The sequence below is a fragment of the Psammomys obesus genome, unplaced genomic scaffold, assembly GCF_907164565.1.
Source record: "Psammomys obesus unplaced genomic scaffold, mPsaObe1.curated_primary_1811, whole genome shotgun sequence".
NCBI lineage: Eukaryota > Metazoa > Chordata > Mammalia > Rodentia > Muridae > Psammomys > Psammomys obesus.
The window spans coordinates 10,222,424-10,292,073 of NW_026590859.1; the positions used below are offsets into that span (position 1 = coordinate 10,222,424).

General features: G+C 43.2%; 1 pseudogene; it reads right to left on the reverse strand.

The window, feature by feature from the left end:
• Nucleotides 1-37,769: 37,769 nt before the first annotated feature.
• Nucleotides 37,770-39,517, reverse strand: LOC129678461 (echinoderm microtubule-associated protein-like 2; annotated as a pseudogene).
• Between the last annotated feature and the right edge of the window lie 30,133 nt (nt 39,518-69,650).

Here is a 69,650-nt window from a genome sequence, read left to right on the forward strand (position 1 = left end):
AAGTGTGAAACACACAGCACATAGTACCAACAACAAAGCTCAGCAGGTTGCTGAGCAAACCTTGCTTGCAGTGATTGACTAGAGATGGCACCCACCCGAGTACCTATTTCTGTAAGACATGGGGGCTCAACAAGACAAAAAGGCACAACTTTGGCAATGCCTCGTGACTACTTTGTTGGGGGTTGGTCTGGTGGGCCATGTATCAGATGCTGATTTCTATGCCCCAGGTCTGCTACAGTCATGAACATGGGCATTGTCATTTCTATGAAGAATTTCCTTTATCACTATTGTATAAACATTGCTTCCCAATTATCTCTGATTGGTTAATAAAGAAACTGAGCAGCCTATGAATGGGCGGAGGAGACAGGAAGATGGGACTTCTGTTCCCAGTCTAGGGGTCTCAGATAAGGACCACATTGTAGGGGAGAAGAAGGAAGTGAGGAGAAAGAAAGAAGAAGATGGAGAGAAAGGACATGGCCATGATGACTGACCTGATGGGACGGGAGCAGGCCAGGAGGGAACAGTATGTCAAATAATTCAGGGTGTGTGATTGGAAAGTAGCCAGACTATCATAGAGGGTTAGAATAGATGAATATCTGCCCAGCTCTAGTGCTTTAAAGATTGTTGAATAAATCTAACAAGTCTCCATCTCATTATTTGGGAGCTAGATCAGGTGACTAGGAAAATGCCCCCCAAATTATGCCATGTTTTTACACTACTAGTCTGATATTCTTCAAGAAGCCACAAGGAAGAGATTTAAAGAGTTGAAAACAGAGAAGGAACACACCCCAGGAACTGAGGGTTGTACAGTCAAATCCCATACTTCTACTTTCATTGTCATGCTTAAATGTGAAACATCTTCCACAGTTCAAGGATTTGAATGCTTGGTCTCCAGATGTTTAGGGTGATTTAGAAACTTTGCCTATGAAATGATGGACCAGGATAGACCTTTCTTCCTTCTGAGCTTATCTTCTCACACTGATGGACAGCCAAGAGTTGTTTGTTTGTTCAGTTTGGTAAGCATGGGTGGGCCTTTTTGGTATAGAAAGAAGTTCATGATCACATACTTAAAAATATTACACTCTGATGAATTATCCCAGTCCATAAAAAAACTTTTTAACTGGTTTTTAACAATAAAAATGACATTTTTTTTTTAGTACTTATTTATTTGTCTTTGGGGTAGAGTCTCATTATACAGCCTGGGCTAATATAGAATTTGCTACGTAGACCAGGCTAGCCTTTGACTCATAGCGACCTGTCTGCTTCTGCCTCACATGTGTCGGAATTAAAGAAACATGGCATGGCATCCAGCTATTTTGTTTTTGGATAACTAGTAATTTTTTATTTAATAATTCACTTTTATTACACAAATAAAAATCACTTATGCATGCTGCATATGACTCAAACAAAGCAGAAATATTAACAGGCCATGAAAATGCTTCATCCTTCTCCCAGTTACCTCCCCTTCCTTCAGGTAACTATAGCCAACTATGTTATTCGTCTTTCCAATTATCTTTTTTATCTGTCTGTCTATCATCTATCACATATATTATTTTTAATTATTCAACCTTGGATCTATTAAGATATTTTAGTTCTTTCTAATGATATTCAACAGTGATTTATATATTAAAAATATAAACATTCAAAAATTCTTTATAAGGCATAGAGCTCTACAGCTGAAGACTCTGGACTATGACTCAAAGTCATGATGACTTTTTATAGCTGAGAGACCAAAGGAGGAAGGTAATCAAGATTTGAGAAGCAGAAGAAAGATATATTTTGTGGTTTATACAAAGATCAGTGTTACCATCAAGAAACTGTATCGCGTGCTGGGGTGAATCTCACTGCTTGGTTGTGAAGAGCACTCACCACAACCTAAGCCACGCTTCACTAAGGCCTGGGTGATTCTATTTATGTGCTCTGCATGTGTGCAGCTCCACCCCAGCAAAGACGTAACAGATATAACCACGACAACAGCAAGAACAACTGTACAGTACCTCACAGTCATGTGGCCTTCCTGGTGCATCAGCCCATTTTCTGTGTGTGATGCCTGGGAAGACCCATTAAGTTTGTCTTGATGACTCCTATAAGCCATGTTCTTTATGACTCTCAGAGTTTGGTGTTGTATGTGCCAACTTGCCAGTGAGGCATACTCAGATTAATAAATTTATTCTTAGTCACTGCATTACTCAGCTTCCCTTAGTATAATAAATACCTGAGAGATAACATATATTGGCTTATAGAGAAAGAGACCAGGGTTGCGTTATCCCCTTCGAAGGCACTCTGATGAGTAGGCCTTCTCATGGGCCCACCTTTTCAAGTTTTCATCACCTTCAGGTAGTTCATCTGGGACAAATCATTTAATACATGAGCCTGCCGGAAGGCATTTCAGATCTAAACTGTGACATCTTTGTGACTCCGTAGTCTCCCTTCCCCTTGTTCCCAATCATTCTGTGTGGTGTTGCTGCTTTGTTTCAATACGCTATAAAAGCAGTGAACCTAGCACAAGAACCGAATATTTTAACATTTGAAGCAACTAAAATTTCTCTTTTTTCTCGATCCAAATACCTGAAGAAAACAGGCATTCTCCTTCTTTCCTAGTTGGTTCAAGGACTCGCCTTTGTCAAGGAATCCTCACGAGGCCCAGAGACCTGTGATTCTTTCCTCAGCTCCCATAGAGGGCAGGAGCTGAGGACAGAGGTCAGCAGAGGTGATGGAAGGGAAACTGTTGACATGTGGAAAGCAAATGGTGCCCATTTCCATTCATAATCTAGTGTTCTTGAGTGGTAAGACGGCTCTGTGTCAACTAGATGAAGGAGTCAATGAACTCCTCCTGATCTCTCCAGATGGCTGTGCTTCAATTTTTAATCACCTGCAATTAGGGTTTAGGGTGACAGGTTCCAACACAGCCTCATTTTGTAGCTGTTTGGCTACAAAATCATCCTCAGGCTGTGAGGCCAGGTACTGGCAGACCTCTTCCTAGGAGGCGAAGGAGATTCAGGAGCCATCACTCATTAGGGTAATTTTTATCAGTGGCCACAAGATGCATAGATATTTTCCCCCACTCCCTTTTGATGGACACTTTTCTGTGCTCTCCACTTATCTTTCAAATGTTATAGAGCCCGGCTTCCTGAGAGAGGAGAAAGCAGAATAGATCTACCATCTAAGTGATATCCAGCACTCAATGCAGTGAGTAGGGTAGCAATTGCCAGGGTCTGCTCATCTTGGGGACCTCTTATGTTGAGGTGAGGTATTTTATAACAGGTTTAAAAAAAAGCCCAATTATGGTTTGGATGAAAGTGAAAAGGAGAGGAAAAAACCATTTGGAATAGGTTTCTTGATCTCCAGCTATAAAGAACAATTGCGCACCCAGTAAGTTTTAATGGTCTATCTAACAGGGTATTCAAAAGACATGACAATGATTCCATTGAGCACTTTAGACCCAAGGAAACAGGTCTGTAATATTGGCTGTTTTATTGTTTGTTAGGCATGTAAGATGTCATTAAGTGATTGATTTTCTACTTCTTGCTCTAGAAAAATTGCCATAATTGAATCGACTTTCTTTCAAATCAGAGTTTGTCTATCATTAGGCAATGTACAGAGATGGCATGGGTTAATAAGCCTAAGTCTTATGGGTGTTTGCAAAGGAAGTGGCACAGATGATAAGACCTCTCTGATAAACCCATTGGCAACCTGCCCATTTGCAGACTTAAAACAAAATTTACAGCAAAATTCAAAGCATTATTGTCAGTGGACTATAATGTTTACTGTAGTCCTCATTGCTCTTTGTAATTTTTGTGTTAAACTGTTTGCTTTATATTATGTTACAGAGATACAGTTTGAAGTAGTTTGGGATACTGCTTAGCTGAGGGGCATTTCATTTAGCCTAAGAGACTGACTTCTTGTGGCTAAGTCACTTCCTTTTATACTTTTCTACGTAATGAGGGTAAAAACGACATGAACATGTTTTTGTCTGGAAGGTTAAAATATAGCCATTTTCTACATTACTGGAGACTGATGAAACCACCAAAAAGAAGGAAAGGGGAAAACCAATGATGTTCCCTGTCTATTTGAATTGTCCTTACTTTGGAGAAGTGGGACATGGCTTTGTATTAACTGTTAAGAACAAGGCTCATCAGTGGTGATTGGATACAACAGAGTGAGAGAATGCACCCAAATGTTAGAAGGAGAGAGAGGGGGAGTAGGCAAGGTATGATGCAGACTAAGTCACTGAATAAAGAACAATGCCCTCTCAACCCTGAGATGTGGAGTTCCCAGTCAGAGAGTTTTACAGTGTAGCTGTAGAAAAATGAATGACTTTTGTCTACTGCAAGTTAACCATTAATGCTAACTGGAGGCACACCAAAAAGTATGTGTGCTTTTGTCTGAGTTCTTGGCAAGACCTCTCAACCTCACATAATGTGGGTTTTTTTTTCCTTTAATAATTTACTTCTATCATTTTCTCTGGCCTCTTTCTGGCACTCCCACTTCTCAGATTATCTGCTTTTTCTCTCTCTTATTTTCTTCTTCTTCTATGCTTTCTAATATGCTCTTATTAGCCAGCATGAGCTTTTGAAACCTTAATCCCCTTTCCCCACTCCCCAGTATCACATTTGCTCCAACAAGGCCACACCTACTAATCCTTCTCAAATAGTTCCATTCCCTGGTGACTAAGTATTCAAATATATGAACCTATGGGGGCCATTCTTATTCAAACCACCACAGGACAATCACTCATCAATCACTTTTTTGTATTACTTTTTTAATATAATTTTTTATTTATTAAAATTTATTTACTTTGTATCCCAGCTGTAGCTCCACCCTAGTCCCTCCCAATCCCATCCTCCCTTCCTCCTCATCTCCTTCCATGCTTCTTCCACAGTCCACTGAGAGTGGAGGACCTCCTCCCCTTCTATCCCTTCCTAGCCTATCAGGTCTCATCAGAACTGTCTTTTATAGACTTCCTCTGTGGCCTGATAAGGCTGCCCCCCCTCAGGGGGAGGTGATCAAAGAGCCATCCACTGAGTTTATGTCAGAGACAGCCCCTCTTCCCCTTACTAGGGAGCCCATTTGGAGCCCCTTACCTCTGTACAGGGGTTCTAGGTTATCTCCATGAATGGTCCTTGGCTGGAGTATCAGTCTCAGAAAAGACCCCTAGACCCAGATTTTTGGTTCTGTTGCTCTCCTTGTGGAGCTCCAGACCCTTCCAGGTCTTTCTATCTTCCCTTTCTTGCATAAGATTCCCTGTACTCTGCCCAAAGTTTGGCTATGAGTCTTAGCATCTGCTTTAATACCCTGCTGGGTAGAGTTTTTCAGATGCCCTCTGTGGTAGGCTCCTATCTTGTTCCTTATTTTCATCTTCTTCCGATGTCTATCCTGTTTGCCTTGCTGAATAAAGACTGAGCATCTTACCCAGGGTCCTCCTTCTTGCTTACTAAAATCTGTACACCTAAAGAAGCTGAGCAAGAAGGAAGAGTCTGGATAATATGTTCAGTCTGTATTATTTTTGAGATAAGGTCTCTTAATGTACCTAGAGTAAACCAGCTGGGTAGACTAGTTGGCCACTGATCCCTGGCAACCCTTTTGTACTCACCTCCTTGGCATTTGGATTTCAGGCACACACCACTGTGCCTGGATTCTTACATGGGTGCTGGGAATCCAACTTGAGGTCTTCATACTTTTAAAGTAAGTACTTTACCAATTGAGCCATCTTTCTAACCTCCCTGTATTTTTTTATAGTGTCTGTTTTCCATAAATATACTACCTTATCTGAGACTCATAATTTGTTACCAAAATATTTTTCTCCCTTATTATCTTACTTTTCCCTTAGTTCAGGATGCTACTATATCATTCCATAGACTAGGTGGCTTATAGACAATTGAAGTTTATTTTTTACTGTTATGGAGGCTAGAAGTCTAAGTCAACTGCCATCATGGCCACTGTCTGGTAGTGATGCTCTTTGGAGCTTTAAATCCCCCAAATTACTATGTCCCTACCTGGAAGATAGAAGTCCAGAGGGTTCTCTGGAGTTTCTTTTCTAAGAGTGCTCCTCTTACTCAGGAGGCCCCTGCACCTTGCTAATGATCTAAACACCCCAAGCGTCCCCACCTCCTAAAACCATCACCCTGTTGGGCTGGGATTTCATTAAATGAATATTAGGTAGACACATAAAATTTCACCTCACTCAGCTTCTACTTTCTTCCTTCTTTCTCTGTTGGTTTATTTTATTTTGCTATCCCTTCAAAATGGAATCATTGTTTATTGTGTCTGATGACTCCTTCTCTCCATAGTTAAAAATAGAATCCTAAAACTCAAATTAGAAATAGAAACAAGTTAATGGGAAAATTCTAAAGCAGAGGAAATATTTGCTACATGTAAGAGGATAAGGGCCAATGTTTATACATCTAAAAGACACAAATTGGTCAAGAAAATAAATATTATAATAAAGATAGATGTCAGACAACCAATTTACAAAATATAAGCATCTAAAAATATTCCAGATGCTGAACTTGTAACCAAATATAATTGCAAACAACATTAGCATATTGTATCTAATATCAAGTCTGATATTAAATATCTGCTGCTGATATTGTTACCTTTAGTAATAATTCTAAGTGTTGGCTAGGACAGAGAAAGGCTGCTCTCAGAGGTTTCTGGTAGGACTATAAATTGGCATTTATGTTCCAAAGAATAAATCATCCACAGACATTAATATTTTGAAAAAGAATGTCTACTTTGAGTCAGCAATTTTAAGGAAATAGTCGATTTTTCTAAGATCTGTCTTCATTCTGGAGTTGTTTATTTTCAGACAAATTGGATGCAATATAAGTGCCCAACACTAAGTGCTGACAGGAAATTGTGGCCTCACCCACTTGGAGAGTACTATCAACTCTAAGAAATGAGGCCACTGCATTTAAATCCTGGCGGGAAAGGCCCCACTGTTAAGTCAAAACAGTAAAATAGAAGGATGTATTTAAAACAGACATCCATAGAGAATAACATTTGTGATACATAGGAAAGAAGGGTGAGCCCACATGATGAAGATAACCCAAGATTACTTAGAGAAGATAGAAACATGGTGACTTAGTTTTTTTATCTTTCACGTATTTTATAGTACTGGGAATCATTTTAAGAATATCACAAAAGGGGAGTCTGTGGAAATGATTTAGGACTTGGGACATGAGCTTGGAGTGGTTGTATTGCTTGTCCCCTGGTCAGTTTTCCTAGAGTCTGGTCAGATGAGGACCTGTCATTCCACAGGTACCCACAGGTCAGTGTTTATCAGATTCTCTGTCTGAATGGCTCTCAAATTGAACACTAGAGGAATTTTAATTTAGAACATTGCTGTTCTGGCAAGAGATCACATCCAAAGACCTTCTAGGGCTGTATGATCTGGCTGGAATAAAAACATGCCTTTAATCCAGGAGACAGAGGAAAGCAGATCTGAGTTCAAGGCCAGCCTGGTTAGAGTAGCTTTCAGGAAATAAAAGCTTAAGGTCATGCCTTTAATCCCAAACAATGAAGGTAAAGTTAGTTTGTAGGAGGAAGCACTCATTTTGAAAGTGATGTTTTATTGGCAGAAAAAACAATGAATCAGAAAACGATTTGACAGAATAGGATATGACCAACTCTCACAAGAAGAGAGAGAAAAGGGAAGCTACTTAATGGGCAATGCAGAGAGAGAGGAGGAAGATTTTACTGGAACAGTAATAAAGAGACAGGTTTCGAAGAGACATAACTCAGGTGAAGACCAAATGAGCCAGATGATTAGAAAAGATTACTAGAGTTAGTTTGAGGCCAAGGAGAGCACAGATGCCAAGAGAGAAGCCAGATTGATTAAGTCAGCTGGAAGAGGAGTTTGAGCCAGAACAGGTGAGTTGAACCAGCCAGCCATGAGCTCAGAAAGAACAAGAAAGGGTAAGCTTATTCAGAAGTCTCAGAGGCTGAAAACATTCTAGGCCTAGGTTAGATTGTATGGAGGCTAGAAGCTTCCAGAACTAGGCCTGGTTAGCAGATGAAGGCAGTAAACCTCCCAGACAACAGAAACAGGCAAATAAAAGTTCATTTTATAGAACACGTACTTGTTGGTCCTGTGTCAAGCCTGACATTGTCTCCTCACCCTCTGCTGTGCCTAGGTAGTCACAGGGGTGGAATCTCCTTGCAGTCTTTTTAACAAAAGGCAGCACTCAGGGAAGCAGAGGTAGGTGGATCTCTGTGAGTTCAAGGCCAGCCTGGTCTACAAAACAAGTCCAGGGCAGCCAAGGTTACATAAATCAATCCTGTCTCAAACAAACAAACAAACTAACAAACAAACAAACACAATTCCTTACAGAAAAGAATCCAGTCCCCTGACCAGGTAGAGAAGAGTTTGTGGGCTGGTAAAGAAGGGGTAAATTAGAATTATTACTGCTGCTCACACAGATGTTTTTGGAGGGTGAGAGCCTGTGTATGTGCCTTCATGTGTGCATGTGTCTGTGTGCTTCCGTGTGTATATGTTCCTTTCTGTGTATTCATGTGTGTATGTATACATGACCCCAAAGGTAGAGGCTGAATGCATTCCTTAGTCACTTTCCCCTTTGCTTTCTTATACAGGGTTTCTCCTTGAACCCAGGTGCCTACAACTGTGAAGCCAGACTGAGCAGATTTTTAGCTAACGCTTCCTTCTTCTCAATCCCTGAATCATTCCAGAGTTCTGCAGTCATAATTGACTTATTGCTTGTAGCTGTCGCCCCAGCATCCTCTCTGGGCTCTGATGAATTAATTCCCCCTCATCCTTCCATTTCAAGATCCCGACTTTGTCAACATTTCTGGTTAGTGAAGTCATCATTCCCGTTCTCAGCTTCTTACTGATTTACATCTCCCTTCTACCCTCATTTTCAGAAAATTTCAGAAGGAAGGGACATAAATATTTACATTGAATGCAATACATTTAACAGGAAGTCCTGCAGCTATTTATACATCTTTTTCTATTCATCAGCATCATTGGGCACAGATGTCTCATCGAAGGGCTTTGAGAATCTGGAGAAGTGAACTTGGTGAAGAAGATGAGCATGATGTCGCTCATGTTTACCTGACCTCGCCAGGAGCTGGGACACGAGGCTGCTCCCTCTCCCCTGATTGGCCTCACTGTGCAGGAAGATGTGGAGAGAGCAAGCAGCGAGCACAATATGCCAATTTCTTGATAATAGAATGTTCTGCTTGCATAGGAAGGAAACTGCAGCTGTTCGGCACAGATGGCAAATAGCTGACTGCATCCAGCAGGCTTCAATGAACTATCTCAAGTGACAAGGCACACGGACCGAGGAGATGTGTAAACTAGTTCCTGCTTCCACGCAGGAAGAAAAAAATTCCCCGGATAATTAACATTTATTTAGATGGTTTTTCAAAATTAAAGTGCCTCCCAAGCCACTCCCCAAAAGTCAATTCCATAAATACTGTGTCCCCAAATGCTCTTAGATTTGCCTTAGATGAATTAGGTTTTTCAGGCTCGATTTGGTACCACCTGTTCCAAAGTTTTTCTCACCACAGAGGCAACAAGGTCAGAGGTCTTCTTGTGTTTAAGTGTCTGTGTGTGTGTACATGTGTGAGCATGCTATTTACTATTTTGGACATGTTCATTTTGCCTCCAGATCTTCAAAATTAGAACTTTAACAGTGGGGACAATGATGTTCCTTTACAATTTTTCTTCTTTCTTTGAAGTACTTATGTATCCCCCTTCTAAATGCGCAGTGGAGAGTTCATAAATACTGGCTTACTGGTGAACTATCAAAAAGGAATGTTTAACCCCGAGAACACCAACAACACCTCTGGACCTATGTGACAAAAACTAAAGAAACTTGGCTGAGAACTCCCAGTCTCGAGAAGAATAGAGCATGATTCCCCTTATCCGAGGAACCCGGTGGCGTCCAGAGCTGGGGAGGAGGGGAAGGGAACATGGAGCTTGTACTTAAGAGATTCTCGGTTTCATTTTGGGAAGACAGAAAGCTCTGGAAACAGACTGTGCTAACTGCTTAAGGCTCCAGAGCTGGTCACTTGAAGACAAACCATGGGGCAGAGGTGTGACTATAGAAGGAACTTTACTGAGGGGAAGCATGGTTCTTCTGGGTAAGCTGACACTATATTCACCCAGCCCCATACCAACACCCAGAGAAGATGATGAAGTCACTAACTAAGCTCTCATTCTTCCTCCTGCTGTCCAGTGATGCAGAGAAACAGCCTGAGAGAGAGCACATGACAGGAAAGAAAGTACGAGAACTTCTCATTTTCAGGAAGATTTGAGGCTGCCGTTCTCTCCCGGCATCTCCTTTCTGGCCACTCCTCTTCAAGATTTAGTGAACTGAAAGTTTCACATTGTCAAACCTCCAACTGAACTTTCTTCAGGAGTCCCTGCTCCTGACTTAGCTGAACATCCCACATCACTAGTTCCCTATGCCGTGTTACTGTTCTGTTTTGTCTGCCCTCAGGACAGCTCAGAGCTTTTAACTTTATCTGATCCCAGGCCTAGGCTTACCTTTCCCTGGAGGGGAGAAGGTACAAAGCAGGGTAAATGTGGGGAGACTAGAGAGGAGCTGGAAGTCAGCTCCATAACGTTTGCTTGGGGACCAAGAATTAGCTAATTTGTAACTAAAGCTGAGAGGACTCAGAGATCCCCTCCTTTCTAATCTCTTGTCTGAAGTCATTTTTTGGAGATAGAGAAAGGGCAAAAATAGGGAGAATATCTAATTTTGTGAATCTCATTTTCAAATTCAAATCTCCAATGTTCCCTGAGGCAGTGGATTTCACAGACAACCCAGCAATGAAAATAATAAAAGGCCCAGAAAGATCATAGATCATACAGGCCCATCAGCTGTCACAGGTAAGGGGACAATAATGACATTATTCTAATATTTGGGACATTTCGGGCTGTGTTTCATTCTCGGCAGTGACAGCTCCCTCAGCTTCAGGCTTTCTCCTTGTCTCTCCAGAGCTCATCTCTAGTCTCATGACATTTCTATCCCAGCCATTCTTTCTTCTGACTCTGCTTAAGAGAATCTCTAACCTCAGTGTCTAAGTGCAGTGGTGTCTTCATGGCATGGCTTTAGTCGCTTCCTCTTTCAGGCTTTCCCCTTTTCATTGTTCTGCTACCACTCACCTTTTCATAACACAAGTCAGACCACATGCATGCCACCCCTTAAGATAGCCTCTGGCTTCCTCCTGTTAAAGCCTTTCAAATAGAAAACCAAGACTTTAAAGTATAAATTTGAATTCACTTCACAGCCTTTCTTAGTTAGGGTTTCTATTGCTGCAGTAAAACACCCTGACAAGAAAAGAAAGTTGGTGTGTGGTGGGGGGGGGAAGATTATTTGGCTTGCACTTCCATATTGCTCTTCATCACCGAAGGAAGTCAGGACAGAAACTCAGACATGGAAGGAACCAGGAGGCAGGAGCTGATGCAAAGGACATGGAGGGGGCCATGATGGCTGGTACACAGCCTCACTTCCCAGCATTGTGGTCCTACCCTAATCAGTGACACAGTCCCTACCCCTGCAGAGTCTCTATGGCTTCAGTTCCCGGCCTCAGACACTCATTACCTACACGTGCTTTCTTGGAATACTTTCTATGTTTCTGCTTGGACAAGGATTCTGCACAACTTTCTTTGGGGAGCCCTTCCTAAGCTCCTGCTGGAAGAATCTGTACTCACTGGTGATGCAGTCTAATGTTAGAACCTTCCACACATCCAGAATCTACTCCTGTCCTCTTGATATACTTGAGGCATCGATGGGTTTTTTTTTTTTTTTAATGAAAATGGCTCATAGGTAATGACAACTATTACGAGGTGTGGTATTGTTGTAGTAGGTGCGGCCTTGTCTGAGGAAGTGTGTAGCTGGGGGTGGGCTTTGAGGTCTCAAGTGCTCCACCCCAGTGCCTCACCCTTCCTGCTGCCTGCTGATCCAGGTGTACAACGCTTAGCTCCTCCTCCAGCACCATGTTTGCCTGTGTGTCACCATGCTTCCCAACATGATAATAATGGACTAAGCCTCTGAACTCTAAGCAAGCCCAAATTAAATGCTTTCCTTTATAAGTGCTGCTGTGGTCATGACAGCCCTTCACAGCAATAGAACATTGACTAAGACAGTGTTCCACACTGGGAACCTTTGATTAGACATGTCCTTTCCCTTACCAGTGCCTGATATCATATGCTCATGCTAATTGGAGGAGAAAGACTAAAAAGCAATACCTCAAGAATTGTGGATTTAAAAAAAAGAAAGAGAGAAAAAGAGTTGTGGATTTGCTGGCCACCACATTCCCTGGCAAAGGTTTCCTTGAGCTTATTACTCTACTCAGATGTAGGGTGCATGAACTCTGGCCTTCCTGCTCCCAGCACATACCACTTTGGAGAGATTGGTCTGTGGCTTTTGTCCTGGTTAATTCCTTACTTGAAGGTCAATTCCTCATTGGCCCAGAGAAGAAAAGTTGACTCACAAATGTAAGGCAGCACTGTCAACTGTAAATCTTTCTTTCCTCCAGTTGGGTGCAGTGATCTCCCTAAAGAGGCTGGACACCCCTTCGCCTTGTTGCACATGTTCTCAACTCAGAGATGTTGGGACCAGCAAGTGTACCCCAGCCTCAACACCACATCCTGTGACAGATAACAGAGGCTCAGCCTTCTGCTCTGCTGGAAGCAAAGATCAGTACAATTCTCTGGAAAGCAATTTAGGAAAATGTGTCTAAATTCTCCATACCATTTCCTCCTTTGATCCAGCATCTTATTTCTGTGATGAAGAGGAAAACACATTGTATGTATATGTATGCTATGTATATATGTATGTTATATGCATATATGTGTTTACTCACACACAAAATGTCTCAGCATTGGTTATAGTACAAAAACATTGATTTGGTTCTATTATGAAATACACTATCATTAAAAGTTAAGTCTTAATAAAACATTTGATGGCATTTCTAAAATGGTCACATTAACTTTTTGATTAAAACCAAACAATGTCACCTTACAGGTTTTTCAATCTTACCAAAACATCTGGAGACTTTTCCTTCTTGACGGCAGCCATAGTTTTAGTGTGAAGCGGGCAGAGGAGCCCCAGTCCTGCTTGGAGCTTCCAGCTCACAGTTCCTCTCAGCTACCCCACCCTCTTTTTACTTTTCTGTCTCTACATGGGATCCTGCGATTCTATAGCAGTGTTTGCTGGAGGTTCACCCTTCTGCTGGTTCTGCATAGCTGGCTATCATCTACCACTGCCACTCTGAGGCTCCTAAGAGATGAAATCCTGGACCTCCTCCGATCCTGACTCATGTCTGCCTCTCTGCTCTCAGACACTACTGGCCTATTGGCTCTCCAGACCAGGCTTTATTGTGAGAGTCTGAGACAAAACAAAAACAGGTGTTTAGCTTGGAATTCTCAAGTGAATGCCACACAACAAACTCTAGCCTCTTTACTTTGTATTTTTCAAAGCAGACAGTTTGTAAATTGTACAGCTTTATGACCCAGGGCTAGGAAGTGGCACCTCTGTTTTGCCACTGGTCCAGCATTAGGAAGTTATTTTGACCCTTGTGTATCACATACTGTAACAGTGTGATTTCTACCATGGCCATATTAAGGACCTCCTCCGGTGGAAAAGCCTGCTTAAAGTGCACTTCTCAGCACGCTCTTTATCTGACTTGGCTGTCATTCTGCACCCACTTCCTTCAATATGTCAGACACGTTGCTGGTCATTTTCTTTATTGGTAACAAACTATCTACCATTCCAATGACCTATACAGCAACACATTTGTGTCTTAAGACAAAGTCAAAGACTGCTTACACAGCAGTGAACTCTTGTGATCCCTGTGTACCTTCCTACCCACAGTGACCTACAAGTGAGTAATAGTTGTGACAATATCAGGATACATCACACTCTCCCATCATGGATGGCTTCAGGGATCAGTTGGACCTGTCCATTCAGGTATATCCTAAAAAGGCCCTCACTATCACCAGCTTCAGGACAGAGGCAGAGGCAGAGGCAGAGGCAAAAGATCAAAAAAGGTTTGCACAGAACATCCTGGACATTTAGAAGGGGAAAAAATGTTCAGAGAAAAAGATCCTGGGTGGTCAGATCCTGATGCTAAATATATACTGAGAAACATGCTTGTGAGATGAGGCATCCAAGGGGGATGGCAGGGAGAGCGTCATTAATGTAGTTGTCATTCTACAAGTGATCCCTAACATCTGTGGCCTAAGGTTATCACAGTAGAGCAACACCCGCAGGCCATGGGTGTTCTCCAAGCAGAGCTCTGATGATTCATTCTTGGGAATCAGTTCTTATTCAATAGGAATTAATCAGAGAGCTGAGGACGCAGCTCTGGTGGAAGTTCTTGTCTAGCATGCAGGAAACTGTTAGTTTGTTCTCTATCATTGCAAGGTGTGGCAGTGCATAGCTGTAATTGTAGCGCCTGGGGCATGGAGGCAGGAGGACTAGAAATTCTAGGTCATCCTTGGCTGCATTCTAAGTTCAAGACAAGCCTGGGCTACATGAACATTAATCTGGCAGCCTACCATGAAGACAAGTTTCAAAATTTAAGACAACCCTTTCCTATCAAGAAAAGAAGTGCAATTGTGCCTTTGCTTGTAATCCCACCTGTGAGATGGAAACATTTTTTAACATTGTTCCTTCCCCCCACCCACCCTTTCCAATTCCTGATGTCAAATTCTGGAAACCCAAGCTTGTCTATCTCACTCCTGCTGGCAGAACTCTGTGTTAGAGGACGTAACAGGGTTCCTTTTGAATCTTCTGGTCTAAACGAATCACCTACAAGCCACGGCTTCTTCAAACTTCAGTTATTTCCATTTATGAACACTTAGTAAGTCCTCATTGTAGGGTAAATTGTTCACTAAGCAATTGTCTTAGACAAACATAAAAATGAATTACAAGCTTCTCAGACTCAAGGAGCTTTGTGAAACTTGTTAAAAATAATAAGCAGCTTGATCCAAAGTTATCTTTAAGTTCTATTCACAGAAACATTGAAGAGGACTTTAAAAATACCTCACAGAGTTTCCCTTGGAGAAACTACCATAGTAGAATTTGACATCAGGAATTGAAAAGGAGGAAAACATTGTTAAAACCCATGGGTTGGTGGTACTACAGTGTGGTTGGTCTTTGTTTGCTTTTTCTTATGACTGTTACATAAAACCTGACAGAAGCAACTTAAGAAAGTAAAGATTTTGTTTGGCTTGGTGTTTCATGGCAAGGAAGTCACGAAGATGTTCATCACCCCATCTATGGGGTCAGGAGTGAGAACTAGCTTGTTCCATCTTGACAGATCAGGAAGCAGATAGAACTATTCGAATTAGTATTATTTGTAACCTGTAAGACCATTCCTTATTATTCTATATCTACAAAACAGGTTCTATGCCCCCAAAGGTTTCCACTGTCATTTCTGTTCTTCAGAAGTCTGGAACAAAGCTGTTGGCTTCCAGATGAAGAACAGACTGACCCCAGGATGGGAATTCTGTTTCTGGATCTCAGGAAACAGCTAGAGAGCTTTAGGACATGGCCTATGTACTAGGCAAGGCTCAGATCTCACCAGGAGAGGTAGAAATGAGTTTTTCACTGGGTGTTACAGGTAGCTGTTTTAAATGAGATTGCTGGTATCAGAGGCAGAGGAAATTTGGGAGTTCCAGAAGTCTGTGATAATACCAAAGTGTTACAGTCCTTTGGCTAAGCTGCTGTATTAACAGAAGGGTTGCAGGCAAAAATGCATGCCTGGTCGGCTTGCAGACAGAGGCCTGGCAAGGCCCAGGCCCAGTGGAACGCAGGTCAATGGCTGTTGCACATGGCCTACCAACAAGTAGTCAAGCCCCAGGCAGCCCAGGTGCCATTGGACAGTAAATCTCGAGGGAGGAGGGGAGTCCTCCCTCCCCCCAGAATAAATGGTGAATTTATTCTGGAGGCCATGGTGAAAAGCTGACTGTATCAGGCAGAGCATGCACACTCAAAGCACTCAGCACATTTATTTTGACATCAGGGATTTAAAAACCTTGGGCACTGGCAAGGGTTTTTGAGGGTGAATGCGTTTGATTTGCCAGGGTCAGGGGTCAGGGCTGCTTGATTTACACGTAGTGGTACAGTGTGTCATTTACATGCAATAGCACAGTCATATCACAAGGAGAGCACTTAATTATCCTATGGGTGGGGGAAAATCTCCAGATAAAGTAAAGGTCATTTGGAAAGTCAAGACACCAAAGCATCTTATTAGCAAGGGGTGTGTATCTCCAGGAATCCTCAGGTAGCTGCTAAAGAGGTTGTCTCATCAGGAAAGGTTTGGAGCCTGTGATCTTTCTCTGAGGGCTGTGTGATGCTCCTTACAAAATCTGGTGTTACCAGATCAGGTAGAGAGAGAACCCTGCGAGAAAAGGGAGTCCACCATCTTAGACAGAGCGTGAGACTATCTGGAAATGACAGACTTCAACCAGCAGAGTTCCATATTCTATAACTTCCCAAACATCACCATCAGCTGGGGACCAATTTTCTTTTCTAATGAGTATTTTCATAATGGGTCCCCAGCTCTGCAGCCTAGAGCCTTATGGGTAGGACTTTGCACTGTCCCCTTGCAAACTGTGTTCTTCCAAATGTTGCTTTAAAAAAAAAATCACAGTGCACTCCCACTGTCTACTGCCCATACCAACATGGCTTTGTCTCTTATGTCTGCATCTTCAAACACCTTCATACTCTTTGTTCACCAGAAGACGTATTTCCCACATTGCCATATGTTTCCGATTTACTGTTGGGAGCATGAATGTCCTTGTGTTCATATATAAGAACCAGGGAGACCAGGAAAGTTAATCATGCAGGAATGTTTCCTCAAAGGAGAAAATGCCTGTTTTTGACCAAGAGATCTGGGAGTGGATATTGTTAAGAACCTGATGACCTTTTGTTATCTACAGAGCTGGATCTACTATCCCAGAATGCCTATCCCAGACTCTCCCTCCCTAGACCTCTGTCTTTATCTCTCACTCAATAGAACCCATCCTTGTATTTTGTCACATATATATTATGGCCTGTAGACCTCTACACTATCTCAGTCTAAGACCTCACTGGATCTCAGGCCTTTAAGATACAGAGCCAGTCTTCATGGTCCATGTATACAGATCTATACAAAGGCGTTTCTACGTAGTCACACCTTAAGCTTTATTGTGAACCTGGATTTTGAATGATTGTTGCCTAGAAACTTTTTCTTAAATTCTATTGTGTTTAAACTCCCCGTCATCAGACTCTCAAGAGGTTCAATCCAGCCTAAGTCAGGCTGAGTTTTCATTCTCACCTCTTCATGGATCATTTCCCCACCTCCCCTGACACTTGCAGCAACCCCCCCCCCGCCCCCCTTTACCTTCTGTTCTCTCCCACTATAAACCGGGCTTATGTGAGTAAATAACAACCATATTGCGGCCTGAATGCTGTGCTGTTTAGGAACTTCCTCTGCCTAGCAAATTAGTCTGCTACTTTAGAACTCAGCCTCACTTAGCTTTGTAGGACACGGGCAGACCATAGACAAATTCTTTGCCAGAGTGTAACACGAGTGGTCTCTAGTTTAATTCCAGATATAGTCCTTGTTCCCCACAACGGAAGTAACGGAGAAACTGGTTTCATTCTACTGTAGTTGGCCATCTAACTTTCCTAGTACTGTTTATTGAAGAGATCGTCTTTTCTGCAGTGTTTGTTTCTGGTACTTTTCTGAGAAGATTGTATACGTGGACCATTGTATACGTGCAGCCTCACAAACTCCAGGAACCCTGTTGGGGGACTATGAGGTTTGAAGAAACTTCCTGTGCAGTTGTCTACCGTGGCAATGGGACCAGTGGCTGCCTACCTCAAAGAAGTCTGGAGCTGAGCTGATGTGAGTGGGAAGAAAGTAAGGGAACATCGGGGTGCCTTACTTTCCCCTCTGGAGCACTCTGAGGAGCCTTTGAAGCTTGAGCCCCCTTGATCGCACTCTCCAGAGATTCCTTGGTGAATTCCAGGTGAAGCACACTTGCAGATTCTTTCTTGTGGTCTCTTTGGTTATCTTGCTGATGTTCTTCAATGAATGTGATATCTTATAGACGTCATGCTGGGCATATAGACTCATGTGTATGCAAAGGCACTTAGAATGGAAGAATACTTCCCAAGAATCCTAGCGAGTGTCAGGCTATGAGATTGTGGGTATTTCTTTCTTTGTGTTTTGTGTTTTTCTAGCGTGCTCCATGCCTTAAAGTAGTGGCATTCACTTTATAACCATTTATAAAGTTACTAACTTTTCAGTTGAGGGTATAGAACATTGATACAATATTGGCTGAACATGCAAAATACCCTGGGTCTGGTCCCTACCTTAACAACAGTCACTTGTGTGAGCTTCACACCAGGGACCTCAGCACTTAAGAGGCAGAGGTAAGAGAATCAGAAATCCATTGTAATTCTCAGCTATCCCAGGTTATTCAAGACCTTCTCTTAAAAAGTAACGTTTCTGTCGCAAATCAGTTTATCTGGTAATAATCTTTCACTCGCTGTTTTTTGTTTTGGTTTTTTTTTTTTTCTTTTTCCACTTGTCAGGCAAAGTCATACACTCCAAAAAAAAAAAATCTACTGAGCCAAAGTTTTGACCCTCCATGAAAACCCTTGCACCCAGAAGGAAATGGAATGAAACTGAAAGTGTTTAATATTGCCCAGCCAGACTATCACTATAACTGAAACCAAAATCTATTTATCTCCAAGAATGAGAATATTTACTTTTTCTGGGTATAGGCGAGCTTTGAGAGGTCCAGAAATCTGTGGCAACAACTGACCCTTGTAAGAGGTCAAATCCAAGGCTGCCTTAATTTCCACATTTGAGGTAGTGACTCAGAATTGAGTTTGTGTTTTCCATCTCCAGAGACTTTTTTTCTCTCTCATGTAGTAAAGGTGCCTGGTAATGAGCTCACACTTAAAAGCTATTTTGAAATGGACTTTTTGTAGAGCCAGTTTTTTTGTTGCTTAAAGTTAATTGCTTTGTATCTAATTTTAGTCCCACAGGGAGCAATTTTGATCTCCCCCAGCAAACTTTATCTTAAATGAGGCTGATCTATAATCTTATCACATGTGTCTGGGTGTCTATAAGTAAATACCACGGGGTGTGCTGTGTTTCTAAAGGTCACTGTGTGGTTTTAACATGCTCCACAGAATTTACTTTGGGCAAAGCAGTAAATTGTTTTCCTGATGCCAAGTCAGTAGTTGCACCAAATGAAAGTTAGGAAATGATGAGGAAGCCTGGATTTCCTTTTCTCATCCATCGCAGTTGCTAGGCAACTTGCAGGAGATGCATTGTTCTAAGGATATGAATGAAACCTGCACTGGGAGTAGAAGAGGAACAGGGCTGCAATAACCAGAGAGAGAAATCGCATGTTACCATTAGCGAGCCGGCAGCAGTCATTTCTGAGAGGACAGTCCATGGGCCAGGAAAATCAGACTGGCCTGCAAATGTATCAGAAATAAATTCAATAGAGACAGACAGACAGACAAATATATGTACACCAAAAGCTCAGACAACCTAATCAGTAAATGAAAAAACAAGCAGAAGATAATTTCTCAAAAAGTGCAAATGACTAATCAACACACACACACACACACACACACACACACACACACACACACATTTAACATTTGTAGCCTTCAGGGAACCGCATGTCAAAACCCCATGAGATTCTGTTTCACTCACTGGATGAGTATCATCAAGGAAACAGAAAAAACAACAAATGCCAGAGAGGATACACAGAAAAGGGGGACTTTCATATGCTCCTGGTGAGACTGCAGTTTATGTTTATCCACAGTAGAAATCAGTATGGAAGTTCCTCAAAAAGCAAAAAATGGAATTATCATACTATCCAGCTATACCATTCCTGGGTATGATGACTAGAAGGGAACCAAGTTGGCAATACAGATGCCTTGCAGACCTGTGTTCATTGCAACGCTATGCACAGCTGCCAGGTTATGATATCAGCCTACATGCCTGAGGACTGATGAGTGGGTAAACAAAATGCATGTGCACAAGATGGAGTTCCACAAAGCAGGCCTTTGCAGGATGCCAATGGAGGTCGGCACAGAAAGTAGAATATGCCAGATCCAGGAAGACACACACTCATAGAAAGATGTAAAAGGGGAAGGGGACAATTATGGAGAAGAAGAGGAGTAGGAAGAGGAGGAGGAGGAGGAGAATCGGGGCAGGAGGCAGAAGGATACTGAAGATAATGGAGGCTAACTACATGTGTGCATAACAGTACCAAAATGACGGCCTTCATTTTATGTTGATCTGCGGAAATAATACATTCTTAAAAACAGAATAATGAAATATGGAAATATTATGACCCCTATTCTATCAGCACATGCTGTATATATGTGTTAAATAATGTACTGAATCCTTATAGCTTGTACAATTACCATGAGAAAATCAAAATCTGAAAAGAAGACTTGCCTGAAGAAGAAAGTGACGGCGGCATAGTAATCATCTGTGAAGTAGCGAGGAGGAAGTAAGGGAAAGTGTGCGTTTATGGCTCTGATTTAAGCGCCCTACATTTTATATGTACATCAAAACATCACACTGAACTCCACAAATATAATGCAATTGTGATTTTTTAATTAAAATATTATCAATTCTTAGGCTGATGACTTAGCGTGTTGGGAAAAGGTACTTGCCACCAAGCCTATGAAGACCTGAGTTCAGTCCCTGGGGATGAAGGAAAGAGAGAACTGACTCATACAAGTTGTCCTCTGACTTCCACACACATGCTGTAGTATTCACACACCAACATAATTGTCACTCTCTCTCACTCTTTCTCACACACACATACACACACAAATCAATCAATTAATTAATATTTTTTAATGAAGTATAAGTTTGGGGGCCTTACCCCATATCTGGCCAGGTAAAAACTCTGGGTGGTAATCTGCACAGAAACAGCTCTCTAGGTGATCATGTGAGCTTGAAAGTTTGAGGAATATAACCTAGAGTAATGAGGTTGTGCTGAAGTAGAATTCTGATATGAGTGTGGCAGGCTATCAGAGCGCACGCACACACACACACACACACGCACACACACACACACACACACATTACTTTTCTGTTGCCGTGATAAAACACCATGACCAAAAGAAACTTATAAAAGAAAGTTTGTTTTGGTTTATGATTCTAGAAAGCCAGATGTTCACCGAGACAGAGGAAGAATGGCAGCAGTGGAGCCGGAAGCTCAGAGGACATTTTTAAGCTGCATATACAGGAAGCAGAGAAAACTGGAAGTGGGTGAGGCTATATATTCTCAAAGTTCACTCCCACTGACAGCCCTTCCTCCAGCAAGGCCACACCTTCTAAAGGTCCTATAACCTCCCTCGAAGTGTCACCAACTGGAGTCCAAGTATTCAAATATGCAAGCCTGTGGGAGACATTTCTCATTCAAACCACCCCGATTCATGTCAGGCTTTGCCTGAGATGCAGACACCGGTGAATGGCAATGGAAAATTGTCTGTTAAAAGAAGTTCACACACAGCCTGGGATCAGAGAAGATACTGTCACCAGTGATAGGTTCTCTTTAGATACCTCTACCCAAGACAAACCAGGTTGTCTACATAGCAATGCATTTCAGGGTAAGTCCACAGGAAGCAGAGAGAGATGGTAAGATAGCTCTGCAGTTAAGGGGACCTGCCATGCAAACCTGACAAGCCAAGTTTGATGCCCAGAACCCACTCTGGAAGGAGTGGTAGTTGTCTTCTGGTGCTACATACATGCTATGACATTCATATACATGTACATGGATGCAATGATACATAGATTTAGAGAAGGAGAGGAGACAGGCATGTATTTCTCAAGTGTGTATTGTTGTGTGTGTATATATATAAAGTGGATATTCACAATCTTGTGGCTTTCTAAATTACACCTCTAAAGGTTGCTAATACCTACCTCCACCTCTTAAACATTGCCCAAACACTGTGATGATTTGAATGAGAAATGTCCCCCATAGGCTCTGGTATTTGAACATTTGGTCTTTACTCTGTGGTGCCATTGAATAGATAGCGCCTTGTGGGAGGCAATGTGTCACAATGGGTAGCCTTTGAGAGCTTACAATCTCACCCACTTCCAGTTTACCCTCTGCTTGTGCTGGGCTTGAAGCCATGATCTCTCAATTCCTGCCACCATGCCTGTCTGCTGGCATGCATTTTCTCCATGACCAACTCTTTTTCCTCTGAAACCATAAGCCAAAATAAACTTACCCATAAGTTGCTTTTGGTCACAGTGTTTTTATCGAAACAGAAAAGTAGCCAATACAAAGATATAGTTTACAACAAGATTAAAATTCAGCAAGCAAAGCTGTAACGTGGATCGTCTCAGTGGCATTAATTTAGATTTAGGAAAGAGAAGCAAGCGAAAGAAGCTCAAGGTTACACATAATTTTGGTCTTAAATAAGCACAAGTTTATTTGCTGTCCTCAAAAAGAAGTCTCTTAGAAAACGTGCATCATCTATGCACATAATTTGGGCTTTATCAGTAGTGCCTGGAGTTTTCTGACTCCTTGGCAGGACAGGCAAGGCAGACATCCTTTCTTGGGCTTTCTCTCATGTGTCCCTATTGCTATTCCTGTCTATCTACCCCGCTTCAGGGTGAGGAGGGTAACAGACAAAACCACAGCATCAGGAAGTGTACCATACTCTGCCTGGACCTCACTGATACTGCTTGCTTAGCAACACATTAAAGATCTTTGAGATCTCTACTGTGGATGATACAGTAACTAACTCACTGAAGGTGGAGCCAAAAGAGAACAGCCCTTTCATTCATCTGATCCCACTTGTATGACAATGCACCCAGCTACTGGAACTGAGCTCACAGGGTATAAATAGGTGAGCTCTGGGTGACACACAAGGGGACAAAGAGACCTTTCAGAAAAACTTGATGACTGCCCTTGACACCATTTCGACATCACTGAATAGAGCATTAACAAAGCATTTGCTATCTCTCTCAGTGGATCTTGTTATACCAATGGCAGCAGAGAGGAGCTGTTTGACAAAGGAAACCATGCCATGAGTCCCACAGAGTACACAAAGATGACAAAGTAGAGCTGCGGGGACTCAGGACATGTTGATTTCCAGAGGACTTGGTTTTCACTTCGAATTCCAATGACCAGAGTGGGATCCAAAAGTGACTTAAAAAATGTGTAATGATGAAACATTTAACAGAACTGGATCACGGCTTGTCGTCTGGCCCAGCTTATCAGTCAGAGGAGTTGCTGGAGAGGATCAGCTGCCCTAGGAAAATGGTTTTCAAATATATCTAGGGTCTGGATCTGCTTGGAGCACTTGTTTGCACAAATTGTTGACACCTTCATCCACAGTTTCTAGTTCATGGGACTTAGATGGGCCTGAAACTGGTGCTTCTAGAAGGTCAGAGGTGAAACTCCTGTTGCTATTCTTGGGAACACAAATTGAAAACTTTGGGAAAAGAAAAGGCACTGGGAAACAGTGGCACATTTTGAGGATTAAGCCACAGAAAAATCTCCTTCGTTGCACATACCCAAAGCCAACTTCCCTTGGTCACTGGGTTTTTACATTTAAGAACGGGAAGTTTCATGTAAGGGACAAGGTGATAGCACAGTCAGTAAAACACTTGCCATGGCAAGCATGAGAGCTGAATTAAATCCCCAGAGCTCACATAAAATCTAGCGAGGTGGTCCACATTTGTAACCCCATAGGCAGATCCTTGGGTCTTGCTGGGCTGCCAGCCTAGATGAATTGGTGAATTCCAGTCCTGTCTCAAAAACAAGGTGGGTGGTGCCTGCTTGATGAATGAAAACAGGAGTTAACACCTAACTTCCACATGAATATACACATCTGTGCTCAAGCATGTGCACATGCTCACAAGTGCGCACACACTCACACACGAAACTTCCTCAGGAAAGCTTCCAAGGGTGTGTAAGGTTGCCCACGGGAAGAGTAAAAATGGAGTCCGACCTCCTTCCATCTAGATAACTCCTAATATGTACCTGTTACAGCAAGAGTCAAAACAATGACTCCAAACCAATTGTCCCTGACACTATGTGCCCTGTTTGCTATAGTCCTGCCTTGGGTACTCAGGCATGTGGGCTGTTTATTTCCAGAGTGCGGAACAGACATCTGCTGATGTTAATTATGTTCAGGCTTTCCAGGGTAGCCCCAAGGAAAGTGTGCACACCTTCAATGAGATTTGCCTCCAGAGTGGTAGGACCAATGAAGGCTTGCTTCACCTTATCCATTTTGGCTTTTCTTGAGTTCAGCATTTTTTCAAAGATGCTGCTGTGATCTCACAAGAAGAGCATCTTCTCCCCAGAAATACTGATGGATCTCAGCCCCTGTGGCCTTGTGATGAAGCAGCAGATTGTACCTGAATGCTGGGCAAAGTGCGCACACACACACACACACACACACACACACACACACACCAGAGAGATGAGAACAGAGAAAACCTCTAGCTCGTCAGCTTTTTTAAAATTTTTATTCTTTTATATTAATTACGGTTTATTCACTTTGTATCCCAGCTGTAGCGCCCTCCTCGATATAACCCAGAACCCCTGCTCGTCAGCGTTTAACAGAGCTTGACCTTCTCTACCTATGTGCCACGATGTCATTCCGTTCTGAGTCAGTCACTGTCAGGAGTCCCCTGACTTCCCATGTGGAACAGGGTCGATGACGGGTGAGGGGCACAGCAGCAGAGGAGGCTTCTTTACCTCCGTATCCATCATGGGCATTTTCTTGGCCACATTTTACTAAGCATGACTCACAAGGAGGACCAAAGGATGAGCAAAGGCCACTAGGTGAGATGGTTTCTAGTGTTGCTGTGGCATGCCCCAGGTAAGCCAGGTCCCTCGCTCATAGAGGAGGAATCGTCTCCCAACACCTCCATCAGTGCAGGAAAAAGGCTCTGGTGGGGATTCCTGGGCCTCTTTTCATTCCGTATCTTCCCCACCCTGTGCGATGACTCATGTGATTGGTCACACTGATAAGGGGCATATCTACTGGGCAGGGGTAAATTCAAAGTCACCAACTACTTACACATGCTCTTCTGTCGCCTCAATTCTCTGAAACCAGCCTGCTCTACAAGTCTGTGATCTAAGCCACTGCTGAGACCATCCCAGGGCACAAGGACCTAGCTTCCTCTAGCTTCCGGACCTGGAGGGAGGTAGCTACGTCATCCTTGTGGGTAAGACTCGGCTGTCTGAATTCTCTAGCCTGCTCACTAGAGGAAATCGAGCAGCGCTGATAAATGATGCAGTTAGAAATAAGTGCGTTTTAGCACACAAAATCCATAAGCAAGGAGTGTGTAACCTTTATCCCCAGGTCCTCTCAGGGTCCAGGCCCCGGGAAGCTCTTTCGCTGGCACTTTCCCATGCAGGTTCCCCTTGAACCCGGGCTTCTCAGGGGCTGTGGTGCTTTGCTGGCACCAGGGCAATGCAGGCAGGAAAGATACTTGTTTGGAAATAAATGTGCCTGCCAGGGTGGATGGCAGTTGTTAGGGGAAGCACAAGTGTGAGAAGCTAAGCCTTGCACATGCTCCCTCGCACAAACACTTGCCACCAAGCGTTCTGTGCAGAAAGCCATGCCGGAAGATGAGCAGGGTCCACGGGAATGGGAGGTAAGCAATTCTTGGAAGTCAGGGCGGGCAGGCAGCCAGCTCCTGCTAGGTTTGTCCACAGGGTTCCGGGCCTAGCACTGGGATAGATCTTCTCCTGACTCTGTCCCCCAACAAGGTGGCGGGTACACACAGGAGCAGGATAGGGAGTGGACAGGCACAAAAATGAGAAAATAAAACACGCAGTTCCCTGGGAGAAGGTCAGGAGTAAGAGTTCTGAGTTTCTATGGGCTATTACTAGACCTATTACTAGAGCTGGAGACCAGCCCTGGAAAGGTCCACGGGGAGCTCTAGGGCGGGTAAAGGGGAAGGTGACTTGAGTTAATTCTAGTCAGCTGCCCAATATAATCTAGAGAGTGTCTTGATATTGGTATACTTTGCTGGGAGGATAGGGATAGGGGAATGTTGGACCAGTGTCTGTGTCTAAATTCTGTATCTCAAAACCATGCTTGTTTGGGAGCTGGGCCCTGAAGTCAGGGCAGGTGGTGATGGTAAATCCATTAACTGGATATCTGGGATCTACAGAGGGTGAGCACTGGAAAGGTTGAACTTCCTCAGAACACACTTGTTATGAGGGACAGGAGCATCCAGTCTGACTTGGGTGTCCAGACAATCATGTTCATTTAAGTCACTGTTTGACCCAAACACATGAGTGGAGCTTATCTAAACCTGTAGACATTCACCCTGGCAGGGCACCAAAGGCAGCAGCTGGCATCATTGCAATGGAGACAGCCTCATATCCCCTCCAAGAAGCCGCTGGGGCTGCTGATCTCATTCTAGGAAGTTCTGTTGGGTGAATTAAACTGGAATCGTCTTGCTTTCCTGGTAATCTGCTGTTCCATTTGCTTGCCCAACCTCTGGGAAAACCTGCAACCATTGTTATTTCTGCCACTCTAATAATGGTAGACAGACAGACAAACAGATGACACTCAAGCACACACACACAAACACACACACATTTCTCATGTTGGGGAACTGGGGTCTCACCTTCTTTCTTAAATTGTTTTGAATTTTATCCATTTTGTTTTGTTGTTGTTGTTTCTTGTCCTTATTGCCTTCAGTTGAGTAAAAAAGTAGACAAAGATTTTTTGTTTGATTTTGGGAAAAAAAGTAGCAAGAATATCAGCTCCTTTTGAGTTGCTTGGCGAGCTCTTTCTCCATCATCTCCTAACCCATTCCCACGCCTGCTGTTAAAATTAATTGATATAATGAAAGCGGCCATGTATCAGAAACCAGCTAAATTTGGTGTGTGTTGTCCCCAGTCTCTCCCCTGACCATGCTGGGTAGTACCAACAATGACCTCTATTGAGATCTTGCTGGACACTCCAACAGGTAGGAAATAGACAGACATCCCCAAACCCCAACATGGAGCAAGTTTCACTTAACATATTTTGACTCATATTTTTAAATTTCCTATATCTCTGGTAACCCCTGGTCCACGCTTACATTTATCTTCTTTATAAATTCCCAAGGAAGCAGGAAATCAAAAGATTTTGCCATCAAGAAAGAGGAAGCTGATCATCTTTGAATCAAGAAAATTTAAGAACTCAAGCTCTTAACCCTTAAGGTAAAGATTCCAGGAGTAACAATTGTTCCATGGGCAGGAGGCCCCAAACCCGGGCACCTTTTCGGAAATAGTTTTGATGATAGGATCTTGGCTGGAGAATACTTCTGTTTCTTTGTGTGTTTGTCAGCCTTTCTGTAATGCCATTTTTTTTTTTTTTGCAGTTATGCACAGCTGTTCTGTGAATGCTACTTGCTACTTCTTGAGCAGGTGGCCAGCTCTGACTTGCCCTCTGTGCTCTTCCTTGGTCACCAGGCTGTTCCTTGTACCAACAGGACATAGGCAGTACTTTTGACTATTGAGCCACCATCTTACTTTGCATTTAAATCTGCTTTCTCTGAATATGGCTACTACTCAGCAAATATGCACCAATTTGATTACCAACTTTGTCCTTAAACTTTGGAAAATTTAATGGCTATTAATACATTACAAGAAATGACAGTTGTACCAATTTATTGTTGACAGCATGACATTTTAAATATATATGTGTATAGAGCTGGAGAGATAGCTCAGAGATTAAGAGCATGTACTTCTCTTGCAGGGGTCACAAGTTTGGTTCTCAACACCTCTGTCAGGTGGCTCACAACCACCCAGAACTCTATCTCTCAGCAGGCAGGGGACAGATGCCTCTGGTTCCTGTGGGTTCCTGTACATATATGTGCATACCCACAAACAGGTACACACATACTTTTAAAAATAAAAAATGGATAAATCAAGGTAATTAACATACACTTCCTTACATACCTTTTTTTGGTTATGAGATTGTTTAAATTACTCCCTTTTAGTAATTTCCAAATACACACCACACCACATTAACTGTAGTCATTATTTCACATAATACCTCTTTAATTTATGTCTCCAATCTGAAATATAGCCTTTCACATCTCCCTAGTCCCAAACACAATTCCCAACTTCTTTTACGCACAGCTCCTGCACGCTTCGTTTCTACCCAGAATGCTCTTTGTCTGGCCATCACTGGCCATTCAGAGTTTATGATTCAAGATTCTAAACAAGTTCCAGCTGCCACACAAGATTTCTCCCCAACTCTCATTCTCACTGGTGTTGTTTAATAATGTTCTCTTGCACTTGTTACACTAATTCAACACAGGAGGCTGGTGATTATCTCCTGGGGAATGTTGAGAAAATCCAGACCATTACCTGACAGACAGAATGAGAATCCACGTGGACAAACTAGGGTCACGTGTGGGTTTACCAGGTTTTAGAAGTGACATTCACATACAGTTAGCATTGGGAACCAGAGGTAACATGCGGGCAACTCCGTTTAGTATTTAACCCGCTATGACCATTGCTGCTTATCTGTTTCATGTGGACATGCTCTGCCACCTCTGTGATTTCCTCAACTTCCCCAAAGAATGTTGTGAGGTCTTTGCTAGTTGATGATCTTACTTCAGTCTGTTGCTATTTGGTTTTTGTTTGTTTGTTTGTTTTTTCTTGGAAGCCTCAGTGGGGGACACTCTCTCTGCCCTAGATTCTCCATTGGGAACTCCAGCTGAATGCTTTAAAGGAGAGTTCACAGTTGACTTCTGAGAGACATATTGAGTACCTGATTTGATGGAGTTTTGCTATCTGTCTATCTATCTATCTATCTATCTATCTATCTATCTATCTATCTATCTATCTATGCTATCATCTGACTTCTGCTATATATCCTTTTACTCTGGTTTGTTGTATGTTCAGGAAACTCACTTATTCAAAACTGAAAGTATGGTCACTCTCAGGACCATACCAGTGTTAGAGTCAAGGCTGAGATTGCTAGATGAATATTTTGATACACATCCCAGAAAGTAGTAAAATCAATGTTTTTCTCTAAATGTTTTGCATCTTTTCAGTGTTCCAGGCACTGGAGCTATGAGGGTGAGACCAGTAGTGTCCACTAGGACTATGGTCATTGGTTAACAGCTCAGCATTCATGAGAATCCTGTGTGGTGGTTGAAACACATGTGAGGCTAAGGTAGATTTTGTGATGGTTTAGCCATGAGATATCCATAGCATGTCCACGCGTTTGAACACTTGGTCCCCACCTGGTGGGGATTTGGGGAGATTGTGAAACCTATGGTTATTTGAAGAGGTTAGAAGAAGATGAAAGTGGATTGTGGTTTTGCAAAACTGGGAGTTTCTGAACATGAAGAAGTTAAAATATCCAGGTTATCAGACTCCGTGACTCCCCTATAGTTCCCAGCCAGTGTGGAGAAGTTAAAATATCCCTCCTCCACTCTAACTTGGTTGGCTTCCCTGCCGTAAGACCATAGGCAATATGAGGCATATAAATGGAAGTACATGTGTGTGATATGACATGAACATGGGCAAGTTCAGATGCCCATGGCTGGGTGTGTGCCTGTCCCAGCATGCATCTTTGTGTCCGCTGCCATTATCGTCATCCCTGCTCCTGATTCTTTTGTTTGCATCACTGCCTGGGCATAGTCGAGAAACCATCCAAGTCTTCCCTTAGGTGCCTGTTACACCCTGCCCATTGCCTTCATCTATATTGGGTGTTTGATCATCTTTCTACCCCAATGCTCTCAACATCCCTGGGATCTTGATTTCTTACCACTTAGCAATACTAACTGGTCACAATTGGTTGTATAACTATATTCAGAGGTGTACTTTTCTGATAAAGCATTTGTATCTTACCAAATACATGAACTAACATTTCCTGAGTTCCTTCTGCATTGCAGCCTCTGCCACGGTGGAGATTATTACCCGGTTAGATGGAGAACACGCCTGGAGGCCCAGGTCTCCTCCACCCCAGCAGCTGTGGCACGCTCGCAGTTGCTCTCTTCCTCTCATACAGGGAGACCTATCTGTTGCCTCCTCATAGCCACCTGTTGGTCTTCATCTCCAAATGTTATGCTGAGCAGCCCCTAGAACCTCTCTGTGGGTTTCTTTTCTTCCCACAAACATTCAGATTTGTTTGTTCTCATTTTCTCTTCCTCAGGAACATGGTTGCTTCCTTACTAAGGCCAGTTTGTAGTGACGCTTGCGTGTTCACAAACGGCCAAATTCCAAAGCACCCCGTATAAGCATTGGACATGGCATCAATATGTCTATAATATCTAGTCATATCCAATACCACATTCTGTTCATGATATCACGCTTTTATGTGTAATCTACTTGCCTACAGATGTTCGTAGATTCCTATGTAATCAAATTATGTAAGGATTTGGTGAAAGCATACAGGCCTAGAACCTTGAACACAGCTCAGCGCACAGCAAGCACTCCACACAAGGCCTCTCCCTTGCTGTCACTTTCCCTTCAGAACAGATACTTGGTGGTCTAGTGTTCTCCAGGCTACCTCCATTAGGTCCAGCCCACTCAACTGCTACCGTCCACCCTCCATGCCCAGCTTTTCCTTATTCCCTCTTTCACAGAGTCTTCATCAATGGCAGCATTAAGAGCAAATACAGAGCTGTTGTAAAATATTCGGAGTTATAAAAATTCATTATTGCTATTGATTCCTTAGCCATCACCAACTGAAATCACCTTCTCAGGATCTCTAAACACAGAGGAGTTCTGATGAGAATGGCATCTTAGGCACTGGGCCAGGTGGAGCCTTCAGCCTTCATCTTGCTTCCTGTCACTTAGGATTCTATGAGAGGGCACTGGACATCATGGGATCTTGTTAGACCTACTTTATCTGAACTGTGCTGTCAATGGCTGTGTAATCACCTCCAGGAGTCAGGGAGCGCTGCCTCGTTAATTCTAGCCCAGATGTGATGTCAGAAAGGCTGGCAGCATTCAGGTGTGATGCTCTAAACAACTGCTTAGGATGCCTGTCTGCATCTAAGGGGAGAGGAAAGAAATGCAGAAGCTTGTCTTTGAGATCCTAAAAGTAATTTATCACAACATAATGAGAGTCAGCAGGAACTTGATTTTGTAACATAAAACAATAGTGACATGCAAACCTTCAGACAGGGTAGAAAAGGCAGGTTAGAAGGATTGCTTCGGGAACAATCATAGGGTAGATTCAAAATAAATGTACAGTTACTGTTTAGAAGACAGTTTAATCATCGAAGGGCTTGTCATGCAAGCCTAAGGACTTAAATACGTACATGTATATACATATTTATATCCTTAATTACATGCATATCATAGGTATTCTGTAGGCCATATCCTACAAATATATATATATACACACACTCAGGATATATATGAATATATATGTATGTATGCATATTCATACATATATATGTATATACTGAGTAGTGGTATGCTTGTAATCTCGGTGCTTGGGATATGGATATATGCCAATCCCTCGGGTTCATTGGCCAGCCAAAATAGCTAACTTGGTGAGCTCCAGGCCAAGAAGAGACCCTATCTCAAAAACAGAGCAGACGGTGCCTGAGGCTGATCTTTGTCTTTTACATTCACACACACATACACACATGAAAATTTACATATGTGAATGAACACAGATACTTAGATACACAGAAATGGGTCATTATGGAAGGGTGGATAATTCCTCATATATTTTTGTCTCTATATGTCTCTCACTGTTTAGTGCTGTTTATTTATTGAATGAGAAAAGAAAACAGACCCACAGAAAGACAAGCCAGACCACTGATGGGCCTCTTAGTCCTGGCTCCTATCTTTGCATTCTCCTTAATTAAATATTTTACTTGTTCAGTATCCAATCCTACATTCATTCTGTTTGGTGTAGACATTAGGACCCGGCGGACAGCATAGCCTATAGTCCTGATTTATCTTAAATATAACTTCTTGCAAGGAGAATAAAAAAAAAATAGCTGAGGCACTATGTTTTAACAACAACAAAACCATAAATCTGAAATCTGAATGGGAGGAAGCTATGCGGGCTTGGAGGTTTATGATGGAGTACAATTGCCCAGCATTGTACTCTAGGAAAATTAAATAAATCCTAGTCTCTGTGTGGTGATTTGGGTATACAGCTGGTTTAGGAATAACTGCTGTTTAACTAAAAGAAAAAACAATAATAAATATTAATAACCCACAACACACACATGTGGACAGAGGTATGTATCCAGTGGCTTGGAATGGTGGTACATTCCACAAGTCATTGGTTATTGGGAGACAGACATAGGCACCAAGATCACATGTTTAATCCCCAATCTGATGGTTTAATATTTCCTTCAAAAATCCAGGTCTCCTATACTTACCCAGCCGGGCACTACATGCAGTGAGAACTTTGTCTTTCTCCCTCCCTCCCCCACAAGGCTAAGGGATTTATGTGGGAGAGGAGGCAGAAAGATTATAAAAGCCAGAGGTGACATGGTCTCTTCAAACACAGCAGGGCCAATGCACGTGTGAACTCACAAACACATAAGACCTGCACAGGTTCAAACCAGACAAAAATCCCAGCACTGAGAACAAAAATTGGACACAGAGTTCTACTAAGAAGCTAAGCTCCTAACCAAGTTTCCTAACAGCAAAGTTCCTAACCAAGAAGCTGCTTGATATTGATGGGTATTGGGGAAAAGAGATCAGTTTTCTCTCATGGAACATCACCGGATAGATTAACCACAGTGCAGGGCAGGGACCATGCCCATAAGAATATGGCCAACACAAAACAGACTCCATGCTTTGCTGTTTTGTTGTGGGCTTTTTGTTTGTTTGTTTGTTTGTTTGTTTTTGTCTTAATGATCCTCTTTCAGTTTATCTGTTTTGATTTTTGACTTGTTTTCTGCTTTTATTGTTTTTCTTTTTTTTAAGAGAGAGAAAGAACATAAAGTTGGGTAGGCAGACTAGTGAGGAGGAGCTGCGAAGAGGTAGGGATGGGAAAGACAATTATCAAAATATATTCTATGAAAAAAAATTTAAAAATTCAAGAAAAAGAGCCATTTGTAAACATAACCTAATCTTTGTTGGGGCTTTTGCTGTAGCTAACCTACCTGCTGAGCGTGGCTAGCATGTTCAAAGCCTGGGTCTGATTTCCAGCACCAGAAAAACTGGATGTGGTGGTGTACATGTGAAATCCTAGCACTCAGAAGGCTCGCCCTCCTCCACTTACTGTCTGTTGTCTGCCCCGCAGCTTAAACCAATAATGTCTAAGCATCTTACACAGTCACCTTCTGAGAATGTTCCTCAGTTATCAAAACAAGGCAGGTTTCTGAAAGAGTGAGTTCTACAGCTTTGGGATTACTATTTGGATTCATTCTGCTTGCCTGTGTATTATCCCTTTGTGTTGATTTCCTCGTATGAGTTTGTTAGTTCCCTGGGTTTTCTCCTTGGCCAAGACACTGGTTGACTGCAGGCTTTCACAGGTGATTCTCATAGATCCTGTTTTTTAATATGGGGTCTGGACATCTGCCATCTATTTCATCCTGCTTTCTTGTCATCAGTAGTGTTGCAATCAATAAAAATAATATTCGAGGGCCTTCGGCTATAGGCAAATGGAGCCAGCATAAATCAATGAGCTATTGAGCTCTATGCCACATCCTCTGGATACTAGGTAATTCTATTTTTCTGGCTCCCAGAGCACTCCTACAGACTCCAAGACTTGGTTTAGAAATCTCCTTGCCTTTCCTAACTTAGCTCATAATGATCTCATGCAGAAATTTGGTCTTCTGGGAAAAGAAAGTTGAGCAACGAGAGTTATGGGGTTGCCTCAGCCTTGACGAAATCTGGACTGTATGCAGTGTGACAGCATGTACTCATATCTTTCTAAAAGTCATCCCCATGACCCCAGCAGCAGAACCACAGTGGTGCCCGCTTGCACTGGACTTTGCACTTGATGTTCATTCCAAATGTCTACAGCCTGGGCTAAGGAGATAGTTTTGTTGGTCAAGTGCTTGCTTTGTAAGTATGAGGATCTGAGGTTGATTCCCAGAACCCATGTAAGGTATCTGAGTGTGGTAGTAATCCCAGCACGTGGTGGGGGCCAGAAATGGGAAGTAGTTCCTGGTGGCTCCCTGGCCTAGTCTACTCGGTGAGCCACTGGCCAGGTGGACTGCACCTGAGAAATTAGTTTCAAGGTTGATCTCTGGCCTACACATACGTGCACAAGCACCTGCATACACAAGTCTACACACTCACACACATGCTCATACACACACACACAAATACATAGACATGCCTGTGCCTGTGAACACACACACACACACACACACACAAATTTCTGTAGTCAATGCCCAGGGATATAAATTTTAGTTGTGCTTCTTAAAAGTTTATTTTATTTTTAATTATGTATGCATGCGCTGCATACGAGACAGCGTCTATAGTGACCGGTAGTTTTGTATTCCTCTGAAGTTAGAGTTACAGGTGGTTGTGAGCCTGACAGGAGTGCTAGGAACGAAACCGGTGCCCTCGCTATGAGCAGTGTGCTATTTTAACCGCCAAGCCTTCTCTCCAGAACTCAGGAAGCAGAAGGGACATACTTAGGGGTAGCGCACCATTCACCCCACTGCCGGCAAACGTGGACCAGGGAAGAGCTTGCATCTGGGGTGTAGGGTAAATGAGTGGGGAATCACAGCCACCCCAATGGGTATTTGCAGCAGCTGAGACCAAATGGGCTCAGAGGTTTCATGAGCGTAGAGAAGGAGGCAAAGAGGAGAAGGGCATCTGTATCCAAGATGGGTCGGGGGCGCCATCTCTCCTCAGGCAGTCAGAATGGCCGCTGGATCCCTACTCCCACTCCTTCGAGAGCAAGAGTGCTGTGAGTGAATCGGTGCTTAAGGAGCGCGAAAGGCTCAGTGTGCTTCTCTTCAATATCAGTAATTCCCCCTTTCCATTTTTAATTGAAAACAATTTTTCATACGATATATTTTTATTATGATCTCTCCAAATCCACAACTTTTCTCTCTTTGTTCTTTCCAAACCATTAGCACCGGCCTATTAGCACAGTCACTAAGATCAACAATCAATAAATGGGACCTTATGAAACTGCAAGAAGTATCTGATTTCAGGCTGTGGGATGATTCCAATTCAAAAAGATGAATCTAAGCTGAGCTCACGGAGAACTTCTTAAAGACTGGACAGAGCGAGTAGGTGGAGACCAGGTATTGCAGGTGGAAAGCAAGCGAGCGTGAAGCCTAAGGCTAACAGGTGCCTGGGCATCTGAGGAAGCAACAAGGACAAGAGCCCCGGTGCTGACAACACATGAGTCCACTCTCGTGGTCAGTCAACAACCCACAGGCTCCTCTCTGAGGCTCCTCATTAGAAGGGCCCCAAGTTCAGTCATGCACTCGTAAGCCCAACCTTGCTGAGTTGGCAGGGAACTAAGGGAAATGAAACGGTACCATCCCAGCTTCAATAACGAGTCTGAACTTTACCAGAGAACTTTAAACTAGCAAATTAGGTTCACACACTTTGAATGGCTTCATCTTCCAGGTCTTCTGATGCTGCTGGCTGGCTGGAGGGATCCTGGTGTATAGGCCTCTGTTGTGTATGCTTTGGTCTACTGCCTGCTTTACAGTTAAGCATTTCTGTTCTTTATTTCCATTTCTGTCTCTTACATAGCTCTTGCCACAGGTCAAGCTGGAAACCTGTGCTGTCATAGTCTAGTACCAACTGAGAAGAGAACTGTTTTAAGTGCATAAATGTTTGTATATTATGAGACTTCACACAGAATCAAAATCTACAGATAATTTCCCAGTAGTTTTAAGCAAACATAAAAAGAGGTAAACAGCTCCTCTGGCAATTCACACTTCCATGGCCCTATTAGACAGCACCGTTTTGCTCGAATGCACATATTCTGCTCTCAACAGTGTCCAGCCAAGAAAACTCGAGGTTGCTCCAGACCCTGGGACATAGAGGGGAGGGAGGAGAGGGAACTGGGATAATCCCTTTCCTGCCTTGTGGGAATCGGCAGCTACCAGCCTTGATGGAAGCACTGGAGACTGGAAGGTAGGGCTGTCCTTCCTCCAAAGAGGGGGCGGTCACTCCGAGGACATCCTAGACTCTGACAGTGTGTCATTTCTGGTCCTCTGTATATCAGGCTGCCCCAGCTGTTCCATGTGTGCCCTGCCCTTCTTCCAGTTAGCTTTCATCTGGCCTCTTTGAGGAGGATGGGTAAGGCATTGTATAGAAATGTCTTCTGAATGAAAACATCTCCTCCAGGAAGGAGGAGGGGGGCTCAGGAGACCTGGAGAGCAATTAGCCTTTTAATCAGTTTTTTTCCCCATTTAGCAAAATGCTTTGTAATCCATGTACATTATCACTAACTTAGTCCTTGATAGTGCTGGACACCATGCAGGTGGGACAAGTTGACCCGTAAAACAACCCAGTGAATAATCAGCTTGTCTTCAGTGTGTGGCTGTTATTAATAAAGAAGCCCTGAGTATGTAAGATTTTATGTGGGCACGTATTGATAATGATATATATGAATATGTTCTTGTATGTTTTCCTAAAGTGATCGACCTTTTCATTCCTATTCCCATTTATACATATTCTAGGAGTCGTTTGTGTACTCCTGTTATCTTAGGTGGAGGCAAGAGCCTCTGCCTTTGCCCCATGTTCAGGGTTTCTCATTTATGAACGTGTTACCTTTGGATATTTCGCCATGTTTTACATATTTTGATTATGTGTGTTTGTGTCGGTGTATGTTAATGGGAGTGTATGTTAATGGAGAGGCTAGAGGTGGGCATTCAACTCTCAGGAGTAGGAGCTACAGTCACTTGTGAAACACTCGACTTGGATCCTGAGAATGGAACCTGACTGGAAGGGCAGAATGTACTTGTAACCTCTGCGTCATCTCTTCAGCCACTTACCTTGGGATCAACCCTAGGACTTGTGTATTCTAGGCATGAACTCTACCACTAGGCTACTTCTCCAGCTTCTTCCTCCTCATTATTAATAAAATGCCCATCTAGTCACGTTTCCTCACAAACTTATTTTATTTATCTATTTATTTCAGTGCATAAGTCTGTATTTATGGATGATATAAAAGAATAAACTTAAAAAAGAAAGACCACGCCAAACCAAAAACCAATGACGTTGTGGATATAAACATGTTTCTGTTTTGGGCCCAGGTGTGGGCTGTGGGACTGGTTCAGATGGTCCACAGCAGCAGACTCATGCAGGCTCTGAAAGGAGCTCCTTTCTAGCGGCAGAGAGTTTGAATCTGAGGACTCTGGAGAGAGAATAAATGCCAGAGCCCAGAGACTGTGGGGCTCTGAGAAAGAACAAGGCTGCTCCTGCTTCTCCCTTGCTGCTCCTGGTTGCTGTTGTGATACAAGAAGTTGGAGAGCTTGTGAAATGAGCCTTGCACTGGCTGCAAGGAACCCGATGACCCTAGCCAGCAGGAAGCAGCTAAGGGAACTGTGCCCCCTCTCCCACTTACCCTTTCTCTCTCTACCTGGTGTTGGGGTGCTGGGAGGGATTAGGGTGGAGCAGGGAGAAAAAGATAAATGAACTATAGTTTTTAAAAAGTACACCAAAACAATGGCTCCCCTAAGGCATGGGGTCCCATTCTTCCCACCCAGATAGAGACTTCTGTCTGTCTGTCTGCTCACCCACCCACTCCCATAACCCCCTCTGCTATAGACATACTCTGGGTATATATTACTCTACTCCACAGTAGGCAGCTCCCCAAAATAGAACTCAATACAGCCACAGGTCTCTACCTTAGCTCCACACCCTTACTTCAGACTACCCTTTACTGCAGGACCCTCGTGTCTTCCCCCAGTGGTTAGGGCCATGCTGTCCTCCCACAAGAAGGCCACATTAGTCACAAGGCTGCTGTGTCCACCCTATTTATGTCTGAGGGCTCTTGACTAACAGCAGGGGTAGCTGAACAGGTGCATTTTGCTGAAGTCATCAGGAGAAACCAGCAACTTCCCATCATGAGATCGGGCCACAGCACCAATATCTGTGCCATCTGCCCCCTCAGGCCAGATCCCAAATACCCCAAAACCCAACACACAAGTAGCGGTGGCCCATTCCACACTTGTCACAGTCTCTGCACGGGTGATCTGCTTACAGGTGGCAGGGTCCCATTATAGAATCCCGCAGTCTCTGAAGTTGGTGACAAAGGTACTGTCCTGGGCCCAATCCAGGTAAGTGATAAAACTGGAATGGCCTGAGCACTTGTCCAGGTGGCTGACCTTGCAGCCGCCGTGGTCCACTGTGTACAAGTATACTGAATTGTTGTTAGAGCCCACAGCCAGGTATGCCCCGTCTGGCAGAAAGCTGACCACAGTGATCTGCTCATTGCCATCTTTGTGGATAGCCACTAGGTCATGGGAGTCTGTGTCCAGGAGCAGTCGCCTGCTGGTCACGGTGCCCACTGCCAGGACAGAGCCACCGGGGTGGAAGCCAGCCAAATGGGCAGGGTACTCAATGGTCCTGCTCTGTAGGGGTTGGTGGGTCTCTGCACTCCACAGATGCACCAGTAGCTCTTCCACAAGTCCCTGGACAAGCAGCGAGAAACCTGTGTGCACTAGTGAAGCAAGATGGAATTACGGTGGTTCCCACATACAGTGTGTTTCTCTGGCCCTCTGCCGTAGTATGTACTGGGCCAAAGTCCTCCAGTCCTCTATCTCCTGCACCTTGCTGTAGTTGGAGCCTCAGATGACCCACCCAACAATTTTGGCCCCTTCCAAACATACCCCCAGTACTTCTTGGGTGATGTGATTGCCCCAGACAGAGAGGTTCTTCCCAGAGTCTCCAATGACCATATTGCCACCTTCCAAGAAGGTCACACACAGCATACACTTTGGTTTCTCGGTTTCTCAACCAGGCCCTTGATAGCTTGCTCAGGCTGCCTCCCTGCAGGCCCCAGAGGTAGAAGCATGACTTCCCACAGGTGATCAGCAGGCTGGGATCAGAAGACAGCCACCAGCAGGGCCTCACTTCAGCACTCGATACCCAGCACCTTGCTCTCCCGGGCCCAGGCCCACACACGGAGCACGTGATCCTTTGAGTCATCCACTGCACATAACAGGTTGCCCCCACTGGATTTGGAGAAGGCCACACAGCACACAGCTCTGCCCACATCCCCCAGGCCCAGGATGTATAGGGTAGAAAGGGAAACTTGAGTCCCGGACACGCACATCGGGTGGCAGAGGCTTGCCTTCCTTCGTGGTGACGGTGACTATATCTGGGTGGACAGGCAGAGAGTTGACATCATCACCGTGCCCAGGTAGTGTCATCATCTCTGCAATTCCACACAGAGGTTACCTCTCCAGGGGGCAGGAGGTAAAGCCTAGCCCTGCAGTCCAGGCCGCGATAGCTTCAGACCCAGCCTAGCTTTCGCCGGCTGGAGGGCAGCTCAGAGTGAGTGCCCAGGCTATAGGTAGGTGCCAGCTCGTCTGAGATCAGAAACATATTCACAGATCCCTCCTCCATACTGAAGATAACTTCTGTGGTTTTCCCAGTTCCAAAACTACTCATGGCGGCTGCTGGCCCAGCTTCAGGTCGGGGCTCCTCACGGGTTTAAATTAAGTGTGCCAGTCTTTGTACTTTATGATGAGCCTTACTAATGTGGTAAAATTATATTTGTATAATTTTTAAAAATTCAGTCTTTCAGTTTCAAGCACAAACCTCGTTTGAGCATAGTGCATCTTAATGCAGTTTTAGAGTACATTTGCTCAAACTTATTTAAGATTTTATGTCATTGTTTATGTCACCTTGGTCTATAAATTCGCAATCTCTCACACACTCTCTCCAACTCCACCCCCATCCCCGCTTGCTGATTTATCAGTTTTAGGTCTGCCAGGCTTTCAGAAAGATTTTACCAATTCCCTTCCCTTTTAATGTTTAGAAACAATGTCTATGCCAGGAAAAAAAAAAAAAAAAAACAGTAATACAAACAACCAAACACAAAATAAAACATGGTCTTTTCAAAATATTTTGCCTCAAAAATTTAACACAGGTGAACAATGAAATATCATCATATCTCACTCAGGATGATGATCTTTTCTAGTTTCATCCATCTGCCTGCAAATTTCATGAGTTCTTTGTTTTTAATAGCTGAATAATATTCCCTTGTGTAAATATACCACAGTTTCTTTATCCATTCTTTGATTGAGGGACATCTAGGTTATTTCCAGATTTTGGCTATTATGAATAAAGCTGCCATGAACATAGCTGAGCAAATGTCCTTGTTGTATGGTTGAGCATAACCCAGAAGCAGAAAGATAGGCATGGTATATATGTATAAGCAGATATTAACCATATAATATAGGATAAACATACTAAAATCTACAGACCTAAAGAAGCAAAATAACAAGGAGGACCCTAGGGAAGATGCTCAATTCTCATTCAGAAGGCAAACAGGATAGACCCTGGAAGCGATGGAAGAGAGGGAACAGCACAGGAGCCTACCACAGATGTCCTCTGAAAGACTCCACCCAACAGAGGATGGAAGCAGATGCAGAGACTCGCAGCCAAACTTTGGGCAGAGCACAGGAAGTCTTATGGAAGAAGGCGGAGAGAGACCCAGAGGAGAGAGAAGCTCCACAAGGAAACCAACAAAGCCAAAAATTCTGGGCACAGGGATGCCTGTAGAGACCAAGGACCGTGCATAGAGACAACCTAGACCCCTGCTCAGATGAAGCCCATAAGCAGCTCAGTCTTTATGTGCGTTCCCTAGTATGGGAAGTAGGGGCTGTCTCTGACATGAACTCGGTTGCCTAGTCTTTGATCACCTCCCCATATCGGGGTGGCCTTACTAGGCCACAGAGAAAGAGGATCCAGGCAGTCCTGATAAGCCCTGATAGGCTAGGGTCAGATAGTAGGGGAAGAGAACTTCCCCTATCAGTGGACTAGGGGAGGGGTTGGAGGAGCACAGGGAGAGAGGGTGGGACTAGGAAGAGATGAGGGAGGGGGCTACAACAGGGATACAGAGTGAATAAATTGTAAAAAATAATAAAAAAAAATTAAAAAGTAACAACAACAGAAAAAGAAATACGATCATATCTACCCTTACTTCCCTTCTGACTTCCCCAGTACCTGAGGTAACTTTCCCTTCCCAAACTCATCACTCCTTTTTTGTAATAATCCACTTAATCTCGTTAGTGCTGAGCATTTGTGCGTGGGTGGAAGCCTACCATCGGCCACAGCCTCCAACAGAAAGAAAAGCATATACATATTTGACTAATTTGCTTATTTCTAAACCAGATGAGGTCACGGTGAATTTTCACTGTGGGAAACCCCCTCCCCCCCATTTCACCCATTGCTTTGCCACAAAAGATTTTTTTTTCTATGTATTGACCAAAGCAACAATGCGGTCAACTCTCTCAATCTTTCAATTTTAAGGTAAGTTTTGAATGCTAGAAATAGAAGTGTCATTCAAAAGAGAGAGAGAGAGAGAAAAAAAAAAAAGACCCCACTTCTTCCTTCCCACGTAACTAGACATGTAACCTTGTTGGTCTTAAAGCAGCTGTTGCTGGTTGATCACCAATACTGTCCAAGTTGCAAGTCTATTCCAGGAGCTACTTCATCCTGGGTCCCTCCTTATTCCCTGAGCCTGTCTCCATGGAATGGATAAATGCCATTTTGGAGGAAAACTTTGAGCCAGAAAAATACAAGCAATGCTTACGTGTAACAAGATCCATTCTGTTACAGTAATCACGGACTCGCCATTGCACACTTTATATCCAGCCTGAGCTGAACTAATTGTCTTGTGCTGATACTTGGGCATTGGTGTACTGATTATGAAAACTGGAGTTGAAGAAGGGATTATTCTAGATGACTTTAAGTTACATAACAGCTCTCATGTCCCATCTTACTACCTATGAAGTAGAGACAGTGGCTTGGGTTGGTTTACCATCTAAATGGTCCAACAAGGTGCTGATGGGGCAAACACTCAATAAATCCCTGATGGTTGTGGCTATTGCTGGTCCTGCTGGCCCCTCTTTCCCAAGGACTCTCCGGGAAACTGCTCCCACACTGCAGGCCGCTGTCCCTTAGTACTGGAAGAAGCCTGAGACAGAGCGCCACAAGAGAACAAGGAGCTTGTCTGATATCCTGGACAGGGATCTATTTCTGGTTCTCCATTTCACCTCCTGAAGACCAGGTCTGAGGCCATGAATCTCTGAACTCTTAGCAGGTAGCCAGAGGAAAGGAGGCACCTAAGCAGGCTCCAGTGACTCTTCTGGATCCAGGTTATAATGGACAGACTTCCTTCCATGCTTGGAAAAAGAACTCAGAGCTCACTAGCTATTCCTTGAGTCCACACTGATTTGCAAGCTCAGCCTGCCCTTATTTGAAAACATTCACACACACAAAAGCAGGTACAAACAGACATGTATGCCTGCACGCAGTGCAGGCTTACACACATACACACATGGAAGCATGCATGTACACACGTGCACAGAGAAACTTGGCAGTACAGGTTTTCTCCATTATTAAGACTTGAAGGTAGGACAGGATTCAGCTCTCCCTTTCACCATCCAGCCTGGCTGTCACTGTGGCTACTACTAAAATCTAAACCATGTGTACACATGAAAAGGTCAACTCATTCCTCCAAAACCAACTAGACCTCCTTCCCTTCCTTCTTTCTCCCCTTCCTTCCTTTCTACCATTTGTCCATCTTTCCTTTCTTTTCTTTCTTCCTCATTTCTGTTTTTCCTTCCCTCCTTCCACCTTCTGTTCCTTCCTTCTCCCCTCCCTTCCTCCCCTTCTCTCCCTCCCTCTCTCTCTCCTTCTTTCCTTCCTTATTAATTTTGAGACAGAGGTCTTGCTATGACCCCCCAGGCTGATTCTGAATCCATGGGCATCAGTGCGATCCTCCTGCCTCAGGTCCTTTGACACTGAGAGTCCCCACATGTGCACAGCCAGCCTTCCTCTTCCCTTTCAAAGCTTCCCTCTGCTCTTTGTTGTTGCCTATTTCGGCCTGCCAGCAGCAGTCACGGCTGCCTCCATTTGGCATCCACCTTCTGTGAGGTCATCTTCTCACCGCTGCCTGTTTCCTTCGGCATGTAAACTCTCTGGCAGCGACTCAATGTTTATGACCACACTAACCTACGAGGATCACGATGTTGAAGAACGAAGCTCTTGCCGGCGCCAAGCTAAGTGTAGTCGTGTTCCTGGGAAGGGGACAGGGAGCAGGGAGCCAACAGTAGGATAACGTGGACTGCTGTGTGGAGGGAGAGACTTCTCCTCAGTCTTGGCATGACGTCTAGTCCAGACAGGAAGAAAATGACAGTCATGTTCAGTCTAGCTCGTGCATTTGCTCAGAGGAGGAAATGGAGCTGTCTTGTCCACAAGCCAGGACAAACACATTCCCCGCAGCCAGTGCAAAGTGTAAGGTATGTACGAGACAGCTCTGCGAAAGAAACACCTACTATTGCTCTCCAGGGGCTGACTGGAGCATGCGCACTAAAGACCCATCGTTCTCCTGGACTGGGGAAGAGCAAAATGAATTCCCTTTCGAGATGGGGGCTGTGATGGTTAATACTGCCAACTGGACAGCATCTGGAATCTCCCAGGAAATAAACCTGTGATTGTGTCTGTGAGTGGGCTTCCATGTTGGGTTAATTGAGGAAGGATACCAACTCTGAATACGGGCAGTTCAATTCCTTGAGGTGGGGTTGGGGGCAGACTGGACACAGAGGAGAAAGCCAGTGGAGCACCAGCATTCATCTCTCTCTGCAGCGCAGGAGCCATGTGACCAGCGGCTTCACACTTCCGTTACCGTGTTTTCTCCACCAGAATGGACTGTACTTGCAAATGGTGACCTGAGACAAAGTCTTCTTTTCTAAAATTGCTTTTGTCAGGTATTTTGTCAGAGAAACAAGAAAATGAAATAATGTGGTGGTGGTGGGGGGGCGCTGCCGAGGATAGAAATGAGCAGACAGACAGTGAATCAGTGCGATGTTGCAACCATTTCTAAGACCAGTGAGATCACATGTTTTGTCTACACCGCAGTTCACGTGTGCGCAAACATGAGACACAACTCATAATTGTGTCCAGAATTATCAGTTTCTTCCCTGGGGGTCTACTAACTGGCTGGAGGGAGAAATCACTTGGGGCCTCGTTGATTCCAATCCTAATTGTGTCCGGTTGCTTAAACAGCCTTTTTAGTTGACTATTTACCCAACAAATGTGTGGATTCTGATGTCACTGTATTCCTCTCTGAAAGTTGGTAATGTCTGAGATGTTCTTGGTGACTGGCATATATTGTGACAGTGGGGCACACCATGGCCCCTCCGCTCCTTTGGTTCCCAGAGAAACTGGTGGCTACTCACTCTTCCGTCAGTATGCATGTGTTAGTCTGTGTTCACTGGGTCATCTCTGAGGAAATGATTCTTGAGCCTGACAATACCACCCAAATAAACTCTAAGTTTTCTTTATTTGAGTCAGTGGGAGGGGGCAGGCCCACATGCTAGGGAATATATGTGGAGCTCAGAGGACAACTTGCAGGAATTGGTTCTTTTTCTGCCATGTGGGGTTCAGAGATGGAACTCAGGTCATCAGGCTTGGTGGCAAGAACCTTTGCTGGGTGAACCATCTCGCTAGCTAGAGCTCTAAGTCTTAAGACTCCTACCACTGAGTCAGGTAGTATGAGCTGAGAGGGTTCTCCCAAACCAGGAGAAATCTCTCTTCCTTTGGGGTACCACAAGGAAGAGAAGAGTATGCCAACCTCAACATCCTGCAGTGCAAGTTTTACTCTAGAGAAAGTAAAAATAATGAGAGTACCTAGTCCCACAGTAGTCCAATGCATTTAGCAAACCTTTTATTTAAAAAAACAAAAACAAAAACTAATAATTGATCTAGGAAGCCAAGGATGCCAGACAGATGAAAGCACAGCCAGCCTGTTGAGTATGTAGTCAGGAACCAGAACTCTTTTTGGTGGGAGCCTCAGGGCTTCATAGGTGCCACTCTATGGAAACTATAAATCTTTCTGAAACCATCTCCCCTTGCATGAAGAAGAAGCGAGTGCTTACATAATCAAAGGAAATTGTTATGCAAGTTGCAACTGGCAGGACCTACACTCAAAACACTTGGGTTTAGTCTCCCCAAAGCAATTTCATCACAAGGGCCATATGGTACTAATGTTCCATTACAAAACTTTATTTTTTTCTGGTATCTCCAAAGCCAATGGCTTCCACTCTGGGGAAAGAAAGACATTGTTCTTCTAACAGTCATACTTTGTACTCAGATGAGTAAAAACTGAAGAATTACAATGTGTTTCCACCTGACTGTTCTGTAATGACTTGCTCATGTCTAGACCTAGTGATGCATCCTAGTAAAGTCTCCGCCCACTGTGCAATCATCCTGACATCACAGAAGCACAAGCTGACACTGCCTCCTCAATATGGCCCATTCCTTTCTCTGTTTGGATTAGATATACTCTCCCTGCACCCCTAAGAAGTCAAGGAATAAGCATTAGGATGTTACTGGTTGCTTGTGAATACTTACTGAAAGAGCATCTCACTTGGGTTTGAAGAGCACAGGGAAAAGTATGTAAGTCTCACCTATTATTAAATTGCCCTTTATGAAGAGCACATGGAGAAATGTGCTTCCAGGAGACACTGCAGACAAACATGTTGAGGTCTCTGTCAAGACAGGTGGTGTTTGAGTCTCTGGCTCCCAAGCTAATGCTGCCTCAGAGGACTGAGAGTTAGTAGGGCATTTATTGCACAGCCAGTGACTTGTAAACACACCTTGTCACTACATGTGTTCAAGCAATTACTGGGCAATTATACCTGCAAACTACCTGGTAATTAAAAGAAGGAGTCTTGTGTGGGCTGCCATTTGGGAAGCAGCGGCTGTTCCCTGACTTCATTGGAATGATCCTATCCTCTGGAGGAGACCTAATGCCTGCGAGAAGAATTAGGTGAATGATCCGTTTATAAAGTATCCGATTCACAGAGAGAAAATAGCTCCAACTCTGAGAAGATCCAAACATTTCTCCCCAGGTAAGGAGAAAAGAATGATGAGCAAAGAGCCATGTCCATGAATGCTGGAGTCCAGGTGCACAGAGGCAGCCAGCACTTAGGTAGCAAGAACAGAGCTTTGCAACAAGCAAGCGCCCATTAGAAGTGACCTGGCAGGTTCTGGGCCCTACACAGAATGCTTTCCATTCATGGATTTGTTCATTGTCAAGCTGTGAGAAAGCTGTTATTACCATTATTTTACTTATTTGTTTATCTGCATGTATATCTATGTCTCTGTGTGGGTGTGTTCACATGTGAATGCACAGCTTATCAAGGCTAGAAGAGGGTACCCTTATCTGCTGAGCCATGTCACTAGCCCTAAAAGCGTATGTTGGGTGTGCACACAGTTAATCATTAAAAATGTCCCACGTAATGTGAATTTTGAGTTAAGGTTTAAAAACTGTTCAATTATGATTTTATGGTTCTGTTAGCCAACCTCTGAGACTACTGGGCTGAGAGTTAGAAATTCATTTTTCTTACCAGTCAAGATATGATGTGTTGGAGGTCATGGCAGGTATGATCATGCTTTAGTGGAAGGCCATGGCTAGGGGCTTGATTTTCAGATGCTATCTACAGCCTCTACTCTGCTTCATTTCTCTAGTTACTTCAGAGGGTAACATACAGCTGGAAACCTGTGTCATTAACATGTCTAAGATTCTGCAGAAGCTTTGGCAGCCTGAGCCCAGTTGGCTCAGAGTAAGTGGCGGACACCTAGAGCAACCTTGACGACTGATATATTTTGTGTTTTGGGCATTAGAAAGGAACAGTTGCTACAAATAAAGCCCCATCATTACTATCAGGAAGAATTCTCAAGATGGTGGAGTGGAAAAATTCTGGTAAATATCAGGTAGAGTTAAAGGGAAAATGAGGAAAGAGGCCTGGTTGCACTTGTTAGCAACAGGCTGGATTCCTCCTCCCAGACTTACTATTCTCATGAAAATAATTGAAACAATATAGTGTATTTATATATGAAATGCAGGCTAACTACTTGTCAGTTGAAAAAACCCCTATGAGCATCAGGTACTATTATTGATACACTGCCTACTTGATACACAACTCCAGGTGAGTGAAATTTACCCATGCATGTCAATGTTCAAGTGTAGATTATTTTACTGTTGAGATTTACAGTCTTAGTCCATGTATGTAGCTTTAAAAACATGAAACAGGAGATGGCTTTTAAGTCATAGAAATGCATTTCTTTCAGCTCTGAGATCTGGAAACCCCAGGTCCACATACTGGCTGATATGATGCCTGGGACAGACTCACACCCTCATAGACATATGTCTTCTCATATGGAGGAAGAGATAAGGGTCACTTTTCTAAGCACATCAACCAAACATACAAGGGACTCACCTTTCTGATTTAATCACCTCCCGTAAGCGCCTCCACCAAAAACTATCACTACCATAAGAACCAGGACTTTTATCACGAAATTTTAGGAAACACACAAACACTCAAATACCAGCAATCACTAAGAACAATAATCTAGGAGGAACATTTAAATAGTTGAGATTTTAAAATCCCTATTAACTGCTTACATGTTTCTTTGTTCTAGAAAACAACTCTTACTTAAAACCAGTAGGGGCAACTGGAGGAGCCGAAAACATGGCTCCCAAAGGGTCTAGTGCCTTTATTTGCACTAATAAAGTGCCTTTATTTGCACTTGACCCTCAACTGATGGGAGGCATTCTGGCTGACTGGCCTGTGAGATGTTGGTGAGTGATTTAGCTGCTTAGACCCATTGTGATACACTTGTAAAATATCTCAATGCCTCTCCTGGAACAGAAAGAGAAAAGAGAAGTGAGATCATATCTGTTGTTACTGTCTCCCAGGGTGTGTCCCAGACAGAAGAACCAATGGGGCGTGGAGTGTTGGTGTCTTCAAGGGTGATGACATTCCAAACTGCACTTGATCTTAGCTAAAAGGAGGAGGTGTGGCTACTCAAAGACACCCCTTGGGTTTTCTCTGCTTACTTCCAACAAAGTGATGTGGGATTTTCAGTGGGTAAACCAGCTTGAGCAATGCTGGTTCGTGCAGCTGAAGGCCAAGGACATGAGGGAGCTATGTGACCACGTGCTTCCTGTGCTGAAGCAGCATCATTGTCACATTAACTCGGACTGACTCCCTTCCTGATCCCAACTCCCTTAGCTGCTGTTCTGTGAATCACATCCAATTCTAACTAAGCAGAGCATGAAAATTGCGCCTTCAGCAATCAGACTTTAATGGTTTGAACTTGGCATCGAGCATGGGGTCCAGTCTCTAGACCTAACGCTGCCAGCTTCATGTTGTGGTGACCCCCAACCATAACATTATTTTCGTTGCTACTTTATCACTGTAATTTTGCTACTGCTCTGAATCACAGTGTAGATTTATGCAGGATGGTCTGAAGCGACCCCTGTGAAAAGGTAGTTCGACCCCCAAAGGAGCCGCAACCCACAGGTAGGGTCGAGGGCAATGCTCTGGAGTGAAGACTGGATTTCTGACTTCTTACCTACAATAACCCAGGTGGAAGACTATCAAGAAGACCTGGCAGAGGCAAGAGCCAACAGACCCAAGAGCTTGTCGAAATACTCCATTAGGCTTCTCAGTCTAAGAAGTAAAGCAGGGACTAATAGGAGGCCATAGTGACAGAAGAGAAAGTACTCTGCAGAGCTAATGAAGAGCACCACGGATGCAGCATGGTAAGAGCTAGTGCACTGACTAATAGCTTTCTTTAAATTATATTTGACAGAATTTGAGCAGAAAAATTAGGCAATTTGCTGTTGCTCTTTTTCGGGTCAATGTTTCTTATCGTTTTCACCACCAGTTTATTTTTGTAGTGGAAAGCATGTAAGAAATATTCAAGTCTCGGGGTGAGAATGGCTGAGAGAAAAGTCTGAGCCCTACTTGAAACTCTAGGATCCCAGGCATCTTACAATGCCTTGATGAAGATTTGTCTGAGTTTTACCCAAACTCCCCGCAGAAGGAGATTCAGAGCCAAAAACTGGATTGCAGTGTCTACTTAAAGAATGATCACAAGAACTGAGCCTGGTGGTGCATGCTCGGAAGCTCAAGACTCCAGGGGCTGAGAGAGGAGACCTGAGCGCAATCTCAGCTTCTACACGGCGATCTGCAGCTAGCCTAACTATACAGTGAGACCATGTCTCAAACAAACAAACGCAATTAGATAAGCATAGGTGATAGTGGTAGAGACATGGATATGGACATAAGACAGGGAAGAAGGAAGCGCCTGAAGAATGACTGTCATGGCAGTTACTACTGTGGGCCAACTAGACGATGACACTGTTGGAGGGCCCCATGAAACGCCTTCCAGAGGACACTGCCAGAGGGGTAGAGCAAGTGGAGTACGGACACGAACTCTGTTGTTATGGGCTAAGAGCATGTGTGAAATGGACATTAATTCTCTTGCAGTCTTGGCTCCCTTTATAGATAGGAAAAGCATTCCTCTGGCGGCAGAAGAGAGCATTCAAATAAAGAAACATAGGAGCTGATGGATGGAATGTAATCTTTGTTCCCTAAAATTCAAAGGCTAATGATGCTACGTCAGAGGCCCTGAATTCCAGCCACAGCATGGAGAGTCAGTTCTTCACTGAGGCTACTTATGTTCTCATCTGCCTGGAACACTGGCAGCTTTGCTGAGTTCTTCTTCTGGGTTCCTCTATGCTCCCTGGTTGAAATTTAGGGAAAAGCTTTTTTCAAAGAGGAGAAATGCTCTTGATCTTCTTAAAATCCTATTTCCAGGATCTCAGTAGGTCTTTCCTAGATTGAATTAAAAGGATTAAATTTGTGTGGCATCACCCAGGTCCCAACTAAAATCATTAACAGTCTGCTAAAAAAACAGCTTGGGCTCTGAAGAGAGATACTTCAGTCTGAATTGCTGACTCACATAATGGTTTTCTAAAGCTGGGGGGGGGGTGGGCATTTTCAATTCTTTTAAGGACCATTTTCACCAACCAGTCTTGGAGCTTCAAAGTCCATGTTGCTGTCCTCTACTGGAACCCACTGAACATGGCAAGTTCTCAAGAGGTGAGCACGTTGCTCTGCCTGCCACTTGCTCCACAGGTCTTCACAAATGTCGTGTCCTGCCTGAGTTTTACTTCAGGTAAATCATTAATTAAATCAGAAGTATAAACCATGGCACCTAGTTCATCAAAGGCTGCAGATGGAAAGTCATTCGCAATTGGCACCTCAAAGGGGTTAGAAACTTCATGAAGATTTATGAGAACTCTAAAACCTGCTGCAGCTGTTAAATGAGAAAATATAAAGCCTCATAGTGAGTGGCAGGGCTGAAATGCTGAAATGATAAATCTGCTGAATGTTCGAGTCAACATCCGATTGGAAGACAAATTGAAAACATCTGATGAAAAAAGTGTGGCTGCAGACTGGCTATAGCAAGCTCTTGGTTAAAAAAGTGGAGAAGTCACTCGTCAGTGTCCCTGTCATTTCTGCCAAATTCTAATAGCCCTGAAAGGGTAATTTACCATAGAAAAATATAAGGATTAGTAGTTACAACAAAAGGCAAGATGTATAATGCACAAGATAAAAATAAAACCACACAAACACACTTGAACATTTAAAAAGAAACAGTTGAGAAATAATCTACTGTAAACATTTCTAAATTTGCAGTCCCTGAGTTGAATGGCAGATTCCTCATTGGGCAGTTTATAGATACCATTTGCATTAGAACACAGATGCTCATATTTCTCTATTCTGAGATAGCAATCGAAGGTATGGGTGGAAGATGCTCTTGAAAAATGCATTCCCTCCTTGGCAGGTCATAAGAGCTTTTCCAAAGAGAGGCTTGGAAGAGGAAGCAAACTAGCTATCACTGGTCTAATCTGGACTAATCTTCTCCAGTCATGTCCTAGTTACTTTCCACAATGGTGTGATAAAATACCTTGACAAAAAGGTAACTCAAGGGAGAAAGGGTCTATTTGGGCTTACAGTTTGAAGTGACACATTCAGTTATGGAGGGGAAGGCACAGCGGAGGAGCAGGAGGCTGCATAGATTCAAGGCACCCTCAGAAAGTGAATAGGAAATGGGGCTAGTCTGTAACACTCAAGAACTGCCCTGAGTGACCCACTTCCTTCACCAAGGCTCTACCTCCTAAAGATTCCTACATCTTCCCAAGCCAAATCACCACCCACCTGGGAACCAACTGTTCCAGAAAGGACAAGGGAGAAAGGACAAGGAGGTGAGTGGAACTGGGATGCATGATGTGAAATTCACAGAGAATCAAAAAAAGTTAAATTCAAAAAAAGAGAGCTTGAGCCTGTAGGGATCTCCTGCATTGGAATCGTCCCTGCCCCCTGGCTGTTGTCCTACAAAACACCTTCTCTGCTGACAGAGGTAGTCAGACCCCACGTTCACAGAGCTTAGTGAGATGCAGAGCAGAAGGACATCACCTCTCTTCCTTGAGAAAATTTCTAATTGACAAGTTTTAAGACAGAGGAAGGAGAAAACTGACAGGCAGATGCTACGTGGTCCTTTCAAGAGAGACAGTTTGTCTTATATTGAGGCAGAAATTAATAAATACTCTGTTTAAATCAGCTTGGAAGAGTTGTGAAGTACAGAAGGAGGAAGCTACAGACTGCACCGGGAGGCAGGAGGATCCCATCACATCCGAGGCAAGTCTGGCCTACATAATGAGTTTCCGGCCACCCTGACTACAAAACACTAGCAAACTAAAATTCTAGAAAAGTCAGTTCTTGTATATCCCTCTGATTTACCCCTCCCTCCCCTCCCCTCCTATCCTCTCCACTCAGCTCTCCTCTGTTCCCCTCTCTTTCCTCTCTCCCTCCCTCTCCTTTGGTATGTACTCTTCACTCAGTCTTGAATTTCCCAGGCTGAAGAACTATAAATTCTTATAAATTATCCAATCTCAGGTATTCTACTACAGCCAGCAGCACAGATTAAGACCAAACTTTAAAATGATTTGAACCACTTCACTTGTCCAAACAGGTTTTTCCTTTTCCAAATAGCCCTGTATGACAGACCTAATCAACATATTTCCTTCTCTCCAAACACCTCTTCACTGGTAGCTATGAGAGAAGATGAGACTCTATAAGCAGGTGCTTCAAAGTCTGTCCTCCCTCTCTCCCTCTATCCCTCCCTCCCTACCCTTCTCTCTCCCTTCCTCCCTCCCTCTCTTCCTCCTTCCTTCTCTTTCTCTGTTCCTCTCTCCCTCCCTCTCTCTCTCCCTCCCTCCCTCCCCTTGCCTTCTCCCTGAGGAGTTTTCCCACACCTCTGGCTGATGTGACACAGCCTCCAACCTTGGCACTTCTGCTGACTTGTTCATTTCTCTGGTGAGCCCCACCTGGTGGAAACTCCCTTTCCTTAAGGTCAGGTTGCAAGATGCCCCCTTTGGGATGCCTTCCCACAGAAGGCAGCTGTCTTCTCGGTGTCAGCTTTTATTGCCCTCTGCCATCTTTAGTAATTTTCTGAGGTTAGACACATTCCTTGTTCATTGCTGCAAACCCCAGGCTCTGCATAGCATACAGAGTAAATATCCAGTTAATAGTAATTGTTGATAAACATACAGTTCAGTATAACAATTCTACCTTCCCCAACCCCAGAGTCAATGAGTTCATAGAAAAATAAACTAAGTGGAGGGTCTTGATGAGCAAATAAAATAAGTCATCAGTCATCTTTTTATTATATACTCATATCATATGGTTTGTAGATAACCCTAGCCTTTTTTCCAGCTTAAATGTTTAGAAAAATATTCGGTTTCATATAAACCCTATTATATAAAAAGTCATGTTCATTTCAATAAGGTACAATGCTGCAGAAATATTCTATTTCAGAATTTATCAAGTGGCATTGAGAAAGGCCCTGCTCCTGGACTCACTTATTAAATGTTTTATATCCATGTATATGCCTTGAATATTATAAAATAGGTTTAGAAAGAAAATGCCATACAGAAAGTAAGGGTGATAGCAGGGCCGCAAGAGCGTGTGCATGTGTGTGTGTGTGTGTGTGTGTGTGTGTGTGTGTGTGTGTGTGTCTGTGTGTGTTCCCCTCTACTTGTGGTTATAATATTTCGAAGTTCGGAAGTTCCATTTCTTGGGGAAGGCAAAGTTATATCATTTTTTATTAATGAACATAGATGACAACTATCCCTTTCTGTGCTTCATAGGAAGTCTAGCAGAGGTTGAAGGAAGGCAGTGGGGGTTGAGAGGGAAATGATCCAAATGCATTGCATACATGCCTTAACATTCAAAAGAAGAAATTTAAACTTATTTTTGTAAAGAAAGACTAATAAAGAATGTATTAGTACCCCAAGGGGGTTGGTCCCTAATATTATAGATGATCAAGACTCATAAAGCATGGCCTGTCTGGTCAGCATCATTCTTCTGATTTCTCTTTGGGATGATCTTGTTGTTCCCAGTTCCTGGGCAATTCATCCGGCATCGCTCTGATTCTTAATGGGATAATGTACTTGCAAATTAAATGATAAGCTTCCAGGTGTAATTTTAATACATATTAAAGATATGATTTTTTTTCTTTTTGTCTGTTTTTTTTTTTTTTGTTTTGTTTTTAGCATGATACATTTTTTTCCATCTTCCAGGAGCATTGTGAATTATAATACACTGTAAAAATCTGACCATCAAATAAAAAAAAGGAAAGTTTCATGGGCCACAAGATGAGGTTAGAATGGTGTACAGCTTGGAGTTAGCATATTAAATTGGGAGCGTTAAGGCTTATATTTTAAGTAAACCCCAAGAGTGCTGGTTTCCAGCCCGAGGCCCTAGTGGATGATGGTGGAACCTATGAAATGGGATATTAGGATGCTAAACCTTTCTCTCTTTGTTTCCTGGCTACCTGAAGTTGAGCAGCTTTAGTCTCCTGTACTTCATACCATGATGCTCTGCCTCACCAAAGTCAATGGAGCCAGATGGCTGCGACTGCACTTGGAAACCTCTGAAATCCCGAGCCAAAGCAAACCTTTCCTCATGTAAGTTCATCACCTCAGGTGTTTTGTCAAAGCCATGGGAAGCGGACTGAAAGGCGAGCTTATTGAGTCCATCTTTCTGTAAGACCACATTTTGACATAAAAACTAGGGTGGAAGAAAACCACTTCCCAGTGAGCAGTGCTGTGGGCTAGGACCACCAACAGAGGCTTGCCTCATGGTTTGGGTGTAGAGGTCATGTGTCATCTCTGGAGAGTTGCTGAGGAGTTTGTCATCCCTTGAGCTCTAGCTTTCTTACTGTGCTTCATCAAAGCAATTTGTGAGTGGGGCTCATAAAGCTAGGCTCCTGGGCACAGGACAGCTCATGGTGCTTTAAGATGCCTTCCAGTGAGCACACTGTGACAAGGTGTATCATTTAAATAGCTGGGAAGAATCTGTTTCTGTGACTCCCTCTCCCTCTCCTTTCTACTCTTTCTCTCTCATTCACCATAGGTTTGGAAACATATTCTTTTTACCCTAAAGGAGGACTCCATTGTAAAAATATGAACTGATACAATTTAGGTATTGTTTTGAAAGCAGTCTTTGGGGCACATGCAAAGTTTCCTTTCAATGTTTCACTGACAGTCACCATCCACCAGCCTCTGAGTCAGGGCTCTCTTTGTCACCCATCCTTTATTTTTTTTTATTTTTTCCTGGAAGACAGCACACACATCACAGGCAGCTATGACCTCACTGTGTATACATACAGCCCAGAGGTTAACTGTGCAGCCCCAGCCCTTGAAAGTAACCACAGAAAGAAACAGGAGACTATTTGCATACATGCCCACTGCATTTTTTTTTCTTTTAAAAACCTTCAAAATATTTCCATAGCCACTTTCTTATTTCTCAACAGAAACTAATCACTAACTGATCTTTGAGAATGAAACAAAAGCCCATGCTTTAGCACCCTGACACAAATTAGCTACTGGCTTTGTTTTTCCTTGCTTTGTTTCAGAATGGCTCCACATAACAATGGCAGTGTCCTCACAGCCTGCTGACCAACGCCTCCTTCTTCAGTTCTCCATGAGAAATTGGATCTACCATCTTTAAGATTTAAAAGAAAATTCCCTCAAAACACCTTAGTCTTTCTTTTATTTTTGTATTTTCTTTTACATTTTATTCATAATTTATCCCAATTGTAACCCCCTCCCTCAACTCCTCCCTCCCTCTTTCCCCCATCCCTTTCCTCTAGTCCCCTGGCAGGGGAGGAGAACTCCACCTTAGTCTTTCTTAAAAGCTAATTCACAGGCTTTCCTTCAGATCTTCATCCTCTTTGGCTCTGCTCATTCATCCAGTCCTCTTGCTGTTAGGAAGTCAAAGAGTCTTGGTCTCAGCTGGAAGAAGCTCACATGGTTGTTGCTGATGATGAAGGGTAAAGAGCATGAAAGACTGGCCCATTAGCCCAGAGCCCATGAGTCTTGCTTCTGTTCTGTAATGAACTCTCTGGTCTTTCTGGTGAGTTCCTTTGCTGTGTTGTAAGAGGACTCGTCTACAAATAGGGTTTTCTTGCCCCTAGACAATTCACCTGCTCAACAGCCACGTACCAAATAGAAGATTAAAGATTCAGCACTCTATTTGTCCTTTCCTAAGGAGGACACAAGCCAAGACTCTACACAGATGCCTGAATCTTCAGACAACATTAAATCCTAAGACCCTCCCATAGGCTGTCTAGGAATCAGGCACAGCTTGATTACATGAAATCTCCCGTTCCTCTTAGACCTATCAAAAGGGAAGCTCCCTACTCTCTGCCTAATGGAACTAAAATCCCCAACATGCTCTTGTTTGTGGTATAACTTTTCTAACCAATCTCTTGCCAAAAAAAAAAAAAAAAAAAAAAAAAAAAAAAAAGGCAAACTGCCTTTGTGTCACCTTTGAATCCTAAACTAAGACCTTTCACCTATGCCATATACCATATGCACATGGGGAAAGAAGGGCAAAGCAGAACTTATGCTCAGGGTTTGGAGGAGCAGCTGCCAAAAGGACAGCCTCAGGCACTGAGGAGATGCTGGCTGTGGGACAGGGTTGCCCTGTCCAGGTGGTCCTGAGTGGGGCCTCATGAGAATTGTGGTGCGCTCTGTCAAGCTCTCCCCATCACACTTGCTTTGATCACCTCTACTGAAGCCTTTCTATTGGAACCAAATGCCGCCCCAGTTAGGGCCCAGCAGGAAGAGCTCAGTGCAGGAACTTCCTCAAAGCCACACTGTATGAAACCACTGAAAGAGGTCATTTCAGATCCATTCACCTTCCTGGCTAAGCGACACAGGTGCAGCCAGGGGCCGAGTCCCAAGCCCTGGAGTGCCAGTCAGGTCAACCATTCCTTCTTCAGTCTGTGTGAGCCACAGCTAGCGAACCTCTCCAGAGAGCCTTTTTCACTTGGGGCTGCGATGCAGGTATAAATGTTCCTATGGGGAACATTTGTCACCCTCTCTGGCCAGAAGCACCGTGAGACATTAATATTAGAATCAAGCTCCCTCCGCCTTCGAAAACTTCGGCATAGAATGAGATTACACAGGCTCAATTCCCCTCTTAAGAAACTCTCTTGATCTCCTAAGTCCCAAAGAGGATAATCCCTTAGCAGGACGGCTCAGGTGACAGTATGCTGTTTCTCGGTTTCAGAGGGATGACTGCAAATCCATGTCCCGGTCAGTAAGGTCAGAGAGAGCAAGTCCAGGTTAGGTAAGCAGAACACATCCTTCATCAAAATTTTCTCCCTGGAGGGGATAGCATATTACTGAATAGCCGTGAAAATATTTGCAAAGACTTCATTATGAAGAAAGGGAAAGGATTTTGGAGAATTAGAGTATAACAGGCCTGTGTTTGAATCTCAATTCTTCTAGACTGAGACTGATAAATTAGGCGATTCTTCAACCTCTCTGAGGCATGGTCTCTGCCTTGGTTAAAAAGAACAATGGCTGTCAGCCTTTGGAGGTCCTTGTAAAGATTAGTCATATGTGTTTGAAGTGTCTGGCCCAGAGTAAGCTCTCGATGCAATGTGGCTATTATTAGGAGTGGAGTAATCGGGGGTTTATTTAGAGGTTCTTGGATTGTATGGGCAGAGATCAGTGGGGATGAGGCTCAAGTTCTTCCCTGAGTGTTCTCTGGGGAATGGCCAGACTGAGGACAGGACCATCAAGACTACATGAGCCATCAAACTGCCCCAGGTTGCATCTTCTTGGCATTAAGAAAGGTTGGTATTGTACAGGATGGTAAGAACAAAAAGAGGTTAAGTGACAGCTATGCTTATAGATGAAGCCTGCCCCAAGTTATGAGGTTCTACTCTACCAGCTCGACCCAGCCCATCTCTTGGAGATCCTTCTCCATAGGTATCATATGGGTGGCCAAGGAGTATGCAAGGCAACAATGAGAACATGTAAGCCCATGTGGTCTTATACGGCTTCACCAGAATGTCATGGCTGTTCCCAGACAGAAGCCAAGGGGCAGCTCATATCTATATACCTTGAGCCCTGGTCTTCTCTGATAAATATGTAGAGATCCATGTTTGGCCATCTAGCTTTATTTTTATTAATAGAAACACTGGTAATGTCATCTGAGAGAAAAATAAAAAATGCTGGCCAAAGAGGGTGTATATTTTAAGATGACATACACTATATTTAGCAACGGGGATTATGCCCCTTGGGAGACATGAAAGAAGAGGAAGCGAGATTAGAGCTGACATCTGGCTGGGGCAAATGTCATCTCCTAAAGTGGCCATGCTCATCACAGGCCCATACCAGTGCCAAGGAGGAGTCAAAGGAAGGCAGGACACCCAGAGCTCATCCAGTACCAGATGCCACCCTTGCTCCAGGTGTTGAGAGATGGTCACTACAGCCAGGGCTGGACTAGTAAGGGAGGAGGGCCAGGCAATGACATCCACTCACAGGCTCATTCCATATGCAGCTGCCAATGAATGATGTTGAACAACTGATTAAAAAAAAAACAAAAAAACAAAAAACAGCGAGCATAAGGGAATTCAGGCTTGACATACTTTCCCTGTGAAGTACAGTCTAGAATTCCCCAGTTTCTCTAGGGGCTGACATCATTGTTTGAAGAAGAACTGGCTAAGCATGTGTTAATTTGGCACGCAATTATCAACTCTCCATGCAGATGATATGATCTACTCCTGAATAATTTGTAAATTAAAATTCTATTACTGCTTCCCAGAAATTTAGTAGTCACCACCACAACAGCAGCACTTACCTGTTGATTGTTTTGGGGTGGGTGTCTTCCACTCACTGCCTCATTTATTCCCATGGTATCCATGTAAAATTTGTTGACTATCCCTTGACAGTTTAATACAAACATTGGTGTTGTATAGTCCTTGTAATAATCTTGTAAAATTATAAAAATTACATTAAGATATTTTTTTAAAAACCCAATACCCAAAGAAAAAGTACTGTTAACATACCAATGGTGTTAGTTTCATCCATATTTTAAGTTGTTGTGATCATATACGGAAAATGTAACACAATGTTTATTCAACTAAAATCCTTCCACAAGTATTCAGTATAGCAGAAAGACACCTCTATCAGTCTTGTTTACAACTCTGCTTTATTTGGGGTGTTTAGGCCTCTGCCTTCCTTTCACCAATTTCCCCCACCCCCCACAACCTTAGTTGCAGACAGAAAAGGTTAGTGGGGAGAGGGCGCCCAGACCCCTTTTTTCCCCCAGCTAGTTAGGGTCAAGGGGTCCTTTTAGGGCTCTGGACTAATCCCTGTCAACCATAGATGCAGCTAGCAGCCAGCAGGCTCCTCCACACTGCTGTGCCCTGAACCATTTCTCTCTGTCTGTCTGCTCCAAACTGCCGCACCATTTCTGGTCTCTCCAAACTGCTCCATGCCACACGCCAACATGAAACACCACACACACACACACCTCTCCGTGTGTCACATGGAAGGCTGTTACCAGCTGGCAAAGATCACACCCTGCACATGATAATTAACAAGCGTGGACAAACTGTAGCCCAATTAAAATCCCACACTTAGTATTAAAACAAAAGCATATTTATATAACATACAAAGAAGCCAAAACTTCCATTACAATTCATTATGCAAACGGCTTGCCTATGCAAATTTATATGTAAATATTATTTGAAAACGACTACAAAATATTACTTTGAGAGATACACTCCAATATGTCTGATGAATTCTCAGTCTTTGACATTTCTGATTCTCGGTGTTTTCTGTTACACTGTTCCAACAAATAATATCTTGAGAGGAAATGTGGGAATTTACCTGCACAAATGAGAAAAGAGAGTCTAGACATCCGGTCACCTCACCCCGGCCTGCTCAGCCTTGGAGAGTTCTCTACAACTGAGGCGTGACGAAAAGGCAAAGAAGAGTGTCAATACAACCAAGAAAATAAAACCATCAGAAACCCAAATCCCAAGTTTCCACATAAAATAACAGCTGCATGTGTGTGGACTTTTAGGGTTCCGCTGAAACTAAGAAAATAATTCAGATCAGTGATTGTAAGCTGGCACAAGAGAACCACAGCAAGAATTGTCAAAGCTATTGGTAGACCTATGGTAGAGCCTAGATATCTGCATTAAAATATGAATAAAAAACAAACAAATAAAAATGGAAGAGAAGAAAACAATGCACATTGTCCTAAATTGATGTCAACTTGGTGGCCTTGTTTTGAAACTAGCTGAAAACTTACGTATAATATTTTTCACCCTCTGAGGTGATGATTGTCAAGTTTTGTCTGTGCCACAGCACTGAGAGGGTCAGTATTGCAAGCCAGGGCTATAAAGGCCGATGTGCATGTGGCCTCCAAGTGGGTTGCTGGTACACCCTCTCCTGAAATGAAGAACCAGAAGCTGGCTGCCACATAAGGTCATATGAAGTCAGGTGTTAGCAAAGAAGAGACTTGGTGACTCAACCCTTGGGCCCTGTAGGATGTTTATGCTAAACATCCATTTCATTTTAGGGATGAGGGAAAGGGACCAGCCTTTTAACTCTGGTGTACACAGAATATGCTGGTAAGGTTTAGCGGAGGCTGTGATCAACAGCCGGATATGGTTGGAGCTCAGCTCGGCAACATCTCATTAGTGTGTTTTGGCTCCACAGAGTCAATTCTGAAAAAAGCCTTGGTGAAGGAGGTCAGTGCATCTGCTGGAGATTTTGGGTCAACCAGAAGTGTGCCGTTTGGGAGAGTTGTGTGAGGGTCAGCTTTATGCTCTGGGATCAGGTCGCCTTTGTGAGATGACATCAGTTTCTGGGCTTCGGTTCTAATGACTTCCAGATGCAGTGGGTTCCACATGCAACCTAGAGAATGCTGCCTCCAGATGCCGCTGCCCAAAGAGCCACCCCGGGACTGACTCACTTTGCTGGCTTTCCCTTCTTCTACCATTATGGTTCATCAGGAAAACAGGTCAGTTCTGCCTCTGAGACTGTGTGGACAGCTGGCAGATAATTCAGAAAGCAAATCCCAGCCTGTTTGCAATTGCACCTCCCCTGTTAGCTGGCCAGATTGAGTCCTCAGGATGACTGCTTTGCCTTGGGGTGGCCACGAAGAAAAGAAAGCGTATGATTCCTCTTGCACAGTGAAGCTCTGTAAAGTGACTTAAAAACATTAGAAGGCAAGAGAGTTTCAGGAAAGGGAGAGGATGCTCAGCTGCCTGGAGATGCATTGCTATGGTGATTTGAAGTCACCCAGCTCCCCATGGCTTTATTCTAGAGTAAGCACCTGAGTGGATGCTGAGAACAGCTCAATAGGAAAGAAGGATATCTCAGTTTCATCCGCTCTTGTTGTGATCAAATCTCCTGGCAAAAGCAACTTTAGAAGAAAGGTCTTATTGGGCTCTGAATTTCGAGTTACAGTATATTGTTACAGGAAACTCAAGGTAACAGATTCTTGAAAACAGCTGGCCGTACCTATAGCCAAGTGCAGGTAAGAATGGATTCATACATACTTGCACTCAGCTCCTTTGCTCCACTCTTATATAGTGAAAACTCCCTGGCCAAGATCAAGTTGTGGAGCTGTTGGGGATAGACACATTTTTTTTTGAAGGTTGCATGCCACATTAAGCTTACTATATTCCAGTGGTTGGCCCCGTGCTTATGAGAATATGGGCAGCAAAATCTGGACTCATAGGAGGACCTAGGAGGAGTTAGGGACAGAAAGGGATATGATAAAAATATACAAATATACTGTATGGAATTCTTAAAGAATATATATATTTTTTAATCTCAATAATAGATCAAGTCAAATTGGACTAAAAAATAAAGCAGTACGTGAAGGGAAGAGAGAAGAATGTAGATTTGGGAGGGGTTAAGAAGAGTAGCGTGAATATGATCAAGACACAGTACATGCATGTATGGCATCCCCAAAGAATTACTAAAAAAATATGTGTATATATACTAAAGATCCACGCTCTGGAAATAGTGTCACCCACAGTGCATGTCATCCTACGTGCATTACTGGAATAATTCCGCCCAGAAACACCCCCAGGCCAGCTCAATCTAGACAGGGCTTCTCTGAGACTCCTATCCACTGATTCTAGGTCATGCCACGTCAACAGCTTTAACTAACCAGCACAGGTGACTTTTTTTTTTTTTTTTTTTGGCAGATTAAAAAAAATGCCTATGATGGCACACCCCCAGGATCATTTATGGTTTGATGAAAGAGAAGGGGACAATGGAAGCCAGGAAGAGAGAATTGTAACTTGAGGTCACGGCTCAGATCTTGGGTCTAGGCAAGTTGAAGATGTTGAGCAAAGACTTTGAGACACATAATCCCCAGCATTTCACCCCACCCAAATAGTGGAAACGTATGTAATGTCCTATGCAAACTCTCTCTCCATGGGGTTGAAGAGTGTATTTTCACCCACCACCAAAAGACACAACATCCTGACTGGCAGGGCTGTTCTCCCGGAAGGGTGTTCCTTCTGAATCTTCTCTAAGGCTTTGCACTCAGATAGTCTAGGTTCTAGTTTTACCACTCTATGCCAGTGTCACAGGCAGTGCAGTTCTGTGATGTGTTTTGAAACTTGATATTTAGTATCCCGAGGCCAGGGTTCAATTTACCACCCGCTTCTCTGGTTTTAGAGTTCTCCGAGGTGACCTCCTTCCTTCTCTCACTCCCATGTTTTTACCATCTCTAAGTTGGTGGGTTTTCTGTTTTCCTTCCTTCTTTCTTTTTCTTTTTCTTTTTTTGGAAACAGCATTTGCTCCGCAGTTCAGTCAGACTCAGAGCTCACTATTTAGTCAGCTAGCCTTGAACTTATGATAATCATCCTTCCTGAACCCCTTGAAGGCTAAGATTACATACCTTGCTTAAACTTCATCTTTAAATCTCTGACTGTGCTTTCACTAAAGTTGTTCTTTCACAATTCCGTATGTGTATCTAATATATTCTGATTACTCTCACTGTCACCCTCTATGACTCCCTCCTCCCCACTAGCCCTCCCTCCCTACTACAAGTATCTACTCATGCTCATGCCTTCCTGCCATGTTGTGACCCACTGAGTTTAACCTGTAGTGGGAGTTTTGGTGTCTTTAAAAATGCAGTTATGTTACATAAACATGTTTTTGTTTTAATCTCAGGTGTATATGAAGCTGCTTTAGCTTGTTCACAGCAGCAGACTACTTGCCTCCTGTGGGCTCTGGGAGGGAATAAATGCCAGAGCCGAGAGAGAGAGGAGGTGCTCACAGGAAAAGGGCAGCTGCTGGTACCCCTGCTGCTGTCTGTTGCTATTATTGCAGTTTGAGAAGTTGGAGACATCCTGAAATGAAGATTGGACTTGCCCTGAGGAACCCCACAACTCTAACCAGCAGAAAGTAGCTAAAGAGTACATGCCCATTCTCCTCACTAACCTTCTTCTCTCCTACCTAGTGTTGGGGCTGTTGGAAGGGATAAGGGGTGGAGAAGGGAGGTAGAGGCATAAGAACCTCTATATAAAATAAAATAGATTTTAAAAAGTACACCAACAGTTATCTGTGCCGCCATGGGTTTGGGATTCTTCGTTGAAGCTTTGTGGGCTTATCAGTGGATATATACCTGAAGGCAATGCCTTCCCCTTCTTCAGAATCCAATAGTTCAGCAAGTAGAAGCAGGATCCTGTGAACCCTTCCTTGATCTATGATTGACTGTCAGCATGTCCAGTCTTGTGAAGGCTCTGTGCAGGTTTTGAGATTTGATTAAGATGGATATGTGCAGGGATTTGTCTTTAAAATTCCACTTCTATTTCCCTCCCTTATCATCATGCTAGGAGATCAGAACTGTGTGTATTTACAGGAAAGTTTTCAATTGGAAGGCTTATCACCTTAGGTAAAAGGGACACTGTAACCACAAAGCACAGCTATGTCCATTCACTTATTTGCATATGTGTATATATGTATGCATGTATATTTGTACATATGTGCTAATAATATATAAACATAGGTTTATTAAAAAGATGTCTGGAAGCAACAAAATGATACCCATAATGTCATGAAACATCCAAAATGGCCTACAGGATAAGCAAGTATTTCAAGAAACTATTTCATGATTCTTGGACTTGCCACTTGTCTCTACTGGCCCAAAGCTCATTCCTAACCTGTACAAAAGCCTCTCATCAGAGCAGGTTCCAGATAGCCAGCTGAAACTGACCAGAGGTCTGTGAATGGTTCATCTCAGCTGAGTCCATGCAAGTATTAGCTCTTAAAACACACAGCTTAAAACCAAAGATTCAAGTGAAAGATCCACAAGGCAGGATGTTGATCAGCTACGAAAGAGCAATGCATATTCTGCAGGTGCCTATTTGAAACTACACTTGCCAAGTTCCTTCAATACAGACTTTAAGTCAATATAGTTCTTTATTTTTATACTTCTTCTTTATTGATGTTATAGAAGCCGCAATTGTATCAAATCCTGGGTTTTCATTGCCTTCAGGTCTAGATATGCAGTTCAATGCTAGAGGGTCTATACAGAATGCACAAGGCCTTGGGTTTGATCCTCAGCACTGCAGTAAGTAGATGTGTAACACACACATACACACACACACACACACACACACACACACACACACAAGTATTTAATGAAGTTCAATGGCAGAAAATGTTGAATTTAAAACAAGTTTCAAATGAGTTAGCCTGGGAGCCGTTCATTCTGTTTCTTGTGCTAATTCAATGTCACTTGGGAATTCCATTTGTTAGGCTCCTTTATGAACACTGCCCCTCTTGGCATACAATTCTGAGGACTAGAATACTATTTTTGTTGAATTTGCACCTGCATGTAACTCCTATCCAGCTAGTCACCATTTTCTTACCTGGGTCTAAGTGAAATAAATAGACTCCTACTTTCCTGTATTAACCATTTAATATCTGAAGAAGCAGACTGTCCTCACTCTGCTCTCAGCTAAGCAATCACAGGTCCTAAAACCATCTGAAGCCTCTGAAGTCTAGAGAGATATCCGCCAAGCCTTCCCCTGAAGTGGCAGACAATGTGTCCTCATGGACTGGACCTTTGCGAGTTAGCTCTGATGAGCATTAGGCTGCTGCACATTAACAAAGGGAATACCAAAAGCTCATATCTGTTGTTTCTTTTTCTCTTTTTAACCCGACAGCAAGGCCCACAACCATATTCTGTTACTCCAATAAAACAGCTAATGTAGCTTATGGTTCCTCCATCAGTGATCACCATTTATGGACCCATGTTTTAATTTACCTGATAATCACAAAAAAGTGGTGGGTTATATAATATTTTTCTTCATGCTGTAATGAAGAAACAAGCATATCTAGACCAACAATATTTACTTATTATTATTCCAGACCAACAATTATTTCCAAGGGAGGTTGTAGAAACTGAACTAAGGAACCAGCACCTTTGAACAGCGATAGGTCACAATGGCAACTGGAGAGTAGCTAACACTTTCCTTACTTACATGGAAGAGCTGATGATCTTAAGGGTCTTTGCTCTTAGGCCTTGTTATTATTTTAGCATCTAGAATGATCTGAACTGTCACTGTGTCACTGTGTTTCTCAGCAAAGATGTCTTAATGGAATAAACTGTACTCTGTTCACTGAGGGGAGGGGAATACCATGAAGCTCAAATGAGAGCTTTCAACAGATAAGTGCCTTCTACTTATGGGGAGATGGACATTTTGTAGAAAACATGAAAATTTATGCTAGATATGACTCTTAAGTACCTTCCTCTCCTTCTCTAAGCACAATCAGCACAAGAAACAGGCTGAATGGTTCCCAGGCCAGCTCGTTTAAAACTTGTTTCAAACTCAACATTCTCTGCAATTGAATGTCATTAAATACAACTCAGGTTTAATTGGAATATAGCTGCCAATTAAGAGCCAAGAATCCATAGAATTGACTGTTCTTTAAATATAGGTTAGCTCAGAATGCTAATAGTTCTTTTATGGTGATTCCATGCTGGGCAGACATTAAATTGTGGCTCAAATAACAGAACAAACAAACAATGTGTGGGCCTCTGAGTATTTATTCTGATTATGCTATATGAGTAATAAGTAATATTTGAGGACGTTAGTCATGACTGGCTTTGAGTTCTTCCTAGGCAGTCAGTTTGGGAGCCAGGATAAACAAGCCCTGGAATGCCCTTCTTTCTCTTGCATATGCTCATACACAAAGGCTATGGGAAAATTATTGTCTCCTTAGATGTTTGAGCTGCGCATTTAAATATATTTGCTGCTTTTTGTGTGCCAGAAATTCGGGGTGTTTACGGAGGTCTGAAACTCAGTGTGAGACTCAGCTTATTTTTCCTAGGCAGAGATGTGAAGGTCTTCATGGGCACAGTTACAAAACAATTAGCACACTGTCTGGAAAGAGAGGTAAGGGGAATTGTGTTTCCTCCCTCTTTGCTTAGGTGTACGCTGCTGAGGTTTTTTCATAAGGGGCTGAAGAAATGGCTCAGTGGTTAAGAGCATTGGCTGCTTTCCCAGAGGGCCCAGGTTTGATTCCCAGCACCCACATGGTGGCTCATAACCATCTGTAAGTTCAGCTCCCGGGCACACATGTAGTGCACTGACATACATGCACACAAAACACTCATACGTGTGTGTGTGTGTGAGTGTGTGTGTGTGTGTGTGTGTGTGTGTGTATAAATTTTTTTCAATTTTTTAAAAAATGGGAAAAAATAACACAGGAGAAAACTGTAAAATAAGCAAAAAATACTCATACATATAAAATTAAATCTAACTAATTAGATACATAAATAATATATTTTTACATAGGGCAGGAAGATCTTAGAAAGACTGTTTAGATGAGAGAGAACCTGATCTAGTCATTTCTTACCTAATCACAAGCTCTGAGATAACTCATATGCTCCATAAAAACTCCAAGTACCTCCCTCTCCTTCTCCAGCAGAACCAGATAAGAAACAGGTGAAAGTAAAGTAAACCAGCGAAGAAATCCAGATAGAAGATGAAAAACACTTCAAGGGAAAGCTGGCAGTGGGGGAAAGGCCAAACTCCAGATACAGACCTAAAGTAGAAATAATAGTATTGAATGTTCCATTGCTTTTGTGGAATGAGGGTTGATCCTAATGCTGGATTAATTATGTCGCTTGGAGGTTTGCATGAATGACAACAGTGCTAACCAGAATGTAGGAACAGAAAGAGCAATGGGTTTCAGAGGGTTTCCTTTTGTTCTGGATTCACTGTGTTTGAGGCTCTTTATAGTTTAGCTCAAGCTAATAGAAACACGTATCCCATAAGAGCGTGGGTCTGAACATAAGCTATAAGTCACGGCTGAGCTTTTGATTTGGGAGCCCTTTAAGAGCCATGTTGCAATAGGTGGTATCTGATTTCACAGAAATCATCTAAACATCACTATCAAGTATAAAAAAACTTTACTTTCTAATATGAGTTCCTCAATTACCTGGAGAAAGGCACATTGTATCATCCTTCTCTGTGTTTTAAAAATTAACTAAAGTCTAAGAATTATCTTCTAGCTAGCAGAATCCGAGTCTCCTCAATTGTCCACATCCTAATCTCCAGAATCTGTGAAAATGTATCCCTATTGGGAGAGAGTCCACAATTGTGGTTGAGCTGTGGACTCTAAGAGAGGGACCATAAAAGATTATTTGCCCGTACCCAACCTAATGACCCCATCCTTATACATATATCTCATTACGGTGACGGGTGTGCTCAAAGATACAACCCTGCTGTCGTCACAGATGGAAGAAGGGAACAGAAGCTGCTGGACGTGGGTTGCCTCTAGACAAGGAAAAGGTCACACAGTCAGCCCCCTGATCCCAGGCAGTGAGATCTGTGTTGGGATTTGTTTTGCTGGCAATATGAACTGTCCCTCATAAGCTCATGTGTTGAATGCTTTGGGGGTTTGTGGAAACCTTGGGAATTGAAGCCTTGCTGGAGAAACTAGGTGACTGGGGGGAGACCCTTGAAGGATGCATTGTTTATTTTCCTCAGTGACAAAACATCTGACCAAAGCAATGTAGGAAGGGAAGCCCTGCTGCTTCAGGAGACCAGCACATGAGGTGGCAGGAACATGAGGCGCCTGGTCACTTTCGTCCCTTTTCGGAAGACAGACAGCAAAAGCTAGGGTTCCAGCCCACAGTAAGAATTTAAATATGCTTTAGCCACCTCAATGAACCCAGTCTATAAATTTTCTCATAAATATGTTCTGAGATTTGTCTTCTAGGTGACTCCAGATCCTGTCAAGGTGACAATGTTAATTATCATGATGAATATATTATCCCTGCATTCTTCAGGCTAGCTTTCTGGCCAGTCTTGTAGGAAAAAAAAAAAAAAAACCTCTTTTCCATCATATCCCAACACACCAAGATGTCTTTTCCTGGTACACAGGACTAGAAACCATTAATCTACATAGGACTGCCACGCCCTTAATAGCAGAACACCAAAACCTTGTAAATGTTTTAATGACAGAATTTATGCCATTTGCATCATGGTTAGGGCTCTTTTCCTTTACTTCTCAGTCTGCTTTTGGTGGGCAGAGACTCGGTCCTCCTCACTTTAAAACTCCAACATTTTTAACATGTTAAAGGTATATTCTGTGGCTCATGAGCCACGTATGACTACATGAGACCAGCTATAGATGCATCTCAAAACACAAAATAAAATGTTTCTAAAATATTTTGAGGTTTTTTGTTTTTTAAATAACTTGGTTGTATGGTTCCTGAGCATAAACTTTGTAGATAAAATAACAGATGGCAGTGAAATGGATAGAACATGAGACATGAGGAAGACGACATTAAAAAACAAAAATCATAAAGCAACAGTTGAGGCAAATAATTTTTTAGGGTCCTGGCCTGAATGATTGTCTTTAAGCATAGCAGGGCCCGTCTTGGAAACTGTGCCATGAACTCAGATTCCACTGTTGCATTGACGTCTTTCCAGTAGAACAGCTCATGGATTTTTCAAGCCATCCAAAGGTAATTTAAAACAGCAGAACCATGCATTACTGCTTAGTGAATCACAAGGCTTTTTATTAAAGTAAGTTTGTCACACATCTGGTCAGTATTTAGACACAATGAGGTTTGCATTTACTTCTCTGTAGGCCTGAGCTAATAGTTTGCATATAGACATTGGTAGAAGGTCAGGTTTGTTTACTCCTGGAAAATCAACCAAGTTGCAGTATCAGAGAGACACAGAACAAAGCTTATGCTTCATTTACTGGCTGAGGGCAACCCCATTTCAGGAAAAAGCTCAGGGATACACTAGTGTGGCCTAATCCCAAGAGACAGCCATGCCACTGCAGCTTACTGTTCACCCCGAAGACACATAAGCCTAGGCTGGGCTCTGTGGCTATGTGTTTATCTGCTTCAGAGCCGGTGAATTCATTTTTCTTCTGGCCCCAAGCTTACAACCATCAGGCTTTCAAAGTTCATGCCCCTGTAGACCCCTGTAGGGACTTTTCAACAATCATCTGAGATTACTGCTTCTTCTCCTCTATGAAAAGAGCAGATCTCCCGATTCCCCAAAGTATACCTTCCGAGGAAATCCACCCATGCATTAAGAATTAAAGTTTTGTCACTGAGATGAGCCCTTGATGAGAAATTTCGAGTCTGACCCAGATAACACACTAGAAACACAAACAGGATGAGAGGAAAGGTAAGATCGCGAGAACTAAGACGGAACTTCGCTGCCCTGAGAGCACACAGGGAGGATCAAGGTCTCAGAGTGACTGCAACTCAGCAGTGACAGGGGCTGCCACCATAGGAATCCTGGGAGTAGAGACTGGGCTCTCACTGCCTTGCCTGGGTGCAGCCTCTTTCTCCTTACCCTCTCCGCCACCATGCTCTCATCACTTCCAGCTTTGCTAGCCTGTGACGCTGGGCAAGCTTCTTATATTCTTTGAGGAGAATATGGGCATAAAAGTAGAATCAGCCTACTGAGCTGTTGCAAAGAATAAATACTTAATGTTCTGCAGATGAATCTAGCTATACTAGTACCTGGAATGCAGTAAGATTTAATAATTTCTGTGTCACATTGTTTAGTAACGTGAACTCGGGAGTAAATCAGGCCAGGTTAAAATCCTGTCATCCCTGACTTGATGCATACTGCCTAACTTCTTATCAGACTTCTTAGCTGTAAAGTAGGGATAAGAATCAACTATTCCAATAGAGTGATATAAAGATCAAATAAATTACTACATGCAGCATGCTCAAAAACAGCACTGTATACATACAACAGCAAACACCATGATGCTATTGTGATGATGATGATGATGATGATGATGATGATGATGATGATGATGATG